Source organism: Hibiscus syriacus, unplaced genomic scaffold (assembly GCF_006381635.1).
Source record: "Hibiscus syriacus cultivar Baekdansim isolate YM2019G1 unplaced genomic scaffold, ASM638163v2 tig00110860_pilon, whole genome shotgun sequence".
Lineage (NCBI taxonomy): Eukaryota > Viridiplantae > Streptophyta > Magnoliopsida > Malvales > Malvaceae > Hibiscus > Hibiscus syriacus.
Genome location: NW_024062891.1, coordinates 32 through 72,120, shown reverse-complemented (window position 1 = coordinate 72,120; position 72,089 = coordinate 32). Strand labels below are relative to the sequence as shown.

Genomic DNA, 72,089 nt, shown 5'->3' with positions numbered 1-72,089 from the left:
TTTCTCCCTGTTGTTCATACCCTGGGGCAATAGGTGATTTATGTAAAGGGTTAAGCTGTTTGTTTTTTCTTGCTTTCAATAAAAATGCATTCTGTTAGTTCCAAATGGCAAACATTCTCCCATGCATTTTTTTCATTCATTCATTCATTCTTTTTTTGTATATATGTATGTATTTATTTATTTTTTCTATTTATTTATATGGGAAAAGATCCTCCCATATGTATATATGTATATATATCTTCTCTTTCATTATTTTTTTTCAGGAGCTCAGATATCAATAATATGAATGCTAATGACTCTGGCCCGGAAATTGATTTCGAGAAGCCTATATGTCAAGGGGAAATCGAGGATTGTGATGATGATGAGGGATGTGAACTACCTTCTGAATTGCTGAAAATGGTGGAGAATGAAGATAAGCAGATTCTGCCTCATAAAGAGTCTACTGAGATTTTGAATTTGGGGACAAATGATGATAAGAGAGAAGTAAAGATTGGTACCACTCTGTCAGTTGAAGGTCGACAAGATTTGATAGAATTGCTTCGAGAATATAAGGATGTGTTTGCTTGGTCATACGAAGATATGCCGGGTTTAGATACAGAACTGGTTGTTCACAAACTGCCAATAAAGCATGAATGTAAGCCGGTACAACAAAAACTGAGAAGAATGAGACCCGAGATGCTGCTCAAGATTAAAGAGGAAGTGAATAAACAATTTGATGTCGGGTTTCTTAAAGTGGCTAAATATCCTGAGTGGGTGGCGATATCGTCCCAGTACCGAAGAATGATGGAAAAGTTTGAATGTGTGTCAACTACAGAGATCTCAACCGAGCTAGTCCAAAAGATAATTTTCCTTTGCCACATATAGACACTCTAGTGGATAATATTGCTGAAAATTCTTTGTTCTCTTTTATGGATGGTTTCTCTGGCTACAATCAAATTAAGATGAACCCTGAAGATATGGAAAAAACGACGTTCGTTACCATGTGGGGAACGTTTTGTTATAAAGTAATGCCGTTTGGATTGAAAAACGCAGGGGCAACATATCAAAGGGCCATGATGACATTATTTCATGACATGACATAAAGAGATAGAAGTTTATGTCGATGATATGATTGTCAAAGCCAAGACAGAGGAAGAATATATTGGGAATTTGAGAAAATTCTTTAAAAGATTAAAAAGATGCCAGCTAAAACTCAACCCAAATAAATGTACTTTTGGGGTAACATCTGGGAAGTTGTTGGGATTCATAGTAAGCCGAAAAGGAATTGAAATAGACCCAATAAAGTAAAAGCTATTCAAGATTTGCCACCCCCACGAACACAAAAAGAAGTCAGAGGATTTTTGGGGAGGTTAAATTATATAGCTCGGTTTATTTCACAGTTGACTGAAAAGTGCGATCCCATATTTCACCTTCTTCGCAAGAATAACTCAGGGGAATGGAGTGAGGATTGTCAAAGAGCTTTTGAAGTAGTGAAAAATTTTTCGAGCACTCCAATCTTGGCGCCACCCATCTCAGGCAAACCATTGATCCTTTATTTGTCAGTTTATGAAAATTCAATGGGGTGTGTGCTAAGGCAACGTGACCAAACTGAGAAGAAAGGAAGGGCTATTTATTATCTCAGCAAGAAGTTCACTGAATGTGAGACAAGATACTCACCAATTGAAAAGTTGTGTTGCGCTTTAGTATGGGCTACCCGAAGGCTTAGGCATATATGTTGTATCATACTACTTGGCTTATATCGAAGCTTGATCCCTTGAAATATCTAATGGGTGTGCCTGCATTATCTGGAAGATTAGCTCGTTGGCAGATCCTATTGTCCGAATTTGATATCCAATATGTAAACCAGACGGCAATTAAAGGAAGTGTTATATCGGAATTCATTGCAAGTAGAGCTTCGGAAGAATATGAGCCGTTGAGCTTTGATTTCCTAGATGAGGATTTAATGACTATTTCGGTGGAAGAAGCAGTGGCGTCCACTAGTAAATATTGGAAGTTGAACTTCGATAGTGCTTCAAATGTCATGAGACATGGAATCAGGGCAATTTTGGTCTCACCAGAAGGAGATCATTATCCTTTCACCAGCCGGCTTAATTTTGATTGTACAAATAATATGGTCGAGTATGAAGCTTGTGTTCTGGGTCTTAGAGCTACCGTTGAACGCAAAGTAAAAATGCTCAAGGTGTATGGAGATTCAGCTTTGGTAATCTACCAACTCAGGGAGAATGGGAGACAAAAGATCCCAAGCTTGTAGAATATCGTAAGTTGGTTATGGAACTCGTTGAAGAATTTGAAGAAGTAACTTTCAATTACCTCCCCAGAGAAGAGAATCAAATGGCAGATGCCTTAGCCACACTGGCAGCAGCATTTAAGATGAACGAGCATTCAAATATGATGCCCATTGAAATGAAAGCTTATGAGTATCCAGCTCATTGTTTTAATATTGAAGAGGAAGAAGATGGAAATCCCTGGTATTATGATATCTTGCAATATATAAGGTATCAGAGTTATCGAGAACAGGCCACTGAGAATGATTAGAGAACCATTAAAAGAATGGCATCAGGTTATGTACTTGATGGTGAGACCCTATACAAGAAAAGTCTGGATCAGGTCTTATTAAGGTGTGCTAACACGAAAGAAGCCAAGTTGATTCTTGAAGAAGTGCATGAGGGAATATGTGGTACCCATGCTAATGGACATGCTATGACTAGGCAGATTATGAGATTTGGGTATTATTGGTCAACTATGGAAACAGACTGTATCAATTATGCCCGAAAATGTCACAAATGTCATATTTATAGAGATAAGATACATACTCCTCCTCATCCGTTGCATGTAATGACAGCGTCGTGGTCATTCTCAATGTGGGGCATGGATGTTATTGGACAAATTTCGCCCAAAGCTTCAAATGGTCATCGCTTTATTCTGGTAGCCATAGATTACTTCACCAAGTGGGTAGAAGCAACTTCTTATGCAAATGTTACCCATTCAACAGTATGCAAATTCTTAAAGAATGAGATCATTTGTAGATATGGTTTACCAGAGAGGATTATCTCCGATAATGCGTTGAATTTAAAAAATAAGATGATGGACTCGGTCTGTAAGTAGTTCAAAATAAAGCATCATAATTCCACCACTCATCGCCCGAAGATGAATGGGGCAGTAGAGGCGGCTAATAAGAACATCAAAAGGCTCATAGAGAAGATGACTGAGACCTATAAGGATTGGCATGAGAAGTTGCCATTTGCTCTGTTTGCCTATCGAACTTCTGTACGGACGTCAACTAGGGCAGCTCCATTTTCTCTGGTATATGGGATGGAAGCTGTCTTACCTATTGAGGTGGAAATTCCCTTACTTCGGATTTTGTCAAAGGTAAAGCTAAATGAGGCATAATGGGTACATGCTAGGTATGACCAATTAAATCTGATTGAAGAAAAGAGATTGAAAGCTATTTGTCATGGTCAGATGTACCAAAAACGTATGATACGGCCACATGGTAAGAAAGTTCGCCTTTGAGAATTCCATGAGGGAGATTTGGTGCTTAAAAGGATTTTACCTGTTCAAAAGGATTTCCGAGGAAAGTGGATGCCCAACTGGGAAGGATCGTATGTTGTCAAGAAAGCCTTTTTTGGGGGAGCTTTAGTCTTAACCGAAATGGACGGATCGAAATTACCATATCCAGTGAATTCCGACGCTGTTAAAAAATATTTCGCTTGAAAAAGAAATAAAAAATGAAAAAAAAGAAAAAATAAAAAGAAGAAAAAAAAAAATGAAAAAAAAAGAAAAAAAAAATGATGAAAAAAAAAGAAAAAAAAAGATGAAAAGAAAAGAAAAAAAGGGGGTTCAAGATGAAAACCCGCAAAGGGCGGCTTGAGTTTTGTTTAAATTCAGAATTCGTGCATGGTGGAGGTTCTGAATTGATTTTGGAAGTAGAAAGAGCTCCTGATGTGGATAGTAACAATGATAGTTAGTGATCAGGGTTGAGACCAAAGATTAATGAGTCTCGATGGAAATAACCAGGAGAGAAATTGAATGCACATGAGATTCAATACTGGTTTAGGGCATTTAATGATGGAGATTTGAGAGTTTAGAAGTAGCTTCACACTCTTAAGCATCATCACAATGTTGGAGATCCTTTCGACAGAAGCTACACTCGAGTCATTCTAACGGCGTGCCAGTTTGAAATGCCTACTCTTTTGTTCTTTTGCAGTTAAAAGTTTTATTAGACCTATTTTGTTAAAAGTTTTCCATGTAGTTACCTAGCTCTTGTTAGTTTCCCTTTAGCATCTTATTTTGAAAAGTTTTAGCTTAGCCATTTTGTATTTGTGCAAAAGGTTTTGGAAAATACAGGTATTCTGAAGCTGATGATGGTTTTAACATGTAAGTTTGTGTGGCTACGGGAAACTAAAACCTTGGAGTTCATAGAAAATCTCAGCCATTAAAAGATGATCCAAGGAGATTGTTATTAATTAAGAAGTTGGTTATGAGTACTGGTGGGTTTTCAGGAAACAAAGAAATCAAGGTCCTGTTAAACCGAAGGATATGGTATTGAGATTGTCAACTGGGGTGAACTGGTCAAATGTTCTATGCCTGAGATGAAACTGAGTTCCATCGAGATCAAATGAGATGGTGTTCTTTCGAAGAATAAAATGCATCAAACTGCATAATTGCATACATTTTAGGCATGAATAGGATCATGACATTCATAATTGCATGATGATTTAAATATCCACAGGTTTCACAGGGATAGTTGAAGATTGAAGATATTGAAGCATCAAGATGAGGATAACTAGTTTTGAAATCTTGAAAAGAATGATGTTTAAACGATAATTGAGCCAAAGTAGATTCACATATCCAATGGCTTCCAGACAAGTTTTCATGATGGAGATGGATTTTCAGAAATTTTCTCAAATTCTAAATTTTTTAGTATAATATTTCAAACATATTGACATTTTTGTTGAAGATTGAGTCCTATACTCTCTGAGGGAATAGGGAGCGGACAAATTCGTTGAAGATTGTTCGAGTTCTATACTCTCTGAAGGAATAGAGATCGGACCCGTTTGTTGAAGATTGTTCGAGTTCTATACTTTCTGAAGGAATAGAGAGCGGACCCGTTTTATGAAGATTATTCAAGTCTTATACTTCCTGAAAGAATAGGGAGCAGACCCGTCACTTGAAGATTTTTCAAGTCTCATTTATCCTGAAATAGCAGAGAAGTGGTTGATCTTTTGAAGTTCTCAGGACTGGACAAACTCGATCATCTTTTGATCTTTTGCTCTATTCTCGTTATACGATAATAAGCAAAGAGGGGCAACTGTAGATGCTCGTTTTGTCCGGATTTTATTCGAATATTGTTTGGGCTTATAAGTGAATTACTTGCAACCTAGCCCGTAACCAAATCAGGTTGAGGCTCAATTCAAATCCAATGATCCTCAGCAGAGTGAACTCTAGTCCACGTGAAACCTGGAAAATAAAATGGTTATAGGGAGTTAATAAACAGGAGAAGGAAGTTAACAAAGAGTGAGCCATTATTGGTAGTGGAGAGGAGTACGTTGGGGGGCAATTAAAAACTGTAAAAAGTCAGTTTTGAGGGGGAATTAACCACTGGAAATTTGAAGGGGTGGGGCACTAAAAAGGAAAAAAAAAAAAGAAAAGGAGATGGTCAACCATCACTAAAAGATTACACACGGAAAGAAGAGGAGAATTATCGGCCATCAAGAGTGAACAAAAAAGGGATCCCACTGATTCTTTGTTTTTGGAGAGAAAGTGACAAACAAAAAACATTGTACAAGAGAGGTATTTTCATCTTGTTCGAAGGTCAAAGGAAACAACCCCATTTGTCATCGAACCAAAACAATACTCGGAAAGGGTATTTATTTATTTTTATTTGCTTTTAGCTTCCATTCTCAATTGCTTCCATTTTCTTGTGTGTTCATGTGTTTTGAACTGAAACCAAATCGAAAGCATAAAGAAGATAGCTTAAATGTTTACTTTAGTGGTATTTCCTTCCACTTTGCTTTCTAGTCGTTCGAGTCTACACCGTTGAAGTAAAGGGGCTGTGTTAGTTGGGTAAAATAAATCAAGTCGAAGGAGAGGGTTTTGATAGCTTACCTTGTAGTGCGTCGGGGTTTGGAGATGAATTCATCGCCATAATTAAAATTGCAGTCGGAGTGTTTGGGTTTAGAGTTTCATGGCAGTGTGTGTGGAAGAGTGGAGAGGAAAGTGTAAGGTTGCTGGGTATGTCCACGTGAATTGAATTTAGTTTAGGTTATGTAAAATAGGTTTTATATCATAGCTTTTGGATAAATTAATATTTAGCCATCGAAACTTTAGGATAATTTTCTCTCGTGCCCTTGTACTATAGTCGTACATCTACACTTTAGTCACCTTTAGGACTAGTTTAGAATTTAACCTTTTGTGTTTGTCCCAATTTCGTTATTTTTCCAGTTTTAGTTTTAATTTTGTTGAGTTATCCATGTGTGAATTCTCTGTTTATGCGTGTGTTTTTATTTAAGTCCATGGTTTATTTTTTATTTGTATGCTGAATTTTACATTTATTTAAATTTGATCATTTGTACAATATATGTTAATATGCATGGTTTATAATTTTTATTTTTTTTAAATTAAAAATATGTATAGTTTTTTTGTATGTCACGATGTATGATATTTTTAATTTTGTTTAATTAATTTTGGCATGATATCCACTTTTTGCATAATTTGTATGATAGCCTCACGTGCATAACTCGACCTATAACATAATCGAACTAAGGGTAATACCCTTTTAATTTAAAATTGTCTTGAGTGGCCTGTCTTAACTGATTAGAGGGTCGTTTTGACTATTTTAAATTAAAAGTGTATCCCGAAAGTGAAACAAAAAAATTGATTCATCACCTAAAATTTGGGAACGAAAAAAAAGGAAATGTTCGTTTATTTAAATTTATCGAGAAAAGGTTGTTATAACTTTTAAGATCTGGTCTCGATATTTGTAAATAATCGAACATTCTTTATCTTTCTAAAATGACTTGATAATTTTAATTTAATTTATTTGAGTGCTTTTGAATGTTTTAAATTTACATCTTTGTTTTATGGGATCAAAAATCAAATTAAATTCTAATTTGTAAAGCTCATTGCAAAGACGTTAATTAATCGACTAGGTACCGATTTAGGGCGTTGTGGGGTGCTAATCCTTCCCTACAAGTAACCGACTCCCGAACTCGGATTTTGGTAACGCATACCTCAATTTATTATTTTAATTAAAATTAATTTTTATTTAAAATGATTTTTGAGTGCCCAATCACACCCTAATCAAAGATTGATGACGACTCTTCGAACCTTATTTTTCGATCATAAAGGAAATTCAAAATTTTTCGAAACGAGAGGTTTTTTAAATCGCATTTGTTTTTTAAATTAAAAAGAGATAATTTAGAATTAATGTGGTTTTCAAAATCTCACCTTCAAGAAAAAAATCGTTTCGACACTTATATCATTGGGTATAACGACGGTTATTATTTAGTTGTTCTCATTAAATATGTATTAAATAGAAATATCTTTTATCTCTGAAATTGTTATTATTAAAAACTATAGTGTGAAGTGGCTGAATACCTGTCTAATATGAGTTGGGGGGTTTTTGCCTTTATTCTCTCGGCCGACTGGCTGTAATTAAGGTTTTGCCTTGTTTTGTTTTGAACTCCTCAGAGAACCACAAAGACGTAGTAAACATTCTGATGAAATCAAAATCTATCCAATAAACATGGGAGACCTGAAGCAAACAATGAAAGAATTAAACCCAGAGGAAGATGAAGAATAAGCAATATTTATCGATCAACAAAGAACAGAAAAAAGGTTGTCGCTACAATACTGTTTCGTTGGAGTCTACCTAACGTCTAGCATGATAAACTATCCAACAATACGCTCTATGATGGAAAACGTTTGACATCCAATCGGAGGCATCTCAATCACGGCACTTGGTGAAGGCCGTTTTTTATTCAGACTTTATAATGAAGTAGATGCGGACAGAATTGAAAGTGAAGGGCCATGGTATTTTAATTCCCATATTTTAGTTTTTCACAGGCTTCAAGAACAAGACAATCCTATGACAGTACCTCTCCACTTCGTGGATTTTTGGATTCAAATAAACGAGTTACCGGTGGAATATATTTCAGAAAAAATTACCAAGCAAATCAAAAATTTTATTGGTAAACTTCTAGCCTATGATGTGACAGCAGTGACATTGTGATACTGAGGAAGCATAAGAGCCCGTATTCGTCTTGATGTACGACTTCCATTAAAAAGAAGGAAAAAGTTGGCGTTAGCTAATGGGCAGTTTACATACGCAACATTCCAGTATGAAAAAACTAAAGCTATTTTGTTATCTCTATGGAAAACTAGGCCATGGTGAAGGATTCTGTCCACTATGATTAAACACATAAGGACCTACTACTTGCATGGGACACTTCGCTTAAAGCACACCTTGGTCAAATGTCAGTCCACGCTAGCCCTTCGCTAAGGGATGAAGATTCAAACTTACCAACAAAACCTGCAGGGAGAATGATAAATAATGAGATCAAAACGACTCAAAACAATAATCTATCAGGGATAGTACAAACAAGCTAGATAAACCCAATACTAAAGCAGATGTACACAAGAAACGACATAAAGACAGGAATGAACTTAGCCTCTGAAGTAATAATGATTGGCATAGAAGAAGAATCCCCCATGAAAAAAGGAGAATGCATAAAGAGACAAAGAAACACCAATTCAGAAGCTTCAAACACAACAAGGCATGATTCCTTGAATGACAAAAAAAAGATATCGGTAAGCCTGAGGAACCAGGCCAGTCGGACGCAAAGAAACTCTTAAGCTGGAACGTTCAGGGTTTGGAAAATCCCTAGACGGTAGACCGTCTCCGGCACATGCTGCGAAACATTAACCCATATGTAATTTTCTTGATAGAAACAAAATTACAGAACACTAGAATGATACGAGAAGATTGGGATTTAGCAAAGGAATAGAAGTAGAATCACAAGGAAGCAGAGGAGGCTTATGTATCGCATGGAAGGAGGAAGTAAAAATAACACTACGATTTTTCTCAAGCTCCCACATAGATGTAACAATCCAGGATGATGAAGCAGAATTTAATCGGAGATTCACAGGATTTTATGGAGCATCTGAAGAACACAGAAGAATGAATTCTTGGAATTTAATGCGACAACTGAAAAAAAAACTGAATGAACCATGGATGATAATGGGAGATTTCAGTGAAATCCTATACTCCCATGAAAGACAAGGGGGATTAGAGCGCAACAAACGACAAATGCTAGAATTCAGACAAGGCCTCTCATACTTACTAAGACGAGCGGAGGCACTGAACTCATTAAAAGGAGTAAAACTCAACAGGTATGCCCCAACCATCACGCACTTGCTTTTTGCGGATGATTGTCTAATCTTTGGAGAAGCCACGACAATAGTAACAAGCTATTTAAATGTGATCTTATGAACATATGGAAGTTATTCTGGGCAGAGAATTAATTTTGACAAATCATGTTTCTTCTTTAGTTTAAATGTTATTGATTCAAATGGGGCGATGTTCGAAGAATCCTGGAAGTAGAAAATGAGACAAACTCAGAGAAATACTAGGCCTACCTTCAATAATTAGCAACAACAAAAAAAAGAGACAGGCATTCATCTCAATGAAAGAACATATGTGGGAACGAATTAACTCTTGGAGTACGAGAACACTATCCCAAAGAGGAAAAGAGTTTTCATAAAATCAGTATTGCAGGCACTATCTCTATTTGCTATGGATTGCTTCTTACTACCAAAATCAATTTACGAAGAACTGGAAAAATTGATGAATCGATTCTGGTGGCAAAAATCAGTAGAGAAAAAAGGTATTCACTGGGCATCACAGGAAAAACTAAGTAAAATGAAAGGAGGAGAAGGAATGGGATTTCGAGATCTAACAAAATTTAACATCCCCCTATTAGCAAAGCAAGGTTGGAGAATCCTAAAGAATCCAACTTCATTAGTAAACAGACGTGAGCACCATTTTACAGACCCAAGAAAAAAAATGGGCCTCAAGCCCAAAACCAAACTAGACTCGAACTGGACCATACCCGACCCTCAACCGGATCCGACCCGACCTGGGTCTACCCTAACCCAACTAGGTAGCCGCCCAAATGCCCCCAATAAGCTCCTGCTGAACCTCTACCCCAATCCCTGCCAAGGTCACTCCCCATTCTCAAGTCATCCTCTGCCACTGTCAGAACTCTTACAACAAGCAAACCAACTCACACTCCACGCAACACATCAAAACATCCAACAAGCAAACAAAATAGGAATTTTTTTTTATTTCCATGTAAAACGGGTATAAAACCTGAGAAACAACACTGTAATGAGGGTTTTATTTTTTTATTCGAAAATCAATAAAAAAACAGAAAATGGAAACGAAATTGACAAGGTTTTATTTCTTTTCACTGGTTTTTTTTATTCTATTTGTTTAGATTTTGAAAACAATAAAAAGTTACCATTCGGCCGAAGCTTTCACCGGCGGTGAGGACCATCGTTCACAGATTCGAACGGTGAAACGAGAGAAGAAGGGTGGAGGACAACAGACCTTGAAATCACGACGATCGACAGACGACAGAGATTAGGGCCCGAGAAAATCGAATGGTCTTTGGTCATTTCACGACGATCGGAGCATCCCCTGACGAAACAGAGCCCCGATCCATAACTACCGTGATGAGATGAACAAAACCCGAAATTTTGGTGGTCAACAGCGGCTAGGACGACGGCCTGCGATGACGAAGACGGACGGAGAATGATTGTGTTTAGAGAGAAAAGAGAGCTTCTCTCTACCCAAAACAAAAAAGAACAAAAAAAAAATGAAATCTGAGACATAAAGGAGATTTCACCTATTTATAGGCACGTCAAAACGGTGTCGTTTTGGCGCCTGCTCGAGCACCCCAAAACGAAGTTGTTTTGCTTACCATTGCGGCTGTGCGTTTTGGTCTCAGTGGTATAATCACACTTGGGGTCCTCTCTAGTTTTACCCGAGTCCATTTTGATCACTATGTTTTGTTTTGTTTTGTTTTGTTCTTTTCATTTTTATTTTAAAAATTAATGTCTTCATCTCATTATTTACCATTTTTATTTTTTAATATTAATGTTTGGTTTATTTGCTTTTAGACCATCCGACCTTTGTCGAGTTTTACAGTTCGGTTACTAGACCGTGCACTTTGATTTCCTTCGATGGCAGCCTTCTGATCTTTTTTATTTGCACTTTTGCCTTCCATAGTTTCCGTAAATTTAAATTTAAGTCACCATTACTCGTTTTTTCTATTATTTTGATTTTCACACTTCTGTTTCTTTTATTTCTTTTTTGTCCTCAGGTTTGCTTGTTTATTTAACTTTTCATTATTAATTAGTTGTGTATTTGATTTCCTCTATCGTTTTTAATATATTTCCTTTTTTCTTTTCTTTGTTATTTAGTTTTATCTTTTCCTGATTTATTTCTTTCATCTTTTTTAATTAATTTTTACTCCATTCGCATCTATATATTTAGGTTACTGTATTTGAAATCCTATTAATTTATTTTAATATTGTTTCCTTGTTTATTTGATTTTTCATTATTAATTAGCTATATTTATCCTAACCTTTTATTTTCCTTTAATTTTGTCGTTTGCTTCCTTTGACTTTTTTGCTCTTTAGTTAAATTTCCTTTTAAAGCATGTTGATTTACTACCCTTTGTTTCTTTCCTATTTTATTTTAGTTTTCCTTTTATTTTGCATGTAATTACTTTAAATTTACTTCCTATCATAATTCACATTTGCATTAACTTACTCTATTATACATTTATTTATTAAGTTTTGATTCCCTTTTCTATGCTCATTTATTTCTAAGGATTTTTTATTTCTTTTTTCTCCTATGTTTACGTGTATATGTATGAATATATATTTAAACTTTCTATTATTTTATTATCATTAAATATTGTGATATGTTTTTACTATATTTACATTATATTTTACATTTATTAAATATATCTTATATTACTTATATTATATTATGTACATATTACATGTTTTTATTTATGAATATATCAAACACATTTTATTAGTTTATAATAATATCTTACATTGAGAGTATATGATAATATAATTACCTATTCTTAGCCTTTACCTTAATATCAATTTAATTTAGTACCTATTGCATGTTTATTTTATTATCGTTTAGTTTAGTAATTTTATATTTATGTAATTAGGTCCTCATATTTTATTTTTATCTTTATTTTATATTGTTTTTACTATTTTTATTTTTTTATTTGTTGTTTTTATTATTTTAATTATGTTTCTTAATTGTTTTAATATTTCATGGTTTTATTCTAGATTTAGTTTTAAATTATATTAGTACTCGAATCAAATGTAGAAATTAGGACGACACTTTAGTTTAATTAGGGAACAATTCAAGCCGAGTTTTCGCATTATACGCCCAATTACTCGAATCGATTGTCGATTCTAAAATTAATTAATAATTAATATTTTCTAAAACTTTAAGTTTAATAATTTAGATGAAAATTAGATTTTTTTAATTAGCCCCCTAACTTTAGAAGTTGTCATTTTAGGTCCCAAACTTTTAAACATTTTAGAACTCGATCTTTAGACCTTGACCTTTTTAGTCCCTGAACTTAGATTAGACTCTTAATATTGACATAATTAAATATGTTAAATAGAGCCTCCATTTTTATCTAGATTTTGATTTAGTCTCTTTAATTTAGGGATAATTCGATGTGGCTCTCGCTTGAAAGCTCGAGGGACCATTTCGGTTATTTGACTCAATAATCGATTAAAATCAAATAGGATTAATATTAGAGTCTACGTTTTTAGATTTAAGCCCCTAGGTTCTTTAATTTTCATAATTTGTCACCTCAAGTTAGAAAAAGCCTTAATTTATTTTTAGTATAATTAGGATAAATAAAATTTTGCTTGATGGCATAGTTTTTATAAATCTAAGGCACTGTTTACTTATTAAGGAATTAATAGTATATATCCCGCGATCATGCTCAGGGGTGACTACTGATAATTCCCTAAATAAGTCAACATCATTTTCAAAATCGCATCATGTTTTCTAAAAATTAGGCAATGTTCGGTTATTAGGCACAATAGTTGATCTCTTGCATTTACGCTCGGGAACAAATCCTATGTAACACCCCAACCCGTACCCAACCCGAATACGAGTATGAGATATCACATTGACTTTTTAAAATAATATTCTAACAAAATAACAAAATATTTGAACTTATATTAAGAAAATACAAAATATATTATTAGAATTATGTTTCATTATAAAAATTTAAGGTAAAAACGTCTTTATGAACAGCACTATACGGTATGAACAGTACTGTGAACAGTAATAAACAGTATCATGAACAGTACCATGAACAATGCTATAGTGTACCGATGCACAAAAATATCGAATATAAATTGTGTATCGATGTACAAAAACTTCGGCAAAACATGAATAAAACTCATAAAAATCTAAACTTTCATCCGTATAAAAATTTCCATTTACATATATACGTTTAAACATTACAAAACTTTTATTAACTATGATCAAATTGTTTCACAAAACTGATTAGAGTATATTCAATTCAAATCTTGTATTTACATGCCAACTAAATTCTATATAACAAAATACATGTTATTCATTTTTCTTCTGATCTAACTTTTAGTAAAGAGAACTAACATGTCTTGCATACTTTTATCAATCTTTCTCTTCTCGAAACCTACGTGTGAAACAATCACACGCTAAGTCGTTGACTTAGTGAGGCATATAAAACATATAATAAAACCATATAACATTTCATATAACAAAATACATACATACATATATATATACCATCATTATCATGATCTCTATCATTATCATTAATCCATTTATCATATGACCTTGTACTTATCACTTCAGTATATCATGTAACACATATATCATTGCACAAAGAAACACACATAACATCATATAATAATGCAAACACTTTTGATATCTTTTATAGGCCCATGTACATTACTGAGAACTCAAGGTATTCGAGTACATTGAGGTTGTGCACTTATACTGTCAACACAGCTCATATGAGGTCTCACTAGGGGCATGTGAAATTTGTCCCGAATGACCTATGTATATCCCGAAGAATCACTGAATTTTTCCCGAAGGACCGCGTAGACCTCGACTCTCGGCTCATGTATTATATACCATGGGCATTATTCTTATGTTTCATATGTTCATGTACTCATGTCATTTCTCTTTTGATCACATATACCTTTTTTTCTGTCACATACCACATGTATGTGTAAACATCTGTGTCATTTCATATAACATGTATCACATAGGTTTATATCATGTAACATATATCACATGTGCATGTAATCACATAGATTGTATCATATAACTTATATCATTTCACATGGGTTCATGTAAACATGTATATCATATCTTATTCACATATGTACATATATACATCACATAGCACATAAAATAACATATAAACTTGTACATGTATTCATGTATATACTTTCATCTAGTCCGTATATCAATGTCCTATACTTATCTCACAGTTTTACATAATCACTTATATTGAATTCACTTGTTTTATCTTACACATTCCTATAATCACTTATGTCAATACCACATAGCTTGTATTATAATTTCATATATTCTACGCATCAATGACATATAGTTTTTATCCTATTTTTACATGATCACTATATCATATTTCTTATACACTAATTTTATATTTTCCATTAGTTCATTTTCACTTAGCTTATTGTCGTAACCGGTTTTCGCCCGGGCACGAATTTTTACTTGGCGGGAAAAATAAAATGAATAAATAAATGATTTTGATTTAAATTTTTTTTTTAGAGTCATCATTGACCTTTTTGGGTTAGGTAGGTCAAATACCTAAAAAAATCTTTTAAAATAGTTTTTAAGAAAACATAATTTAAAAGATAAACTGATCTGCGTATAACCAAAAATTTTTAATAAAAAGGATTCGTGGTCGGTTATGTTTAAGGAAGGATTAGCGCCCCTATAACGCCCAAAATTGGTACTCATTAATTATAAATTCTCTATTATTGGACATTTAAAAATTCAAAAATATATTTAATTCATAATCCTATTATTTCAAATTTATTAATATAATTTTAAGAAAAAATATATTAATATATATGTATATATATATATATATATATATATATATTTATAAATAAGATATTTATTTACTTGGAAATATCAGAAAAGGACTTCTAGGTGCTTTAAGATAGCTCTTTAAAAAATAAATAAATATTAATAAAATATTTTTTAAATAGATTAATATATAATTTATAAAAGTAAGATATATATTTAATTAAAAATATCAAAAAATGGACATCCAGTTGCTTTAAGACTGTCCCTTTCTTAATATTGAAAAATAAATATATATTAAAATATAATTAAAAGTAATTTATAAAATTAAATTTATAAATAGGATTTTAATAGAAAACAAACAAATAGAATAAATAAATATTATATATATACATATGACTTAAGATAATAATAAAAAAAATAATCATGAAAATAATATATCAAAAATAATAATAAAAACAAAATAAAATTGTAATTAAATAATGATCAAAATAAAAGAAATTAAAATTATAAAACTAAAACATAAAGTATTAAAATTAAATATACTAATTCGAAATATTATGAAAGATAATGGTTAATAGTGTAATTTTATATAATTAATTAATTCGGGATATAAATATAAATTAATAAAATTATAAGGGATTAAATCGGTTATTTACCTTAAATATTTATATAAACATATCAGTGACTAAATTATAAAGAAAATAAAATTAGAAGACCAAATTAAAACGTTTAGAATTTGATTTCAATGACTAAAATAGAATGTTACAAAACTAAGATGGCTACGGAAAGGGTTTGTCAATACGAACAAATTACGCATATACCCCTACCCAAAACAACGCCATTTGGGAGGGGTATACAAGACCCAAATGGCCAGCCCTTCGGGCCATTCTCCTCATTTTCTTATTTCCCTCTTCTCTTTCTAACTGAGAGAGTTTACAAAACTCTCTCGCCTCTCTCTTAGTTTCCCTCGTCGGAGGGAAACCAGACACCGCCCGATTGCCGTACTCTGGCACCGACCACCACCCACGGTGGCCGAAAATTACAAGTTTACCCCAAATAAAAGCCTAATTTACCCTAAAGCCAAAACCGAAGGTATTTCAGCCTAAATCTTTGCCAAACTGCGTAGATCTAAGGAGGTTACCTTCGACGTTTTTATTTTCACGGCGGTGTATGGTGGCTCCGACCTCGCTTAGTCTTCTCGGTAAGTCTTTCTCGTCTTTTTCTCTTTTCTTTAGATTTGTAGTTGTCTGGGATCGTTGGTGTAGTTCTTGCTCTCGTGGTGTCTCTCCTTTCTTTTTGCTGTCGATTCTGTTTTGGTTGCTATGTTCTCCGTTCTTGCTCCCTGCCTTTCTTTGTTTGCAGGTGAACCGAGGCTTTATAGCCTCGATGAGGCTCTCGTCGGACCGGTACCAAAGGTATTTCTTGGTGAGTCACCGAACTATGTGGTGACTCACCCCATAGTTACGACGTGGACGGTCGTTAAGGTCTTCTGGAGGCTTCTAATGAGGGCGGCAGCAGCTGGAACGTTGACGTGGGGCGGCTGGAGGCAGAGGTTGCGCCGCGTGGTCCTAGGGTATCATCACCCTAGGGTTTGTTCTGGATGCGTGTGGGCCGTTGGATCTTGCCATATCTAACGGCTGGGATCATTGGCGGCTGGCTGAGATGAAGCATAAACTCTAATCTAGTTTAGGGTTTTTTTAGGCTTCTGGATCTGGGTCAGTTCTGGTTATGTGAAACGAGCCTGGTTATTGGGCTCCAATTGGGCCACTAGGTTGTAAATGGCCGTAATGATAATAATAATAATAATAATAATAATAATAATAATAATATTAATAATAATAATAATAAAACGTAATGAAAAAATTAATGTTTATAGCTGCCCCTCTTTGCTTATTCTTGTGTTACCAAGAATAGAGCAAAGACGAAAAAAAAATAATTTTTTCATTTGGCTTCTTTTGAATAGGATGGAAATGTTGAAAACATTCTGCCCAGATGTCTTATGAATGGCTCTGAAGTCTTATCATCTTGCACTGTAGGTCTTACAGATGACCCTGAGGCTTTAAATCCAAAAAGCTCCCGAAGGCTTTTTGAAAACATCATGCACTGAAGGGCTTAATGATGACCCTAAGGTTTTGAAAACATCATGCACTGAAGGGCTTACAGATGACCCAAAGGTTTTTGAAAACATCAAGCACTAAAAGACTTACAGATGACCCAAAAGTTTTGAAAACATCAAGCACTTAAGGGCTTACAGATGACCCAAAGGTTTTTGAAAACATCAAGCACTGAAGGGCTTACAGATGACTCGAACGTTTTTGAAAACATCAAGCACTGAAGGGCTTACAGATGGCCCGAAGGTTTTGAAAACATCAAGCACTGAAGGGCTTACAGATGACCCGAAGGTTTTGAAAATATCAAGCACTGAAGGTCTTACAGATGACCCGAAGGTTTTTGAAAACATCAAGCATTGAAGGGCTTACAGATGACCCAAAGGTTTTTGAAAACATCAAGCACTTAAGGGCTTACAGATGACCCGAAGGTTTTGAAAACATCAAGTTGAATGACTTACAGATGACCCGAAGGTTTTTGAAAACTTCAAGCACTGAAGGGCTTACAGATGACCCGAAGGTTTTTGAAAACATCAAGCACTGAAGGGCTTACAGATGACCCGAAGGTTTTACAGATGACCCGAAGGTTTTTGAAAACTTCAAGCACTGAAGGGCTTACAGATGACCCGAAGGTTTTTGAAAACATCAAGCACTGAAGGGCTTACAGATGACCCGAAGGTTTTAAAAACATCAAGCATTGAAGGGCTTACAGATGACCTGAAGGTTTTTGAAAACATCAAGCACTGAAGGGCTTACAGATGACCCGAAGGTTTTTGAAAACATCAAGCACTGAAGGGCTTACAGATGTGGGAAATAGTTTACTAAGTAAGAAATTATGGAAATCGTTTTCTTACTATTCAACAATTTCATTTTTAGAAAAGATTAAATGAGAAACTTTGGAAAGCGTTTTCTCATTGAAATAATTTGTTGATTGGGTAACATGCCCCAAAATAAAGATAATGCTCATTCTTGTGAATTTCATCCATCTATTTTTCAGATGTTCGCGTGAATCCTGCATTTGAGGTTTTGAATTCTACCTTCTTCTTGTAAGGTATTTTTTCATCTATGAATCTTCTTGTTCATACGAAGATCTGTAAAATTTCATGTTTGAATGCACTCAGATGTATCGATGTAGTGCATTGTCTATTGTGTAAATGATGTTCTTATGAATGCATAAATGTTGATGCAATCTTCATTTGACTTCAAAGTGGTGAACTTGGTCTTCCTTCACTTGATCATTTATTTCCAGGGTTACCTTTGGATATCAGTGTAGCAACCTATGCAATAAAGCTGAAGAACATCTGATTAATTTTGTATATTTGTGTCTTCTTCATTTGCATTAAAGTCTCATAAGAAATGTTTCATTTATTGAACTCTTGCCGTAATCAGAACTATGATCTTGATGCCCCATTTTGTCTGGATAAAACCGACTTTCTTTGTCTGGACTTGTGTAGAAATCCAATAAAGCTTTCATCTTTGAAAAGAGAATCTATCATCTTTAAAGAGATAGGCTATCATCTTTGAAGAAAGAGTCTATCATCTTTGAAAAGTGTAGATGTAGATATGTCATACTCAGTCGGGATTAATTAGGAGAGCAATGTCTGTTCTGATTTGACTCTTGCAACACATTATAAGGAGGATGTATCCTGATTCCTTTCATGTCTCCACATCTAATTGGATCTCGAACAAGGCAACTTGTTATTCAACTTTAGTTGGCTCCACTAGTTTCTTGTTGTAAAACATTTGACAACACGTTCATCATTTCTTGTGATTTCTGCACAGATGTTTTGTAAATATTTAACAATACATTCATCATTTCCTGTGGCTTCTGCTCAAATTTCTCAATCAAATGAAGCTCTATGCATATTGTTCAAATCTTTTGTATGATGTCACAAGACCACTTGAGAACAAAACTCAGTGGGGATACAAGTGAGATGTTGGTATGACAAAAAAGTTGGTCAAATTCACGATATATGCTAGTGTCGAGTTGAATAAGAGATACTAACTAATCTTGATATCATCTCGAGCAAGGGCAAGTGTGATATCGATCACGTTTTCTTCCGAAATGAGCATTGTAGAAAGCAGAAACACTTCAGCTATAGGATCTATGTACAGAAGGAGGTTTATGAAATTATTACCGTTGGGGATGAAACACACAGGATAAACCAAATAGATGAAAACTCAGTTCACCCTGGTTGGTAATGATAACCCTGGTAACAACGGGAATAAGAATAATATAAGCTGAGCCTCTTTATTTGTTCAATATCATCAAGTAAACAAACACTGATGTGAAAAACAACTTCGTGATCTCAACAACATGATTGAAACTAACTGTCAGGAATCTCAAAGAAATATTTCCAATCATCACCGACACACAAAATACAAAATTCAAAGCCGAGATTTTGAGAAACTGAACCCTGGATCAAATGGTTTGCCTAGGGACCATCCTTATCCATGCAACCATGATGTAGCTTAACAAAGAACATGTTGTCGTGTGATACATGATTTAAGAAGATTGAGTATTTGAAACCATTCTTGCTCAGTAGATATTTGTTCAACAATATGATCCTGATGTAACTGTCTGATGAACGAAACAATCATGTATAATCAGCTCGACTGTCACTGCTTCATCATTTTCATTCTTCATACATTTTTGCCTCAATAGAAATATTTGCTCAAATTAATGATCTTTTTGTAAGATGATATGGGGTTTCAGCATACCCCAACATTTGCTAATACAGACGTTCAAAATGCGTCAACATTCTTGATTATGATTGAAATGGGCTCTCAGCATGCCCCACCATTGGTTTCTTGTTAATCTGAGCTTTCAAAATGCCCCTTTATGGATCTGTTTGAAGTAACCTTTAAAATGCCCTAACATTTGCTGATACAGATGTTAAGAGTGTGCTCAACATTACTTCTTGCTGAAATGAACTTCCAAGAATGCCCAAATATTCATATTACTATGAGCCTTCAAAATGCCCTACAATTCTATTTCTGGTTGAAATGGGCTTTCAGGATGTCTCGCATGGATCTGTCTAAATTAGGTCTTCAAAATACCCCCAACCTTATAAATTGTAAGGCTTACTCTCAATGTCTGTTTGACTTGAATATCATGATCCCCACAAGGTTCAATTTTGACAATGCATTGTGGTGGGTACTTGTGGCTTTATTCGTGCCTCAAATCTGTTTATCTTGAATACTCTCATTCTGGTGTTACAAAACAATATTGTTTAAGTAACTTGAGGAATGCTCTTCATGTTGTCACGAACTTAAGAAATAATCAATCATTCTGACAGAAATGTCTGAGATATGTGCAACTTCTGAATGAGGTGACCATTTTCTGGATCTGGAGGGGTCTAGTCAGACAGAGTGGTATAAATCGCTTGGTAATTCATTCCAGGTTGACACAATGAACCTTGTTTTCAGTGAAGGCTATTTATGGAATATATTTTTCCATGCAACATGTTGATTCTGATAACTACTCATATGATTATGAAGCGGTCTTTCAAAATGATTTCACAGATATTGATAGTTCTTCTGATACCAAGGAAATCCTAAATTGTAATTATGATGAGGAGAATAAACTGTTATACTTGACGAAAAATAGGGAACTCAGAGACTGAGGCTTCAATAGCCATGGAGAAATGTAATTCGGATTCATCAATTACAAAGTTGACAGATTTTATATGTGTTGTTCAAGTGGTTAAGGCTGTTGACACACTTCTTTCGGTAGAAGATAGGAAATCATTATACAATGACCCCAATTACAAGAAAAGGCAAAACTCGGGCTATGATTTTTGTAAAGGAAGAAGCAGAGGAAGCTTGAAAAAAGTTTCTCAATGAAGACAATCATACAATTCATCTTCCAAATCTAATGATTGGTTTTGAGGTTCCTACCTAACCAGATCAGATAACTCAAAGAACACTTCAAGAAGATGTTATTGGGCTTCCTTATTTCTACTTCGAGAATGTGGCACTTGCTTCAGTTGGTGTTTGGACCGAAATGTCACGGTACTTATACGATGTAGAACCAGAATTTATAGATTCAAAGTATTTTTGTGTCGCTGCACAAAAAAGGGCTATATTCATAATCTGCCAATTGATAACATATTTCCTCTTATTTCGCTTCCTCCACGCACCATACATGATATTTTTCTATTGACAAAGAAAATGGTGGTCTTTTTGGGATCCAAGAACAAAATTAAACTGTTTACAAACATGTATAGGAAGTGCCAAATTGACAAAAAAGGATTTGTAAGGTTCCTGAAGTTTATGACGATGAGCCACCTTTGAATGTCCAAAAAATATGTTCCTGATGAGTGCCGAAAATGGAATCTAGCATGGGTTGGAAGGAATAAAGTTGTTCCTCTTGAACCTGATGAGGTGGAAATACTTCTAGGTTTCCCTAAAAACCATACACGAGGAGAAAAATCTGCTAAAGACATGTTCCCAGGTGGTATCAATGTTCTGTCTCTTTTCTCTGGAATCAGTGATGTAGAGGTTGCCTTTTACTGTCTTGGCATATCCTTGAAATGTTCAAGAACTGAATATGATCGGTTGGAGCAATTGATGAGTAGATTTAACGGACTCGACCTTGTTATTGGTGGCATCCAGTGTAACAACCTTACTGGAAGAAATAAACATCATCAGGATGAACTAGAAGATTTTTTTGGTGCATTTCTCTTGCAATGACTGCTACAGTGACTGTCTCTTCTGCTGCTTTAAGATACACACTGTCATATCCCACTTTTCCCGAACCATAGAAAGGTTTAGTTGAAATGTGTTTTTAGTATGTCCTTTTAGAATAGGGTAATCATTCTTGATAAGTTGCTGATAATGTCACAAGAGAGCCTCATAAGTTCAATTCTCCAAACTTTCTGGCTTCTCGGACCACTTGATTTCAAAAGTGCTTCATCATTTTGGACTGACTTATTCTTTCTCTTCAATAGAGGTAGAATAGGCAACAACTTGCTTCATGGACCTTCCTCATTTGAGACTGTCCTGTTTGAAAATGCTTTTTCTCATTTCTTTATCGAAGAATGAAAGAATTTTGTAAAGTATTACTTATCATAGGTTCACAATAGAATCAAATCATAAGACATGAAATTAATGAATATCAAATAAATTAACTACTCTTTTAAATCATTCAAAAATCATAGTCCTATGGCAAGTGTCAAAATTATTGACTGATTTAAGGTGTATGTTGATTCTGGTAAAGTAAGGTCTCTCAGGTTGGTCAAGCATATATGTCTTCTTTGAGATTCCACTATTTTGAATGAAGGGTTGTTATGCTCATATGATGGAGATACTTCTTGGTTCCCGAATCTCAAGAACGTCTTTGGGATGTGCGGTGCTTTATCAAGAGCTTAAGATGTCTTATGTCGTTGTTGCACCATTCAATATTCGAGCCGCCTTTTCAGGTTTTCAACTCGAATCCTTCTTTGGTTCCAAGATGTTATTTAAAAATTTACATCTTGAACCCCCCTTTTTATCATTTTTTATATCATGCATTAAAGATTAAAAAACAATTTTGTAAATAAAAATCAATCCTGAGAGACGGAATGAAATATGAAGATAGTCTCTTTCACGTAGAAATCCATGTATGATTAGAATGGACTTTTCAGGTACGTAACGTAGGCCATGGCTTATGGTTATGAAAGAAAGGGATATAAAGGCCTAAACAAGTGTTTTAAGGGTAATTAAATCAATGATCAATTCATTCTGATACCTTCAATCTTGCCTTGCTTGACTTGGATGCTTTGTTGGGGATTTTTCCATAAGATTTATTCATCTCCCGCATTTCTTGTTCTTCTTGTTGAATATGAATCTTTGAACTTATTGTACTTGATCAACCTTGAAGCTTGAGGCTCAATGAGTCACCCATCTTGGTTTAATTTTTTCCTTTTTTTCATTTCTTTTGAGTACATGACTTCAATTGCTTTGAGAACCTTCTTTTCCTCATGTATTTCAAAAATTCTTTCCTTATTCTTGAATGGATTGATCTTCAAACAGTTTGCATTTGATCTACCTTGTAGTTCAAAACTCGCTTCATTTCACGAAGATTTGCCTTCGTAATTGACAATCTTTATTCCTGTGAGCAGATATCCTTTTTCTTGCCTTCCAAGGTGGAGGGTGATCCTTGGTTAAGGTTGAATCAGAAAAAATATATTATAGGCTCAAAAAGGGATAACAAGGGATATATATACATATATTTGAAAGGATAAATGAAACAATGTCGTTTGTCATCTCATACACAGAAGCCTTTGTAAAAAGAATTATCCCCAGGGGGATGAATATTCAAGATTAATCTTTATTTACATGAAAATGTAATTAATGCATGACTTATTTATTCGAATCAATCCATTTTCTTCTTCTTCTTTGAGTATACCCCAATCACTCGAAATTATATTTGATAAGTTGATCCATAATGCCTCATCTCGTCTCTTCTTGCAGGAAGATTCATGGATAATTTGAAAGTTTGGTTCTTTTGAGGTCTTTTGGTTCATGATGGTTTTGTATATGGAATGACAAAGGTATGACTTTGGAAGTCGTGTATATAGTGGAAGGTAATGAACCCATCAACTCTACCGGAGAAGGTAAACATTTGGATTTGATATCTCAAAAATAGGTAGAGACATGACTTTAAAGTCTCAGATAAATGTATGTGAGGATTTGGTTTTTTGTAAGGATCAAGTAATTGGCGTTGTTCGGGATACGGAAGGTATAATTTTACCACTTGCCAAAGATCTATAATTCTTGAAAAAAATATTTAATATACTTGATACTCAAAAATTTCAAGATTAAAATTTAATTCCTTGTTCATAACCATAAAAGCAAAAAAGTTATTTATTGCACAAAAAGCGGAGAAAGGAACAAAAAACAAGTTCAAACAAGATGCTGAAAATAGAAAAGTACTACATTGGTAGATAACACTTCCACTTGTTTATACATCATTACTCCTCTAATGTTGGGTGTGTAATATGATCAATGTCATTATCCTCATTTGCCCCCCATTTCTTGATCATTTCTTGTGTCAAGACTCATTTGTCAACAAGCATCTCTATTTCTTTTAACAGTGGCCAACAATTCCCTGTTGAATTCCCTTTCACCCCCAAGTGAAAATTACACAGAAACTGTTTTGATCATAGCAATGGGCAAAAGGGTTTGGTGGTACTTTCGTTGGTTTTGGTGTAATGTATCGACCTTTAACCAAATGAGGGTACAAGTCTGAAATGGAAGTTTGGAACACTTCCAAAGTTTTTCTTGATCGCATGACTTTCTTTAGTCGATTTAAAAAAATACTTGCTCTTTTTCTTTTGCAATTGCGGGGACTCTAGATGCGACACTCATTCACATTATCAGCTTTTGCTTTTTGATCCGTCGGGCTCTTGGATGTGACTTTTGAGTTTCCTTCGTTGACTATATTTTCAATTAATTCTCCACTTATTGCAAGATTCTAGAATTTCTTCGTCGGATTTGCCTGCATTAACTCGAAGAAAGGAGCGGGAAGGGAATCACGAAACATATGTGATATCTCTTTTTCTAACATAGGAGGTTGAACTTGTGCTGCTACTCCTCTCTATTTTAAGGCATACTTCTTAAACCCTTTATTGGCTTTCATCCTTAATCCTCAAAGATCCATACGTGTTGGAGCTAAGCCTTTAACATATCGATATTATCCCAAGAATGCATTAGCTATATCAACCCATCTTTTAATCTGCTCTTGGGTCAACTGAATATACCAGACTACTGCTGGTCCAATGAGGCTAGCATGGAAGGAGTGAATTAACAGATCATCAGAACTTAAATATCCTTCCATTTTTTTGCAAAAAACATTCTCAGATGGATTAGGGGACAACTGGTGCCATCATTTTCTCAAAATCAGACATTTTGAATTCATGGGGAATAACCAAGTCTGGAACCAAGCTGAACTCTCTTGCTTCTAATTCTTTGTGAGAGACATTAACATCTTTCATATTTCTGATTGATTCATCCATTTTCTTGAATCTCTCCTCATATTGTGAATAATTAATGAGGCTATTCTTTGGGTTCAAGTGGGGTGCCCCAGGGTATATTATCATTCTTGACTCATTAATCTGATAGCACTGTTGCGCTTTTTATTAGTTATATCTTCCTTGTAAGATGTCATCCCCGGAATAATTTGATTTGGTCCATCTGGTACTGAATTCGATGTTTCTTTCTTTATATCCTGAGGTAACTCTGTCAATTATTCTGGCCACTGATCTTGTAGTCTCTCATGAGATTGCTCCATTATTTTCATGATGATGGTACAATATGAATGAATGGTCTCAATTTTACTGTTACAGAACCCTTCATGAATTATTTATATGTTTTTATAATTAATGTGTATACCAATACTTTAAAAAATGTAAATGCAAAATGCATAAATGCATAAATGCAAAAATGTAAATGTAAATTATTTAAAATACCAGAATAGGACATCCAGTTATATTAAGACTGCCCTTTTCTTTGATATTGAAAATAAATAAACATTTAAATATGTTTTAATGCATGATGTAAATGTAAATACAAACGTAAAAATGCAAAAATGAAAAATGCAAATGCATGTATGAAAAGGTGTTACTCAAGAGTGATCATCTTAGAACATATTTCATTGAACACAAAAGTTTCTGTGCATCAAACAAAACTTTTACATGTAGGGGATAGCTTTTACTCCTAACTTCTCTATTTCTCTTAAAAGCCAAATTAACTTCCACTCATGTTCAGGTGTGGAGTTATCTATCTGCTTCAATTCTCTAGCGAAGCTAGCTAAGTTCACCAGCTTATGAGCCACATTGCTTGCTTGAGCAGCAATTTCCTTCGTGATATTGTCTTTTTTCTTCATACTCTGTGTCAACTCTCGGGTTTGTAAACAATGTTGTTCATTTTTTCTTGTGAGAGATTCTTTATGTTCAAGAAGTTCTCGTACAAGATCTCCATAATCATCTAAACATTTCTTCAATGTTTTGTTCTTGGCCATAGTGGCTTTTAATTCAGTATCAATCTCAAGCTGATGAATCTGATATGATGCTTCCATGTTGGTCATAGCCATATTTAACCTTTGATTTTCGACTTGACATCTTTTTAATTCACTAACATATGTATTGTGTCTTTTTTCTGCAACTCGTAAATCATGAGAAAACTTCTTGGCTCGTCTTTCATATATGTTACAGTTCTTTTCATTTGGTGACCCCTGTTATCCACTCTTCTGGGGTGTATCCTAGGCCAGTATTTTGAAAGGCTTGACTGACCTTCTGGAAATCTTCATGCATGGTTTCCATTTTAGTGCTCAATTTATCGTTTACAATCTTTAGATGACATATTTGAGCCTCATACCTCAGCAAATTTTCTTCTTTCTGGGTGCCCTTACTGATAGTCTTACCTTTGTCCACTTTTGGTAATAATATATTAGGATCTTCAGTTACCAAAATAGGTTGATCCTTTATCATAAATTGTAAGGTTCCATGATCCAAAAGACTTTGGACTTGACGTTTGAAGGCAAGACAATTCTCGATGGTATGTCCTTGAGTTCCGGCATGATATTCACAATAAACGCTGATGTCATACCAATTCGGATACGGAGGTTGGAACGATTTTATGTAGTACGGGGCCACTTCTCGTGCTTCAAGTAGTTTTTCATATAACTTTTTATATGATATAGGGATAGCATAAAAATGAGAACCACTTTTTGTCTTGGATTGAACCTGAGTTTTAGACGTCGGGAGCAGACTAAACTTCGTCGATTTCAGATTATATGATTTCTTCTCATCTCTGGGAGCTTTTACAGTTGTAACCATTTCCTGAATATCTCCTGATAACTTGTGAATACAAATAATGATTGTCTGCAACTTCTCAAATTGGTTAGGATCAGAAGTCCCTTGCATATATGAAATTGCAGAATTATCTTCATTAAGCTTTCTCTCTTTCTGTGCAGGAATCTCTTCTCATTTGGCCAAAACAGATATTCTATCTATCATCTTGGACATCTGCTCTCTTATTTCTCGTATCTCCTCTTGCTCCTTAATGGACACATGATCTTTAGGTGCATAGTTATCCTCTATCTTCGGAGTTCCCTCATGATGCCATTCCATGGTTGCGTCATATTTTGTTCGATCATAAAACTTTTTGTCCATTTATGATTTCTTTCCAATTTGATGAACAATCTTTCAAGTCAACACCTTTTGGTTATGCTATGCTCATGCAATGCAAACGAAAGAAATCAATATAAACAAGTTAGAGCAAAACAAAATGTATGAAAAATAAAAATGGGAAGGGAAAAAATAAATTGGTTAGTACCAAGAAAGATTCTTTCTATCAAGGTATATAATTTATCCTAACCTCATGCTTTCTAGTTCCATGCTTTGTTTGGAAAAATTAACCTAACTGCTGATTACTAGTTCGCATGCATTTATTCAGAGAGAAAAATAATAAATTAAAAACTAAAGCTTATTTCTCCTTTGTGTACACTTACGGACAGAGGTTCAGTACTGTCTTAGATCAGGAGAATTTTTAGGGTTCATTATATGTAGGGTTTTGATTCTAAGAGTAAAGGTACTCGAACTGTCCTTATTGATGTCCCATTGGGCTGCCAACCCTCAATCCTAGTCCATCATAGACTTAAGTGGTCCGAGTTCAATTCGAGGGGACACATTTCTTTATGCCTGACACGGAGAATAAATTCTCACGAAGACATAGAGCATATGAACCCCGAAAGCTACTTGCTAGGTCTGACACGGAGAATAAATTCTCACGAAGACGTCGCTTTCACTCCCACTTAAAAGGGACAAATCTCAGTTATAAAGATTATGTTTATGCAATGCAAGTATTGTGTGTGAGGAGAAATATTAAGACTTCTAACAAAAAATAAAAATGAAATTTAACACCTTTAAATAAAATAAAAACAATCATAAAGAATAATATATAAAATATTACAAAAATAATAAGTATATGTATAAAAAATTTGAAAGGAACGAATTATAAATTAAATATATGAATTTTTTAATTTCTAGAGACAATTTATAATTAATTTCAAAGCTTGACTGGTCCCAGTGGAGTCACCAAGCTGTCGTAACCGGTTTTCGCCCGGGCACGAATTTTTACAAAATAAAATGAATAAATAAATGATTTTGATTTAAAAAATATTTTGAGAGTCGTCATTGACCTTTTTGGGTTAGGTAGGTCAAATACCTAAAAAAAATAGTTTTTGAGAAAACATAATTTAAAAGATAAACTGATATGCGTATAACCAAAAATTTTTAATAAAAAGGATTCGTGGTTGGTTACGTTTAGGGAAGGATTAGCACCCCTATAACACCCAAAATTGGTACTCATTAATTATAAATTGTCTCTATTATTGGACATTTAAAAATTCAAAAATATATTTAATTCATAATCATATTATTTCAAATTTATTAATATAATTTTAAGAAAAAATATAATATATATATGTATATATATATATATATATATATTTATTTATAAATAAGATATTTATTTACTTGGAAATATCAGAAAATGACTTCTAGGTGCTTTAAGACAGCTCTTTAAAAAAATAACTAAATATTAATAAAACATTTTTTAAATATATTAATATATAATTTATAAAAGTAAGATATTTATTTAATTAAAAATATCAAAAAATGGACATCCAGTTGCTTTAAGACTGTCACTTTCTTAATATTGAAAAATAAATATATTAAAATATAATTAAAAATAATTTATAAAATTAAATTATAAATAGGATTTTAATAGAAAACAAACAAATAGAATAAATAAATAAATATTATATATATATTTATATGACTTAAGATAATAATAATAAAATAATCATGAAAATAATATATCAAAAATAATAATAAAAATAAAATAAAATTGTAATTAAATAATGATCAAAATAAAAGAAATTAAAATTATAAAACTAAAACATAAAGTATTAAAATTAAAATTGTAATTAATTCAGGATATAAATATAAATTAATAAAATTATAAGGGATTAAATCGTTTATTTACCTTAAATATTTATATAAACATATCAATGACTAAATTATAAAGCAAATAAAATTAGAAGACCAAATTAAAACATTTAGAATTTGATTTCAATGACTAAAATGGAATGTTACAAAACTAAGATGGCTACGGAAAGGGTTTGTCCATGCGTGCAAATTATGCATATATCCCTACCCAAAACGACGCCGTTTGGGAGGGGTATATAAGACCCAAATGGCATGCCCTTCAGGCCATTCTCCTCATTTTCTTCTTTCCCTCTTCTCTCTCTAACTGAGAGAGTTTACAAAATTCTCTCGCCTCTCTCTTAGTTTCCCTCGTCGGAGGGAAACTAGACACCGGCCGGTTGCCGTACTCCGGCACCGACCACCACCCACGGTGGTTGGAAATTACAAGTTTACCCCAAATAAAAGCCTAATTTACCTTAAAGCCAAAATCGAAGGTATTTTAGCCTAAATCTTTGCCAAACTGCGTAGATCTAAGTAGGTTACCTTCGACGTTTTTGGTTTCACGGCGGTGTATGGTGGCTCCGACCTCGCGTAGTCTTCTCGGTAAGTCTTTATCGTCTTTTTCTCTTTTCTTTAGATATGTAGTTGTCTGGGATCGTTGGTGTAGTTCTTGCTCTCGTGGTGTCTCTCCTTTCTTTTTGCTGTCGATTCTGTTTTGGTTGCTATGTTCTCTGTTCTTGCTCGCTGCCTTTCTTTGTTTGCAGGTGAACCGAGGCTTTATAGCCTCGATGAGGCTCTCGTCGGACCGGTCCCAAAGGGATTTCTCGGTGAGTCACCGAACTATGTGGTGACTCACCCTATTGTTGCGACGTGGACGGTCGTTAAGGTCTTCTGGAGGCTTCTGGTGAGGGCGGCAGCAGCTGGAACGTCGACGTGGGGCGGTTGGAGGTAGAGGCGGCGCCGCGTGGTCCTAGGGTATTATCACCCTAGGGTTTGTTCTGGATGCGTGTGGGCCGTTGGATCTTGCCAGATCCAACGGCTGGGATCATTGGCGGCTGGCTGAGATGAAGCATAAACCCTAATCTGGTTTAGGGTTTCTTTTGGGCTTCTAGATCTGGGTCAGTTCTTGTTATGTAAAACGGGCCTGGTTATTGGGCTCCAATTGGGCCACTAGGTTATAAATGGCCTGTAATGTAATAATATTTTAATAATAATAATAAATAATAATAATAATAATAATAATAATAATAATAATAAAATGGAATGAAAAAATTAATGTTTACACTTATCACATAGACATATATTCTCATAAATTATCATTACTTAATTTCTAAAATATTCACATATAATTTTCTGGGCCTTTATTCTCTAACTCATATCACATAGAAATCTAACAAGTTTAGGTCACAGTTCCACTTAAACATATCAACTTTCCTATATAACTTATTTGACACATTTGTATACTCATTTATGCCAATCTCTTAACTTATATTCTATTCACATTTTTCATTTAACCACTTAGATTTAATTCATATAATTTCTACATTGTCATCATATAACTATTCATATTCTTATCACACCAAATAACATATAAATCTATGAATCTATTCATGTATTCATGCATACATAATAGTCATATCAAACACATACTAACATTCATATATTTATGCAATCAAATATTCGTATTAGACTCATCGCGAGTCTTATTTCCATACACATCATTTACAACTAGTATGCACTCACCTTAGCCTTGCTTTGATTCGATCCTAATTCTTTGATTGTTCCGGAACTTGTTTAGGCTCAATATCTACATAAACATAATTTCCGAGACGATTATCAGTAGCCTAAACCTTATAACTTGATGTTAATAACTCAAGTCAGTTTAATGAACCAAAATTCCATTTTTCCTTTAGGGGTGTACCGATGCACTATGGGTGTATCGATACACAATTTAGGTTCGAAATTCCCATGCATCGATGCACCCCTTAATGTACCGAAGCACCTTCAAAATTTGTCTTAATGCATCGGTAACCATTTATAGTGTACCGATGCACCATGCGCATAACATACTTTTTCACCCGAAAATTCATCAACTCTTCACTAAATTTCCTCATATAAAACTCCTTTCATACCACTAAACTCACATACACATGCTTAAACTCATTTATATCCATTTATCTTATCTTTAACCTGAATATCCTCTCCTCTTTATGAACTTCAAGAATCATACCCAATTTTTAACATGTTCTAAATTCAATTCTAACACTTAATACTTCTTACTTAGGTTGATGACAAGTCAAATCCAACTTCCAATTTTAAATATGAATTCTATTTCAAGATTTCACTCAAGAACTTCAAATCTTTAATCTTCCCTAACTCATTTATCTTTTGATTTTAAGATAATTTAAGCTTTCCTTAAGCTTAGTTATCATCTAATGATCATAACTCAACCTTTAATTCAACAAATAATCAACTAATTAAGAAACACACATTTGCTTGTATGCTTCACGGTAGAGAAGAGAAGAAGATGAGAGAATTGTGTGGAAACTCATTTCCTAAAGAAATGGATTCCACTTGTGTTTCCCTTATCTTATAAGGAAAAAAAAATCTTTCATGTTAATTGACCCTTTTGCCCTTCACTTCATTTAATAATTACTATCAATAATTCATAAACTATTTTCAGATAAGTCATTGAACTATTGAACTATTCTACTTTAATCACCAAATTCTGAAATTTTACAATTTAGTCATTAACCCGTAGTTTGGGATGTTACATGCTATCAGTTTCAATAAACGAATACCCTTTTCAAACTCTGCATTCTTAATGATTTTTAAATTAAATAAAGACCGAACTCAAAATTTCTGGTTTTAAATATATGGTAATCAACTAGGTACTAATTTTTGGGCACTTGTGGGTGTGCTAATCCTTCCCCACGTGTAACCGACTCCCAATCCTGATTTTTGGATTTTTGCATACCCCAAAACTCGATATTTTGATAAAAATAGAATGTTTTATTAAAATCACCCGATTTTTACGGTGTTTCGATCTCACCTTAAATGATTGGTGGCGACTCCTCACATTTCGAAACGATTTTCAAAGAGAAAACCTCCGAGTCGGTATCGGTATCGGTATTTTCCTCGTCCGGGCGAAAAACGGCGTCGACAACAAAGTTTTAAGAGCAAAATATTTTCTTGCCTCGACTTTTCTAGGAGCAAATCTGGGGAACCATCCATCCTATATATGGCACAACATATGAAGTGCAAGAGGTTTACTGGAAAAATAATTAAGATAGAAAGTGGGTAATAGAATGAATATTTCAATCTGGAGTGACTACTGGATACCAGGAGATAAACCAAAACTCATTGGCTCACAAAGAATAAATGAAATCGAAATAGTAGCTGAACTAATCAATAACGACACCAAGGAATAGATAATGGAGACCATAAATGAAGTATTCATAATCATAACCGAAGAGATTGAATGATTAAAACCATCCCAATCTTGAGATTTGAACAAAATGACATACAAGTCTAGGGTGGAGAACATTCAGGTGAATACTCAGTTTGTAGTGGCTATAAACTACTCATGCAAAATGACAATAGTCAGAATCCATATTCATATATGTACAATAAAATGTGGTTCACATAATGCCAAAGAAAGATAAAAATTCAGGTATGTAAGTTATGTAACGACTATGCCCCAACAAAAAGATGCTAGTTCAAAAACATGTTACGAATGGACCATATTACAATTTGTGCCAAAGTCAAGTTGAAACAGGACTACACATTATCAATGACTGCACGTCAGCATTGGTAGTCTGGCAAAAACTATCTCACCAATGGTCACTGCAGAGCAGGGTTTAAAAAACGGTTCGTGACTGCAATTTCATCCGCGATATAGCAGTTTCGCCGCCGTCGAGTTACCCGCGACACCGCAATAACGGTAAATCTGAAATAACCGAAAACGCGACCGCGATTTGAAACCTTACTGCTGAGTTTGAACTGGAACTTCAAAGAATGGCTTAGTTGGGTGTTGGCCAATATACCACCGACAAAATACAATGAAGCATTAGTAACCATATGGGCCTTATGGTACGCACAAAACAAAAGAGTGAATGAAGGGAAGATCTTTCGAGAAGAAGAAACCATCATATTTATTCAAAGTCATTGCCAACAATTCACCATAACCAACAGTAGAATCCACGAATTTGTGCGATCCAGCGATGTCAGATGGAGCCCACCACCAGAAGATATAGTAAAAATCAATCTTGATTCAAGTTTCATTCAAGCAAAACATGAAGTATGGTTAGGCGTGATTATACTGAATAAGGATGGATTCGAATTAGGGGCATGCAGGAAATATACCCTGAGAGTACCATCAACATTTGCAGCAGAGGCCATCGCAGCATGACATGCACTCCAACTAGCCCTCGATTTAGGCTTCAGACGAGTGATTCTAGAAGGGGATTCAAGATCGGTGATGAAGAAGCTAGCCACATCCAAAACCGATTATTCTGAAATAAGTGCGTTTATTTGGGAAGCCCAACATCTAGCAAAGGGTTTCAACTTGTGTGACAGAAGGAAATAAGGCAGCCCATCTATCCATAGACAAATCTGTTGGAGATGGAGACACACACTGGGTAGAGGAGGCACTGGAAAAGACAACAAGACAGGCAGCGGAGGACAGAGGCTGGACTAACCCACCATAGACCCGATTGAAGGAAAAACAGAGTAGAAGGATTCGATAGACCAAGTTTAACTCCAAGCATCTGTGCGTTCAAAGAAAGAAAGAGAAGGAAGCAAGAAAACGAATGGCCGGAAATTATTTTAGTTTAGTAGAGTTACGTTTTTTAATGCAATTAATTACACATAGAAGCTGATGCAAGATTTGCACAGTCTAGGAAAAATTGTTCCATTATAATGCAATAAATTTGGCCGTTTACTTAAAAAAAATGTCTTTTAATCTATGTTTAAAACCAAACATTTTTTTTATTAATTTAATTACTAAAATTCATTTTTCTAAAGTGAATAAACTCTCTTAAAACCCCGTGAACAGGTTTTCCTGTCATTCAGAGCCCAAAACGTAGCATCAGTGGACGTAGATAGATAGTTATTGACCCATCGTTTTGGGCTCACTCCTATTTACGAATTACAAATCCAGAAAAGGGAAGAACCGACGCCGCCGAGTACCGCAGACATTGATACCGGCAAATTTGGAACTGAGATTGCCATTCAATTTACCCGTTTTTTCTTCCCCTCTGCAAAACCCTACCGCCATCTGCAATTTCTAAAGTGAAAACGAAACCCTAATCGGCATCGAGTTTACTCAATCGGAGTTTGCGGAGATGGACTCGCACCTAACCGCACCGAACCGCTCTCGTAGCTCCCAGACCCCTTCCCCATCTCACTCTGCCTCCGCCTCTGCTACTTCCTCCCTCCACAAGCGCAAACTCGCCGCTGCTGCGTCCGAAGACCACGCGCCTCCTTCCTCTTTACCTCCCTCGTCCTTCTCCGCCGACACTCGAGACGGTGCTCTAACCTCCAATGACGACCTCGAGAGCATCTCCGCACGGGGGGCTGACTCTGATTCTGATGCTGATGACTCAGAGGACGCCGTCGTGGACGACGATGACGACGACTTTGACCACGACAATGATTCCTCCATCCGTACTTTCACCACTGCTCGCCTAGAGTCTGGGGGTGGTGGCTCCGCCTTGGTTCGGAACACGAAGCTCAAGACCGAAAATTCCACGGTTAAGATTGAGAATGCCGATGGAGGAAAAGACGGGGGAGCCCCTGGGTCTGGGTCAGTTGGACCCACCGGGGCTACCGCAGCAGTTGGGAGTACAATGGCGGGGATTGCAACAAAGGAAGACGTTAAGATATTTACTGAGAATATACAGACTAGTGGAGCTTATAGTGCTAGAGAAGAGAGCTTGAAAAGAGAGGTTAATTTTTCAACTTTTTTGAGTTGCAATGATAAAAACTAAATGTTTATTCTAATTGGTTGTTTCTCTTGTGTTTTACGATATCTACATTTTTAAAAAAATCATTTTGCAGGAAGAAGCGGGAAGACTCAAGTTTGTTTGCTATTCAAACGATGGTGTTGATGAGCATATGATTTGGTATCTAATTCTCTTTTCCTTGAGCATTCATGTTAACTTTTTTTTCTTCTTGGATTATGCATGGTTTATTTAATTATTAGTAGCCATTGATGACCATGGGGGAGGATGTTTTGGTTTTGGTTTTCTCGCAAGCCACCATAGTCCCTTCTTGAACTGGTGATAGAAGATTCAGCTTTTGGTTTTTGGCTTCTCAGGTTGATTGGATTGAAGAATATATTTGGAAGACAACTACCCAATATGCCAAAAGAGTACATTGTTCGCCTTGTGATGGACAGGTATCAAGATATAAATTTTTGGGGTCACACACTTCAAGATGGAAAACCACTTTTTTGTAGGGATTTCTTTGTTAGGTTGAACATTCAGTCATCTTAACATATTGACATTGATTATCTTTGTTAATTTTCCTGCCTTTTCTGGCTGGGTTATTGTGCTTCTTTAATGAAATGGCCTTCAAGTTTTCTTGCTAATGCTGGTATCAGCTAAGCTTTTGTGCATTTTGATATCTCACTTCTTCTTACTATGGATTTTGTAGAAGCCATAAGTCTGTGATGGTTATTAGACGGAATCAGGTTGTTGGTGGCATCACATATCGCCCATATGCCAGGTAAGATTTATACCTGAATATAATTTACATTGCTGGTATTATGTTATTGTGAGTCAAATCAATTTTCTGCTCCTTATGCAGTGTATTTCCCTCTTTTGACTCTGTTCCTTTTGCTAAATTTTGTTTTATAGCGACTCCCCTATTACTAAGTTCTACTTCATATTTTAATACAAAATTTGAGATTCTTAAGGGAGTCAGACATGATCTCAGTGTGGTTCATCTCTTTCAACTTTTTCAGGAAAATTCTCATTATTTGTTATTTATTCATTCATTCTGCAGCTCTACTATTGTAGCATTTTTATAACCTTAGAAGTTTGTTTTTATGATGTAAATGCTTCATTTGTCCTCTTCACTGATACTTGTTTCGGTGGTAAATATCAGCCAAAGGTTTGGGGAAATTGCTTTTTGTGCAATCACAGCTGATGAACAAGTAAAAGGTTATGGCACCAGACTGATGAATCATTTAAAACAGCATGCACGTGACGTTGATGGACTAACACATTTTCTGACGTATGCTGACAATAATGCTGTTGGTTATTTTATCAAACAGGTATGATATATAAACATTTTTTGTGTGTGGGTTGTCCTGCTGTATTGTTTTATATGCTTTCTTATCATAAATTTACAGGAGTAGAACATTTTTCTTCCCAAGTCTATGAAGCATAGAATGGCCTTTGGCAGACTTCTTTTTGTAAGAAAAATAGGTTAAAATAGGGAAAGCTTTAGGACGTTTCCAAGAAGATAGTTAGATACACCAGTCCAGCTGAACTAAATTGTAAATTGAGTGTATTAGATATGAATTTGCTGAAGGTGTTTATGGTTCTTCTTTGCCACACTTTGTGACTCGTGTGCAAATAACCTGCAAGATATGGCAAAAGAATTATGGTTCTTTATAGTCAGTTCTTTTTAATAATAATTTGCATCATCTGATTCAATAAATGTGATCTTAAGGGACTTGCCAATTTTATCTACTGCAGGGTTTTACCAAAGAGATTCACTTGGAGAGGGATCGATGGCACGGGTATGATTAATGTGCCGCCATACTATTTTGCTTTTATTTTCTATCTCCCCATCATTAGGGCTCAAGGGCCACAGGCCACTTATTATTTGTTATTATTGAGAAATCGAGTGGGAGAAACTCTTTCTCTCTTATATGCGCTTTGAGTGTTGGAATGCCCAGGATGCATGCTTTCCTTTAAGAATGAAATATGGAATATCAAGAACTAAAATGCTGAGAATATTGGTTCTCTTTTCTCTATTCTTTGTTAACAATGTCCTTGATATCTTTCTAGGCTGTGTTTAAATATTTCTTTACTTTTCCAGGTATATTAAAGACTATGATGGAGGAATCCTTATGGAATGTAAAATCGACCCCAAGCTTCCATATACTGATTTATCAACCATGATTCGTCGTCAGCGACAGGTTAATTTGTTATTCACTCTGTCAAGGGATCCTTTTGTGTGTGTGTGTGTGTGTGTGTGTGTTTTTTGGGGGGGGGTGCAATTCTCATAACCCTCTGTAAGGACCAATTCAACTTGTGAGCTGTGAGGTATTGTTTCAATTTTCCCATTGGATTTCATGATTTTCTTCGCAAGATTCACCTGAAAAGTTGGGTTCAAGGTCCTTCATAAAATTAGACTGTATTTCCTACTGCCTGAGTGCCTGTCTGATGTAGGATCCGATTAGGGTTGAAATCTCCTATGTCACACCCTGCTGTCTTCATCATGAAGCCTCTTTGTGGAGGCCTGCAACATTGATTACTATCCAAAGTGTTGTTTTCCCTCTATTTGACATGTGGTAGTTCTTTGGATGCATATTGGTTCCCAGCATTAACACCTTTTGCAATTTCAATGTGAATGGATTACTGAATTATTGACTGTTATCAAAAGTGTAATCAAAACCTAATATGCAATAAGCCAAACTTCTGACTATTTTCTTTCCTTCCACTACTTCTATCTTTTCCTTCTTGCTATTCATGTTTGTATTCAAACTGTTTTTTTCAAACCTTTATTAACATGCATGTTTTTATTTGTGGTTAATAGGCAATCGATGAAAAGATTAGGGAGCTCTCAAACTGTCAAATTGTTTATCCAGGCATTGATTTTCAAAAGGTACATCTGGATCTTGTTCTGTTTGCATGCTTTTAGTAAAGGGTAAACTACACATTTAGTACCTAAACTATTACTTTTTGTTCTTTTTTGGTACCTAAACTTCATTTTTTTCAAAACCATACCTAATGTTTAGTTAAAGGTTGCAATTTGGTACCCCATCGTTAAAAAATTAACATAAATGTTGACGTGATTTTTTTATTTTTTTCAATGATGATGTGGCATTATCTTATGGTGACATGTCAACATTACCGTTAAAATTTTAGCGGTGTGGTACCATATTGAAATCTAAATTAAACGTTAGATATGGTTTTGAAAAAAAAATCAAGTTTAGGTACTAAAGAAAAACAAAAGTGATAGTTTAGGTACTAAACGTGAAGTTTACCCTTTAGTAAATTACCCTGTAAAAGTTCATTTTAGGCTTTTAATTGGAACCATGTTCAATATCACATATAGAATATGGAGTTTCTCATGTTTATTTTGGTTTTTCAATTTTAATCAAGGCATCATATTTTGGTGTTCTATGTTTGTGTTTTTGCTTTGTATACTGTATTGCATCATATTGTTGCTTGCTCTTAAATGGCATTCCTATTCACTGGACTCTTTATTATTGTCACTTAGTTTGTTCATTTTTCTTAATGTTCTAATCAGCTAGTAAAACTGGTTCACTTGAGTTGGATCTAATAAAGCACATTATCTTTTACCACTTCTGTTGTTGGTCTTTTGTAACCCCCCAGACTGATGCGGGTAACCCGATCAGATCTGAAGTGTCACATTAGGGCCACCGGAGGGACCCAATGTAAAAATAGCAGAAAATTTAAAACTTTTTATCAAAACATGTAAATTCATAAAATCATTAATCAGTATGTAGAATTAAAACAGATTTTCAGACTCACATATAAAACAAAATACAATTACATGCCCCCTAATCACATGTATCGTACTCTGCAAACAACACCGGAAGAACACCCTTACTGATGACGATAGTTGCACCGGTACAATTCTTTTAACCTGAAAAAAGATGAGTAACAGAGTGAGCTTTGGAAAGCTCAGTAATACAGAACTACCAGATGATGCTGAAGAACGTGCAGATACAGATAAACATATCTTTCCTTATTGGTTCCGAACATCTACAGATTTTTATGCTGATCGGAGATCCTACTGATATTTCAGATGTTAACGGACAATGAGCTTTTAGTTCAAATAAATACTTTGAATGCTTGAGTTCAGGAGATCAGAATAGGTTGTCTAGTGTGTTCCCGTAAAACCAGTAAAAAGATACAGATCTTTTAAACCATATATATATACCCCCATCACAACAGAATGTGTAGGTTCCCTAGAACCATACACCCAACCCAACACAACATATAAGGCCCTGAGCACAAAGTCGAGGAACCTGCGGAAATACTTCAACAATACCCCCCAATTAAAACATTTTTCCGTCACTAAACAGAGATATCAGAAATCAAAACAGAATTCAAAACAGATATCAGAACAGAATCCAGATCAGAAATCAGAACAGAATTCAGGTCATATATCAGAACAGAATTCAAGTCGGAAATCAGATAAAATATTTATATGATTAGGGAACACACCAGAGTTTACAGATATTATTCAGGGGTACTGAATAATCTTAGCAGACAGAGAAACACGGATTTTCAGTATACCGATAAAATACCGAAAGTTAGAAATACTATTGGAAAAGTTCATTAACTGACGAAATCATCAGTTATTCAAAATGTGAATTATCATGATCATATCTTATTCAGACAGTTTTCAGAAGTTGTACGTAATCAGAAGGGTATTCAGAATTCTTTACAACCATGTCAATTGATCGGATAATCGAACAACTTGAGAACGAAGATTTAGAACCTTAACAATTTATGTCGACTGGTCAATTCATTTTCCTTCCAGGGTATTTACTCTTTAATGCCACAAATTCTTGTCCATAGATCATCTTCAGAATCATCGCTGAATAGATCTTCCAATGGTCTTTATTTCATTTCTAAGCTTCTACGATATTATGAAATACTGACGTGCTTGATTTGTAATTCATGTTCCATAAGGACAGTACGTCTTATAAACTCATCAGAATTTCCAAACTTATCCAAATCACTTACTTAATCCTCAGTCGTTGAGGTTACTTAGCTTATTTAGTAGTCAAGTCCATTCCAGTTACTTCAGGGTATTTCAGAGTAATTCAGACGTTTCTAAATTTCCAATACATATTGTACTTCCGTTCAGTTCAATTCGGTTTTCGTGGTTGATTTGTCGAACAAATATTCAATTCTTAGTGCTGAATGCGATCTAGAGTTGAGTTGAGCTGAGCTGAATACTTCCAAAATTATCATATAGCATAACTTGAGTAGACAAACACACATTCAAGTAATATTTATGCCATTCAGGTATTGACATAGCTTTAGGGTTGATCTACTCACTTAAATTGTGTTCCATTTCTTTTAAAGGTAGTTCAACACCTATGCTTATTTGATTCCTTAATTAATCCAAGACATTTACTTAATATAGACCATAAGGGTATTTTAGTCATTTTGGTGTTCAGTTTTATTCCAATCATAACAGAGCTCGAGGATATCCCATCATTCCGGAGCTTGGTGATATTCTTGGGTCATTTCCATTACAGGGATATTTTGGTCATTTTACAAATTCACGGTATTTCAATCTTTTCCCTCCATTCGGTCTTATTATTTAATTCCAATTTATCATCTATTCCAGTCCTTTCGAACAATTCTGATAAAAGAGCACCCACCGATAAATTGTTCTTCAGGTATTTACTCATAACTTGGATATTTTCGGGTTAAGTGACTTCTCGGATTTTACAAACGAAATATTATGAATTTTTCTTTACAAAGATAGGATACTAATAATTAAATTCGTACTTAATCGAGTTAAGTACAAATTCTCAAAGTATTTTCTCCTTCAGGGTCAACTCTGACTATTTTACCTCTCAAGGGTATTTTCGTAATTTCTTAACCAGATAATTTCTATATTAGCTCTTAACGAAAATAATATAATATAGAGATCCTGTGATTAATTGCTTCCTCGAACATTCTTTGATCTTGAAATGATTCATTAAAAGACTTCTAGTATCTAGCATAAACATTCTTGGGGTTAAAAACCGATTATCCATAATTTCCAAGTAAAACTAACATTTCTTATGCACATCAATAGTTTTAGAAGATCAATAATTCTTTTCAGATTTATTAATCAACTTCCAGGGACAATTCTTGTCATTTTCCAACATAAGGGTAATTTCGTAATTTTACCTAATCGAAATATTCTCATAATTTATCATCTAAGTACGTACTTAATCGAGTTAAGTACAAATCCTCAAAGTATTTTCTCCTTCAGGGTCAACTCTGACTATTTTACCTCTCAAGGGCATTTTCGTAATTTCTTAACCAGATAATTTCTATATGAGCTCTTAACAAAAATAATATAATATAGAGATCCTGTGATTAATTGCTTCCTCGAACATTCTTTGATCTTGAAATGATTCATTAAAAGACTTCTAGTATCTAGCATAAACATTCTTGGGGTTAAAAATCGATTATCTATAATTTCCAAGTAAAACTAACATTTCTTATGCACATCAATAGTTTTAGAAGATCAATAATTCTTTTCAGATTTATTAATCAACTTCCAAGGATAATTCTTGTCATTTTCCAACATAAGGGTAATTTCGTAATTTTACCTAATCGAAATATTCTCATAATTTATCATCTAAGTACCTTTAATGAGATAAATTATAATCTACATATTCATGGTTGATTCTTTTATCACTTAATTCCAGAACTTGTAATTTAATTCCAACTGTCCTCCAATTTCTTATAAAAGTCATCTGAGCCATATTCAGTTACCTACTTTTACGTATTCGTATTCTAGTGTAGATCTTCATTAATTACACATATGAGACCAAATATTTTCATTCATGCATTTACCAATACCAACATGTTCTATAAAACATAAAGAGGTAGTAAAGTATTACCTCGATTTCCGTGCAATACTGATCGACCATAAAAATTACATTCGAACACCTTTGATCTTTAATTCAACTTCCAAAAATTCCTCAGATACATATCAACATAAATTATATAAAAAACGGAGTTTAATTACGATAAACGGATCGAATCGGATGATAAATTAGTTAAAACCAACTTATTGTTTTCGAATTTGGCGAAACGGACTTCGGATTCGGATTCAGGATGTCGAAAGCATAAAATATGACTTTTCAAAAATTTGGAAATTTCGGTCAAAATCAAAGTCAACGGGTTTGACTGGCAATTTCGAGGCCTTCGGGTCTGAATTTCAAAAAAAAAACTGCGGAATCGGATTTGGAACGTCGAAAAATGTCAGGATAGGTATACTCGGTCAAAGTCAAAGGTCGTTTAATGCCCGATCAAAGCCCGTCAAAGTTTTGGTCAACACCGGTCAACGGTCAACGGGTCAGGTCGGGTAAACGGGTCGGGTTGGAACCGATCAAACCGGTCATTTTTTTTTTCTTCCCCACGAGCAGTGGCGGCGCGTGAACAGTGTTAGGGTGTCGGAAAATTTCTGAAAAATTTCCTAAAAATTATTTTGAGCGATTTCGAGATACTTACAAAGCTTGGTTCACAATTTTGAAATGCGGAGAGCTCGATTTCAACAAATCGAAAACTTTGACCGCTTCACCTCCTCACGCGCCGTCGTCGACGGAGACCAAGGATGACACCGACGGACTCGAAACGATGCAAGGAACACGATGGTGAGGAGGTGTCGTAAACGGATCATCGGATCGTCGCGAATCGACGAAAAACCAATTGAAATCGAGTTATTACCGACGATACTTCCGACTGAAATTAACGACGAACGGCAACGATTCACGACGAAAGGTTTGAGGGGTTTTGTTCCTCGATTGACAACGAACACGATGGTGGTTTCGGCTCATCGATCAGAGATCGGATGGATTCTACTGAACATACGGGGAGAGATTTATAATTCTCTCCAAAATAAAAATGGTTAAATCATGGGTTTAGCCACTGAATTTCTTGTACTTCTTAAAATGGTCTGTCAACTTTGAAATTTTACAATTTAATCCACCGTTTCCTTCAAAAATACTAATTAAATTCATCACTTTATAATTTCTTAAATTTAACCCTTAAATTGGGGTGTTACATCTTTAATTATTTTAACTACTGTGGCTTCCTTTATTATGGTTTTATGGTTTAGTCTTTGCAATTTATGCATAAATATTTCAAACATAGCTGTAATGAAAGATTCATTTGACTCAGAAAGAAGCTGGTATTCCTAAAAAAGTCATCAAAGTTGAGGATATCCCTGGTTTGAGTAAGTTCTTTGGCCTTTTATTGTATTTGTATTGGTTGATTTTAGTTTTTGAGTTTTCTTTTTTATTCTTTTTCAGTCGTTGGACATTATATTAGATAATTGTTTCCGTTTTCCATGTTTTATATAAATATTGTATTGCAATTATATGCATTCATATTTGCTAATTATAAAAAAAAGTATATGCATTGTAATTCCTGGCTAAAAATTTGGGTGAATATATATTTGTTCCTCTTAACTTCAAATTAAATAAGGAAGATATCTTGAGTTTGTCTTTTATCTAACAACTTACAATCTTTCCCTATTTATTTTTGATGCTAACATACATATATATTCAAAGACTGTCTGCCTCCCGGAAGTTTTAATCAACCAAATCCTGAATTTTCATTAATTTGTTAACAGAGGAAGCCGGATGGACTCCTGATCAATGGGGACATACGCGATTTAGATCCTTAATTGTGTCCGCAGACAACACCACAAATCAGAAACATTTAACTGGTTTCATGCGCTCACTTCTGAAGGCAACTTTCTAAACTTATAATTGTTCCTCATCTGCATATATCTTCATTATTGATTGCAGTTGTAATTGTGATTTATTGATGCTTAGTTTTCTATCAGAGTTGTTGTTGAGTATAACTCTGAATAATCATTATCCTGTTTCCTTTTGTTGCAAATGAATGTGATTAAGAGGCTTGTGGAGGATGCATGCATGTGCCCTTCTTCTAGCAATCATACACCTTCCTTTTACTTTAGGAACCCAATGGGTCGATGTCTAAGTTGCAGGGGTAGCTATTTTATGCTAATACTTAAGGATTCTTACCATGGCCGAATTACTGGATAACTATAAATGTTAATAAGTCAGTGCCCTTTAGCATTTACTCATGTTAACTTGATTCTCTCCAAGTGTTTGGTTGAAATCAGATGTCTATATGAGCATCCCCTGCCATAATTTTCATTGACTTCTAAGCAAATTGATTTTGTTCAAGCAGTCAATGCATGACCATGTTGATGCTTGGCCATTCAAGGAGCCAGTTGATGCTCGCGATGTACCCGATTATTATGACATCATCAAAGATCCCGTGGGTAAGGTTCATATAAGCAACCATGATAGGATGATGTAGCTGTCAAGCTGGTTTAGGTTTGAGCGAGAAAGCTCTTTATCATTTTTCTCTTGGCAACAAGTGGCTGCAGGCAAGGCCAAATCTTTCTTGGAAGTAGAAAACTATAAATCTATGAAAGCGTTGCATGATATTTAGTTCTTGTTTTGGCTTTGAAAACTAATATTTTGTTAAATTTCCATGGTTGATTTGGAAATCAGAATATTGAATCAAGTACGATGAAGGTTTGTCTAGTAACCTGACTGAAGTTTCTAGTTTCTATTACGAGTATTTACGGCTCAGCTAGTCTTGCAAATTCTTTGTATTAATAAGCCACCAGCCAATCTCTAGTACAGCTTCAGGTTGTATAGAATACCATCAAGCTATATCTCATGATAAGTTAAGCTCCTGTTTATAAAGATGCACCTGACTGCAAACAATTACAGACGCAATAATTGTTATGTTTGACCGTATATGTGTATAATGCACAGATCTGAAGACTATGTCAAAAAGAGTTGAATCGGAGCAATATTATGTAACGCTTGAGATGTTTGTAGCTGATGTCAAGAGGATGTTTGCTAATGCACGCACCTATAATTCTCCTGATACTATATACTATAAATGTGCAACCAGGCATGAACACTTGTGCTTATCTTTCTTTTGCTTTCATCATGATTAAATGTTCAACAAGCATGAATGATCTCCTTATGTTCATCGGTTCTCTTTTTTTCTGTGTCGTCCATTGTGATTGACTTTAGTAGAGTTGACTTGCAGGTTGGAAACGCATTTCCAGAGCAAAGTTCAATCAGGTCTCCAATCTAACACAAAAATTCAGTGAGGGTAACTGAAAGGCATACACATGCTTTGACCCTATGATCCCAGGAGATCAGATTTTCAGACATTCCAGCTGTACCGTTTCAGCAATATATGTAACATTAGTGTTCATATGCTTATCTATAATGTCCAAGGGGGAAATTCTGACATGTTCCCCGTGTAATGTGATGTATGGATGGATGAATAATTTTATTGACAACAAATAGGATAGATTGAATGTTGTTAACCAAAGCTCATGATAATTTGAATCTCATAATTTATGTAATTCATATATGTTATATTGGCTTGGTTTGAGACAGTTACGAAAACAAGGACTCCCATCCTACGCCCAGATTGTGCTCATAACGACATGGCTCTGTGGTCATTCCGACTATTGATCAAAGGAATTTACACTGATGAATTGATTGCTACTTTTATTCAACAAGTTTGGGTTTAAAAATTTGTATTTGCAGTCTAATCACCTTTAATACCTGAAATGTGTAACCTTAATAACAGATTTAGCACCTTGTACATCCTATACGAATTTCACACGTTACTATTTAGCAAATAAGTTTTATTCAAGAAATAGAGTGGTAGTCGTTATATGATACAGATATACGATTGTCTTTCACTTAAGATGTTAAAAGCAAAATTGCAGTGAGTCAATAACTGTCAATAGATTTAGCCATAATTGAGCGTCTAAGAAAAACAAACAAACAGAAAACAAGAGGGAGCTAATATTCAACTTTGCTTGCGGTTCCTATCAGCAGCATGGCCAGGCTCCCAACCAGGCATGGGTCCACGTGCATGGACACCAGGACCAATCTGATCTTGAACACCCTCCAAGCTGGGTCTACGCTGTGATATAGATGTTTCATTGACATTCTTCATTCCTACTTTAGTATGTGAAGTCATAACAGGGGGAACCAGGGTGTTACCTTCCACCCCGTTATGATGCATGGGTGCAACAATGCTAGGAACTGGGTGAAAAAACTGGTTAGTGTTTGACTGCAATGGTAGAGGAGCAACCGTAGATGCTTCCAATGTGCTGCTAAGAAAAGGCATGCCTACACTAGGTATATTGGGTCTAGATAGAAGACCAGGTTAATCCCTGTCACCCGCTTAACTGTTTCTTCAGCCATTTTCACCTGAAAATTTCAAATTGAATTATCAATCTGACAATCCAGAACTAAAGCTGCACCCATCATAAACGATAGCAATATATGAAAAAGTAAGTAAATAGTTTTTTTTTAAAAAAGCCTCTCCTGCAGCAGTGTTTCCAGAATAACGGCGCCCGACAATGTTTCTCATTTGCCAACAGTCTAAACAATGGATAAACTAACACAATGGATCATGTCTATCCATTGTGTAAACTTAGAAAGACATACAAGTTGTGAATAAAAGTTATAAGAATAGTTAAATACTCCATAGAAGTGACAGTGCATAAGTACTAGACAGTAGACATCTCCAGCAGATCCCTGAGATGGAGCACATATAAATTGCCAAAAGACAACAAGAGAATCTGTTAATATAGTATGTGTTTACCAATTAAAGCCCCAATTCTTAGATGAAGGAAAATGGAGCACCAGAGCTTTTCAAAATTTTACACAAGACCACAAATGTCATGATGTCAGGGTAATAATTCTCCGGGTATATATTTGGAAGTCAGTTTTCAACTTTCAGGAGGACCCTATGTCAACTAACAGGAGGATAATTATATCATGATAAGAAAATGCAAAATTAGGAACAGTGATGGTTTACCTTTGCTCTTAAAGTCTCAATGTCAGCCTTCATAATTCTATTGTCAACAGCAGCTTCATCATACTTGTGATTCATGTCAGTTAGACGCTTAAGCAATGTGGAATGTTCAACTCTTAGTTGACCAACCTAGAAAAACCAATTAGAGGGTCAACTAAGACACCAAAAATAGAATGCATGAGACCATCAAAGGGAAGGGGGAACAATGTGTAAAAACCTGTCCTTCAAGTTCATTCATTTGCTCTTGCTTTCTTCTTCTAGATCGTCTAGCCGATTCTCGATTTGACTGCATTCTGATCCATCATTAATTCACTAATTACTAGAGGGTAATTTGTGATTGCACCAGAAAATTAAATTTTAGTTCAGTACGAGTTTTAGTTTACATATGGTAATGACACATATTATAAATGCTTAGAACTAGTGCTTCTAAACAAATATATGATTTTCTAAAATAGAATAGAAAAACACAAAAAGGAGATACTATTTCAGCCAAGAGCTGGAATAGAGTTTGACAAGATAATAACATTTTGTTTAATTAAATCTATAGATCATCAGGCTCAAGTTCTATTTACGAAATATATATTTGACTCTGTTCAAGACAAAAAATTAGTTCTTATAGCTTACTAATATAGAAGACAAATCTTATTAAATTAGGGGGGAAAAGAGAAAGGGAAGGAATATGTTGAGCAAAATAGAAAAAACCCCCGAATGCATAGCATTTCAAACCCCTCAAACCAATCACAAATACAAGCCAACACTAAAAACATGGTTACCTCCTTGCACGTTTTGCATCAGCTGCACCCATGTTGTCAGTTGTTTCAGTATCTCCTTCGAGTTCATCACTATCTGAGTCTTCTCTTGATGATCCACTTGTGGCTTGCCTCACTTGCACTCCTGATTTTTTTGTGTGGTTGACTCCACCAGAACTCCACAAGGAGTGAAATCAGCTTCACCCTGTCCTTGTACCTTTGAGGAACCTAGGATTGTGGAAGATAATTCATCATTGAAGTAGTTATGGGAAAGATATACCAAATTAATGCATGAAGAACTCTACTGAAGAGCTATGAAGTTCCCTAGCATATTCAGGCGTAGTATTACGGGTAGTATTACATGTCTTGTTTGACCGCCTAGTGAAATTTATAGCTAACTACTAAAGTTATCAAATCTAGCAAAGCAATTTAATTCCACTTTCATCTAAGCTCCATATTTTTTCTAGTTTTCCTTCCTTTTTCTTTCAGCACTAGCATATCTCGAGATAGAATCACATGGCACTCCATGAAAATATAAATACTGAAAATCATTAGGCATAACCATGATATATGCAGGAAGACTCCAGCGATAAGAAATAGCTGGAAGGGAAACATAGCAGTATAAATGGGGTAGTGTTACTTGTCTTTGACTGCCTAGAGAAATTTATAGCTAAACTACTAAAAATTATCAAATCTAGTAAGCAATTTAGTTCCATTTTTATGTATCTCCCTCTTTTTTTTCTTGTTCTCCTTCCTTTCACTTTCAGCTCTAGCATAAATGGATATAGAATCAGATGGCACGCCATGAAAATATGCAATATTGAAATCATTAGGCATAACCATGCCTGATATCTGCAGGAAGACTCCAGCAATTCCTAACTAATTTTATTTCCTACAGTTCACCGAGCAGCCAAAAAACATTGTTGGAGTTAACCTAGAACGACACAAACTAAATAAATATTCATGTCATTCATTATCATTATGCACTAGGTGCCTAGATGGCCATAAAACCAAACTTGATGAACAACATTCAACCAGCACCGTAGATGCTTGTCCCAATACATAAAGAGGCCAACAGACAAAAAGTAAAACTCAAAGGACAACGTTAATGGTTTCAACCACCCATTATAACAAAACAATATCATAAGTAAACCTACTGCTAATCACCAAAATTGAAGCTCATGATTTTCAAATCAAATAAGTGCATGCAAAACAAAGCTCACCTTGCACTTTTGATCCCGATTGAAGCGCGTGATTTTCAGCTTGGGCAGACGAATCCTCTGCCTTCACAGCTAACGCCTGAATATTCGTTTGAAGAGAAATAAAAAGGGAAAACTTACAAGTATTAATGATAGTATATAAGAATAAATCCGTTTTGAAAACGGGGATTATAGAGAAGAGAGAAATACACGAGAGAGAGCAACCGCCGCGCATTCTAGTTCGAGCTTGCTCTTCAGGATCGAGCGGAACTCATCGGAATCAATCGAGAATCTCGGTGTTGGATCAGACGGCGGAGGATTGTGATTCTGGTTGTTAGGATTTTTTATCTCCACCACGTCATCACCTCCTTCAGCTTTTGAAACGGACGGCTGAGGTGCCGCCGAGGACGGACCGATCAAATTCTCGCCCGCACCAGAAAATTCTTCCAGGAACATTTCCAACGCCCACTCTGAATGGCTTCGGCTCATCCCAGTCGCAGCGTTGGAAACCGGAGCCACCCAGGAGCAGTCAGAGAAATCGTCAACTGAGAACACAGTATTCATCGTTTTTCTTCTCTCTTTCTCCCCAATCTGCAATTCACCCTTTTTCACCGTTGCTTCCTGTTTTAATCATTTATGCGGGAACAATCATAACAAATCTACTGCTTTGTTTGTTTACAAAAACAATCCAATAATATACCGTCACGTGGATAATTTCCACCTCTTTCATACACGTGTTAGTAGGTAGTGAGTGATTTTTGTGAAGGTAGGTGTGGCTGTATCTGTGGGCTATACCTAAAAGGAGGGGGGCGGAGTAGTGTGCAAACTTGTTCGTGCTAAGAGAAAGTGAGCTTATCTACGCTCAATAAGATCCTTTGTTAATTTATGGAAATAATTTTTTATTATTTTAAAATATTAATTATTTTAAATTAAAATTAAACCGATTTATATTTTTGAGATTAAACTATTATTTTCTATATCACATCATCGACTCTCTATATAAAAAAAATAACGATAAGTGATTAAAATATTAAAATAATACAAATATAATATAAAATTTTATTTTTAATAAATATCGAAATATAATATTAAATTATGTAGAATTTTATCTAACACACAAAATTTTAATAAATAATAAAAATTACAAATAATTATTTATAATATTAAGAAAAACTTTACGTCATATTTTTTTCATCGCATAAAATGTAAATTCTGCACAAACAAATCTCGTTGTTAAGAAAGCCTTCCTCGGCCTGCTGAATCAGCAAACCGCAAGGCCCAAACGTAAAAAGAAATCAACTCATTTCCGAGATATATTCCTGAATCATTTCTTTCCTTCCCCTCCAAAAACCCAAGAGTCCAACATTAGGGCTTCGAAAACCCTAACCGTACCTCCGACCACATTCTAGTTTCCTTCCCCTTCGATTAGATTAGTGTCTTCTAATAAAAAAATTATATTTACCGCGTCTGCCCTTTTGTTTTGTTCCTGATTTCGAACGACAATGGCGGAGCACTTGGCCTCAATCTTTGGCACCGAGAAGGACCGCGTGAATTGCCCCTTCTATTTCAAGATTGGAGCATGCCGACACGGGGACAGGTGCTCACGGCTCCACAACCGTCCGACGATCTCTCCCACCCTCCTGCTGTCGAACATGTACCATCGCCCCGACATGATCACGCCCGGAGTGGATGCCCAAGGCCAGCCCATCGACCCCCGCAAGATTCAAGAGCACTTCGAGGACTTCTACGAGGACATCTTCGAGGAGCTCAACAAGTTCGGCGAGATCGAGAGCCTCAACGTTTGTGACAACCTTGCCGACCACATGATCGGGAATGTGTACGTTCAGTTCAGGGAGGAGGACCAGGCAGCGGCCGCCCTCCAGGCTCTTCAAGGAAGGTTCTACTCCGGTCGGCCTATCATTGCGGATTTCTCCCCAGTCACTGATTTTCGCGAGGCCACTTGTCGGCAATACGAGGAGAACAGCTGTAACCGTGGGGGTTACTGTAATTTTATGCACGTCAAGGTAATTGGGAGGGAGCTGAGAAGGAAGCTGTTCGGGAGGTACCGCAAATACAGAAGGAGTAGGAGCAGGAGCGGCAGTCCTCGCCGCAGGAGTGCCAGTCCACGCCAGAGGCGTGACAGAGAGTCCCGGGACCGGGACCGCGACCGCGATCGTGATAGGAATGGGCGAAGATCTGACAGACATGACCGTGAAGGCAGTGGTAGGAGAAAACATGGGAGTCCTAGGCGAAGCAGAAGCCCTCCACCATCTAGAGAAGGGAGTGAGGAGCGAAGAGCCAGGATTGAACAATGGAATAGAGAGAGGGAAGAGAAGGTGTAAGAGTGATTTTTTCCCTTCAAAATTTTCACTCCACACCCCCCACTTTTTGGTTAGTATTTTTAATTTTAGATTCACGCTATGTTTTTGTTATATGCTTCTGCGACTCGGTACTTGGTGCTTGGATTGAACTTTTTTTCCTGAAGGCGGTACTTGGATTGAACTTGAGTCTTCATTTTGATCGATGATGGAACCATTTTTAGTTGTCATGCTGTTCTGTTTTTCTTGTACTGTCAGTTTTAAACGTAGTATTTGTATCTGTGTTGAATACGTTTCTTTTCTTTTTATTAATGGTTAAAATTCCCAAGTTATTTTCTTCTCACTTTTATCTATGCGATGTTATCATTCCTTAACAAAGATTATTTGCTAATAGTTTTGTTAATTTAATCCTTTGTTTTTATGTTGAACTTGTAAATCTGCCTCAGGCTGGTCATATTTTACTTCCTTAAGCAGGGAATAGCTACTGCTCTGCTTGCTCCTCTTCACTACTATTGCCTTACAAAGAAGCAATCCTTTTAATTTGTCGTTTTTTTTCCTTTTCTTTCAATTATTGTTATATGCATTGCTTCATAGAGTTTAACTTGTGAACCGGTGTGGGACTGGGGGTCTTTTTCTGTAAGTGGGGAAGGGCTGCCAGGGTATTTGCATCTCAATGTTGCCATAATTTGTGTTGCTTCGAATTTAATTATTTTTCATGAATTATCTAGGACAGAGACCTTCGTAGACAGAATTTCGAAATATTTTTCGTTCCTCAAAGGATTCCCCTAAACTCATCATTTTCAGCCATTTATAAGTAGAACATGCAATCCGTGTATGCTCGTATTCTCTTTTGTGCGTGTTACTTTTGTTGTGTGTGTATGTGTGTCTGTTAGTGAAAATTAACACAACAAAAAATCAGTGCCAAAAATTTAAATATGAATGCATTACGTGTGTCGTGTTTTCGTATTGTGTCCAAAACTTCCAACGTGTTCTTGTAAGTTGACTCTTCGCAAAAAATTCAATTTCCTCTCATGGATCCTCCCTTGTGTGTCTTGCACCTTCACAAGAGTCATTCGGATGGCATTTTAAGATTATTTGCTCGAGAATTGTTCATATCACTTTCTGAAAGAAACTTTGATGTAATTGTTCTGCCTTCTTTGAGTACTTTTCTCTTATGGGGAGCAAGAATGACCCTGGAGTTCAGGGTCAGGAATATGTGGAAGCCAATATCCTGATATTTACATGATCCATGTGCGTATACTACATTATGCATGCTTGGATGCACTTTATGCCTCCATTCATATGCCTTCGAGGGAGTGATATCCATAGGAATTTAGCACCTTTTTTTAATAGAACATATGAATTTAGCACCTTAATTGCCTCGGTTGTTGAAAGCTCAGGATCAACAGCTGTGAATGTGATATAGGATGAATATACTTGCTAATTACACAACATTAGAGATGTTGAAATTTCATGTGATTTTTAGAATTAATTTAGCTCGGTAAGTGTAACCATTTTGTTGTAGTTTTTTTTCCTTGAATTGTTAAAATGATGTTGTAGTTTATAAATTGGCCATCAACAATTTAATGTATTTATAGTTAAGTAGCGAATTGATAATTTTTTGAGTAAAGCGAGTAGATAATTCATATCTTCAAAACAAGGACATTTTCAAAACAATGTAAGGTGATTGACATTTTCACAACCATTGTAAATTAATTTTGAATATTTCAATTTCGTCCATAAAATTATGGTCTTATTTTGAATTAGTCCTCAAACTTTCAAATGTTCCAATTTCATCATTAGATTATGGCTCTTGTTCTAAATTGATCCTCACTTTGTTTATAGTTATTTCTACGTTCCAAAACAAAATTATTGTTTTATTTAGAGTTATTTTCACCGCACATCCCAAACTATGGCTATCATTTTAAATTAGTTCACAAACTTTTAAACATTCTAATTTCATATCCAAACTATAACTCTCATTCTAAATTGGTCATCGAACTTTTTAATATTCTAATTTCATCTCAAAACTATGAAATTCAATATAAATTGATCCCAAGTTTTTAACATTCCAATTTTAACCCCAAACTATGACCCATATTCTAGTTTCATCATCCATTTGTTTATAATTATTTCTATGATTTAAAGTTAAATCATTATTTTATTTAAACCTACCATTAATTATCATTTATGATGTTTCTTATTATTACTCAATACATATCATTATTTATGTGACAATTAACAATTTTATTAATAGGGGATTTGAATAACATATATTGATAGTTTAGAAATAAAATTGAAATGTTCAAAAGTTTAGGCATCGATTTAGAATGAGATTTATAATTTGAGGATGAAACCATAATGTTCAAAAGTTTTTGGGCTAATTTAGAATGAGATTCATATTTTTAGGGATGTTATTGAAATATCTAAAAGTTTAAAGATTAATTTAAAATGAAAGTCAGTTTAGGAACGATATTGAAATGTTTAAAAGTTCAATATTAATTTTAAATTAAATTCATAAATTAGGGGCGTGTGATGCAATTAACTAAAAAACACCTTCGTTTACGCCCCTCTAGTTCGCCCCCCCCCCCCTCTTTCCGTTTCTCTTTATTTGAAGAAAGAAAAAGAAAAGAAAAACCAAATGCTTAGCCAAGCTAAACTAACACTCCAAATTCTCCTCTTTCCGGTCATCTCACTGTCAAAGAAAAAATCTACGTTCTCTCTCTCTCGTTGAAAAAGTTAAATCTTTTTCTGTTTTTCTTTTGTTGGGTTCATTTCTCTTTAGCCATTTCCTTTTTGCATGTAGTGCCCTTCGGTAGCCTTAACTCGCCACTTCCACTCACCTCAATTCCATGGCGAATAACCCCAACGAGTCCCCCGCCGATGATTTCTTCGACCAAATCCTCGGACTTCCTAACTTCGCGCATACTGACACTGGCTTAGTGGGACCCGACGGTAGATTGTCTGGAAACGCCTCGACGGCTGGAGCGCCAATGCTTCTGCAGCTCAGCTCTGGTGGTACCACCGGGCACATCGGCGCAACCGGCTGCGGGGGAGGCGGTGCGTTTCATGGACAGGTTTTTCCTTTGGGGTTGAGCTTGGAGCAAGGAAAAGGTGGATTTTTGAAGCCCGAGGAAGCTTCCGATAGTGGTAAGCGCTTCCGCGACGAGGTGGTTGATGGCAGAGCTTCATCAGTAAAAAATGTAAGGAAAAAACAATTATTTTGTAAGTATATGATTTGTATTTCATTTAATAGTTTGCCCTTGTGTCGTTCTGTTTGTTTGGTTCCCAAAAATGACCTCTACCAATTTGGGTGAACTTTTTTTTTTTTTGCTTTTACATTTTCAACTGTGGGTGACCGAATTTGTCTGATTTTACACGCAAAAATAACGCGTGTTTGTGTCTAATAGCAGAGGAAGCAAAGAAAACACAACATATTTGGAGCAGAGGTGGGTTGAAAACTGTGTGAGATTCCAAGTTGTGGTATTTGACAAAGGAAAGAACACATGAAAGTCCAAGGATTTTTAAGTGACATAATCTAATTTGCAGTGTATAATTTACAGTGTATAGATTAGCAGCAAACTTGCATCAACAAAATAAGCTTACTCCAAATGAAAGATCTACTTTTCTAGAGGACATATGGTTGAAGCTTGAAACTTATAAGCTAGGGTCAGAAAATCTATAATATCTCCTTTATAGTACACTAAAGGCCGTTTAAATGACTGGTAGATGGTCGTTGGTTCCTTAATTTGCACTAAACTTATGCTAACTCAATCGAGTTTTAGAAATTTTGGACTTGGTTTAATTGTCAACATATGATAATAGTTCAGTTATTTGTGGAAGGTGTCAAATTTCATAGCAGTTTCTTGTTATGTTGGAAAATGTGGATAGCTTAAAATTATTACAGAAGAAAAGATGGATCCGATATCCCCTTTATTTAATATTAGATTTGAAGAATCAGTCATGGTCAAGACGTTCTATCATCAGTAGAAAATGGTCAATATATATGTTTTTTCACTGTTATACATATGCTTAAATTCCACAATTTTTTACATAGCAATCAGATGGTCTCCTTGAACGATTATGCGCTAACCGATGTTCCTTTGTTTTCCCCTTTTTCCTTTCCTTGACGAGAGGAGAGATGGTGGAGGTGGAAAAGAGAAAAAAGATGGTGTTGATGTTAGTTTTACGTTATTCTGTAAATTCTATAATTGATTATTTGATTTATATAACTTTCCAGGTTTTCCATGGCCAACACACACTAGGTACTGTTGCTGCTGCGCCACATCCACCAGCAATGTGCCCAAGGGTGCGGGCTAGACGAGGACAGGCCACAGATCCGCACAGCATTGCTGAACGGGTAAGCTTTATATTTTATATACGATCATAGAAAACATGGGAAATGGCAAAAGATAATGAAGGGCAGTAATACAGGTGTATGTTTCTGTCCTAGAAACAAAATACATGACTAAGTTAGTTCTTCAGCCAAGAAAATTTTAAAACTCTAGAAATCAGTATACTGAATAGACACCTTTTAACTAGTTACTAGTTTGGTCACATGAAATGTTTGAATGAAATTGTCATTTTAAATACTATTTCTATTGTTCGGTTAATACACAACATAGAAGGTAAACTCATTGAGAAGAATTATCTCTCTCAAAAGTATTTTTCTTAGATTATGTTTATATCAGCAATGCAAAGTAGCAGATTAATGATAACATATAGCAACGACAACTAAACATATGAACTAAAGTCATAGAGAAATACTGAAGATATATAAAACCCCATATACAAAATCATATTTTATGAGGATAGAATCTTGCAGTTTATTGCCACTTATGTTGTGAAATTGCAAAAGTGATCCTGGTCTACCAATGGTTGCAACTACAACTAAACATTTGAACTATTCATTTTTCTCCATTGGTGCAGTTACGCAGGGAAAGAATTGCCGAAAGAACCCGAGCACTGCAGGAACTTGTTCCTAGTGTACACGAGGTCAATTCCTTTTCATCGTTCATAAATTTACTTGTTTCCTATATTGGAACTTTTATCCCCAAATGATACAGTTATTAGGTTGGCTAGAAAAAGCTTATTAATATTAACTGGTTTCTTTCTAAATTAATATTAGTAAGGAGCATGCTCTTATCGGAAGCAGTTATCTGCTTCATCTTCTATAACCTTGTAATAGTTTTATGTCTAAACTGGTGATGTTAAAGCTTTAGAACTGTTTTTAGCTTATTATTTTTTCGAGGGTTTGTGCACTCATTTAAAGTTAACTTCATTGTTTGTCAATAGAAGTGTCTACAGATGATGAATGAATCGATGTCCTAATTCTAGAGCTAGTATAACTTTACAGTTGACTAGTGCTTTATAACTTAAGCTTAGTTGATTATTGTTATAGGGATCACTTTGTGATATGGATGCCTTTATTGTATATTTGTGTGTCTTGGGAGGTAACCATGAGAAAGTTTAACTATGTATATGCGTCTTACTTCATCAGTAGTGACATATGTTTCTTTGTGTAGACTGATAGAGCTGCCATGCTTGATGAAATTGTAGATATAAAGTTCCTGAGGCTCCAAGTTAAGGTATCATTAACTCTGTTTACCTGTTTGATTCTGTACTTTTTATTCAGATTTTGCTTTACTGCATATCATAATGCCACTTACGATTATGGGATCAGTCTACGTTTCATGTTACATGAATCTGCATTCTACTTTTAGATGTTTTCCTTGATCAATATATTTGATTCGTATATTCCCTTTTTTGACGAATTACAGCTAAAACATCATAAATTTGTCCTCTCTAGCTTTTACCATTTCTTCAAGGAATGTGAGTCCTGATTAGAAGTCCAAATGAACATTTTTTATGGCTTTGCAATATTTTTTACCGAAAGAAGTTGAGGTTCATGCTATTATATATCAGAAATTTTACAAGTTCAAAGGGTGATGATGACAAAAAATAATTTCTGGTATTCTCCCACTTAATGTGTAGGGTCTATTATGTTTTCTTAAGAACTTGTAAAATCATTTTAAGAAGTAAAGACAAACGACCTTATGTGGTTATTTATTTAACAGGTCTTGAGCATGAGTAGGTTGGGCGCAGCTGGTGCAGTGGCACCGCTCGTAACGGACATCCCACTATCACTAGTTGAGGTAATAAATAAGTACTCACTCGTGCAAATGTAATGTAGGACATTTTTATACGGATTAGGTATTCATTCAAATCAATTGAGCATTCCTTTTTGCATCACCAGGATGAAAGTGGTGAGGGTGGAAGAAGCCAACCGGTGTGGGAGAAATGGTCAAACGATGGCACAGAGCGACAAGTAGCTAAGCTGATGGAAGAAAATGTCGGAGCCGCCATGCAATTCCTTCAATCAAAGGCCCTTTGCATCATGCCAACCTCGCTGGCCACCGCAATTTACCACACACAGCCTCTGGATACCTCCTCCGTTGTTAAGCTTGAAACAAACCCTCCGTAGACTCCCCATCCGATAAACAAAGCAAGACCAGATAAAAGGTACGCATCCGGTAGTTGATCCTATTCGTGTCCCCCCCACATGGAAAATAAGTCGTTTTCTGTCGTCAAAGTGCTATCAAAGTCAGATGCCATAGCTTATTTGACCCTTCTTTTCAGCTCATTTTTTGGGGGGACTTTGTTTTGTTTTTCATATCAAATGCATATAAAAAATTTCAAGCAGGCCATCGGCAAAGTTCACAAGGGGAGGGAATTTTCAAAGGTCATCTTATATGCTCTTGTTTTTCTTCTTCTTTGTAGTTGGATCAATGATGGAAGCACCTTTTGTTTTGTGGTGGGCGGTGGGCTCTGATTTTTGTTAGTGGGTTGTGGGACCTGCAAAAGGATTGTGTATATTGTTAGTGTTACTGTGAAAGGGAATGCAATGCAGCCAAGCTAAAGTAGAACGGATAACGGTTGGCTAATTATTAAATGGTTGTTCCTTGCTATATGTCCAACTCACTTCTTTTGGTTTTGATATTCTAAATTTCCACACATTCTAAAGAAAAAATACTTATTTTTATTTTTATTTCTTGGAGAAGATATTAAAAAAAAAAAGTTAATTAAAATGTGATTTGGGCATCATAACTCTAATAAATAATTTCTGTATATTAATTTTAATTATTTAGATATGTACAATATTCACTATATACTCGGAAATAAATTAATTTTAATTCAAATTTTCTTGCACTGCAGAGCCATCCACCTGATGCCTTTGCGTAAAGGAAGCCAAGCGTGGGTTGTGTTTTAATAAAGTAATTTGACTTCCTTTCCTTTGTAAAAGAATTCTATTGATTGATTGTGGGATTTTATTATTTTGGCTACGTGCGACTTCATGCGTCTTAATACAAGAAGATGATTATTATACAAGCTTTTACAATGATTTATTATAATATAATAAATTATAATAAATCAAAGTTGATGGTTAAACCAAGAAAGAAAGATGAATAAAAATTAAAATAAAAGATAGTGATTTTTATTTAAAACAAACGAGTTAATTTTGCATTCTCAGTGTTACGTGTGGCACCCTCGAGTTAAGCAAGCAATGTTCGAGGACCAATTACAACTCTTATGTATGAAATAGATAAATAAACTACGCTTTAGTTGGGCCTAAAAGGAAAACAAGTTCAGTTGATATGTGAGCTTGGCCTGCTTCATATACCGCTCTAACCTAATATATAAAATGAGAAATACCGTTCTGGTGCCTTGCACTTGGGTTCAAGACAGCAACAGATACGGCTGCCATGCCTGTGAAAATGTGGGGGAAACTCCATTGAAGACGACAAGTGTGGACCGATGGATGGACGGCCGAGATGAGGGTTTCGAAAGTTTAATCCGGGAACGTCAGATCACATACAATACAAGGGGATTAAAACAGTTCCACTTATTATGCATCAAAGGGAGAAAAAAAACTACCGGAAAGAAACAGCCCATGTGAAGTGGAGGATGTGGTCGATGGAGATATAGGGGAAGACAATTACATGTGGGTTTAGAGAACAATGGGACCATTCTTTGATGGCCACCATATTAGGTTGTACATGACATGTGGAATATGTGTTATGTGATACAATGGTACCTCTGGTCATGTCAGTCATGTCTTGTTTCATGGTTTAGTTACTTTCGAATTCACTCTCCCCCATTTTCTGCTTTCTCGCAACTTCCCGACATATGATTGTACTTTACCTGTCGTAGCATTACTGATATTGTCTTGTGTCAAAGTTGTTCTTATTTTTTTTACTTTGTATTCAACTTCCATTTTCGAAACAAACAACATTTTTTAATGATGTAATTATAGTTAAATTAAGATTATGTTTGTTTTAAGTAAAATATTTTTGAAAAACATTTTTTTTTTCAATTTTTAGTATTTGATTGGCAGAAAATAAGTTGCTCGATGTAAAATATTTTTATGGTTAACATAATTTCTTTTGCCTTTTTTTAAAAATGACCTACGACCTAATTTTCTGTAAGTAATTTTCTGAACTTTTCACTATAAAACATAAATACTTAACTATATTATATTTTTAATATTATAATAATATACTTATTGATACTTTTTGAAAAATATCTTTATTGATATTTTTAATAATATAATATAATATTTTTAATATTATAATAATATACTTAATTATATTATAATAATATATGATATTATATTTTTATTTTAACAATATAATAAATTATTAATAAAATTTATATTTTTTTTTATTAATTTCCTAAATTTAATATTATTGAATTATTAATAATAAATAATATTATTTATGTATTTAATATTAATACAATAGTCTAGTAATATTTTAATAAAAATACTTAAAATATATTCATTGAAAATTTTCAAAATATATTATAAAATTTTATTTTAATAAATCGGTAATGTAATTTATAATATTTTATTTCAATAGAATATACCAGTCCTAATATTTTTGTTTATAAAATTGTAGAAGTAATGTTTTAATAATAATATTGACATAAATTATATTAAATAAATTATTCTAATATTTTAAAAAATAATAATATAAAAATTTTATAATAAATAGTATTATTTATTGCATTTGATATTTTTAATAAATTATTATTATAAAATTTATCGATTAGTGAAAAATAGTTTATACAACATATTCTAAGCACTATAAAATTTTTTACAGAAAAATGTCATTTATTTTACTTAAAACATTTTTCGAAAAATATTTTTAATGAAATAAACATACCCTAAAATATTTAAGATAAATTATACGTTTAATACCTAAATTCTCAATTTTAATCTATTTTAATATTTAAATTTTTATTTTTTTTAAACATAAAAAAAACGTTTAATGTTTATTTCATTTTAGTCTCGTAATTAAAAATTCATATTAATAATGGAGATATCATATGATCTAAACACACGCGATGTGTCTTAATTGTTGACGCTGATAGTAAAGGCATAGGGTCTAGGCCACCCATGTCTTGAAAGCGATTCAAATTTATGTTAAAAGCCAAATATTAAATATACTAGAAGTTGAGTCATATTTTATAATATTTTGATATAATAAATTAAAGTAAAATATTTTTTGGACTTAAATTGAATTTGTTCAAAGTTTTGAAAAGTTTTCAAAAAATAATTTAAAGTTTATTAAAATAGAATTTGAGCATAAAACTGATATTTTGGGTACATAATACCGATACTGTTATTACAGTATCAATACTGCATAAACAGTATCGATACTGTTCACGTGGTATCGATACCAAAGGTAAGATAAGTATCGATACTCTATAGGTAGTATCGATACTTCCAGTGTTTTCCAAATTGCTCAAATTTCATAATGCAAAATAAGTATCGATACTTATAGGGGTATCAATACTACTTTACACAGTAGTATCGATACTATAACCATAGTATCGATACTGATCAGACCCAATGGCTAGTAACGACTAATTTATTTAAAAATTATAAAGGAATTACCGATAATCATTAGAGGAGTACTGATACTCCCTGTCCTAGGCGATTTTATTTTGCAAAAAAAGTATCTCCAACGACTCTAAATCATCCCCAACTGCTAGAAACAGTCACAAGCTCATTCCAACATATAAAAATAAGTTGAGGACATTTGAAGAAGGGTTACAACACTTGTCCAAGCAATTGAGATCAAGAGAAAAACTCTTTCACTCTTATTTTTCCTTTTCTCTTGTACGTAAGTGCTTTTGAGCTTAATTTTTGTGAACTCCTACCTTTGTGAGGTTTTCTTGTTTACACATTTTATTCATTTTTGTAAAAGTTGAGTAGTTCTATCTTAGCCATTGAAAAGATAGTGATTTGTAAATATTATCTATTTGTCCTGTAAAAAGAAAGAATGAATTAGTGAATTTGTTAGAAAATTCTTAGTGAGAAGCTAAGGTAGTGGATGTAGACTTTGGTTGAGAAAGTCGAACCACTATAAATATTTGTGCATCAAATTTTTCATCCTTAAATCACCTTAATCCCTAAATTTTTCTCAAATTCACTTAAACCCCTCTTGAAAAATTATTTTAGTTGATCATTGAGCTTTATCGAAAATCCCAACACTAGAGTTCGACCAAATATAAGTAAATATATGTATTAGGAAAATAAATCATCAACAATATATCATGTAGATGAAAAAAAATTAGGGGTTGTAAATGAATAGAGCATTCGATAGATTACTTGTGAATTATTCATATAGAAAACTATTAAGTGATGTAAGTATGAACAAATTTTTTATATTCATTTAATAAATGAACGAACACGAATAAAAATATATTTTGTTCGTTTATATTCATGAATAAACTTGTTTATTGGCTCATTTATCAACTCGTTTATCAACTCGTTAATAAGAACGTTTATCTGATTCTTATTTACCTTTTATTTTTTATATTTTAAATATTGATAAAAATTGGATTAGATTGATCATATGGTAAATTTTAGAGTTCAAAATGTGAAGCTTAATTAGCATAAGGTCTAGTTACATGATTTCACCATTTTTCTTTGATTTACTAATTAAAGTTAAAAAGAGTGTTGGCTCATTTTTCTTTGATTTCACCGTTTCATTTACAAAGTTATAAGATGTTATTTTAAAAAATAAAAACTTGTATCATAAAAAAATATATAAAATATATCATATTTTTCTTCTTAGTACTTAAAATATTTTTTTATCCAAAATAAAAATTAAGAATTTTAAGAAGCAATCAGTCCATAAATCCCTTGGATCTATCAGTAAGAAGAAGAAAAAACCGTTGTTTTAAGCACACGTGAACGTGAGTACTGACTGGTTTGTGGATGTCGTGATCCCATGGATAAGAAGAGCAAACATAATAAAACGTGGGCCAATATTTGACCCAAACTTGTACTTTCAGTAGCTCCTATCTCAACGGATTTAGAACAAGGGGCCCGTTTCGGCAACCTAAAGGTGAGACAGTCTATCAGACCGTACAACGGATTTAAATCATCCGTTTCTCTAACTTTAATAGTACTCTATCTTTATTGATTGGGTATGAATTGGACGACAAAATTTGAACCTATGATCATTATGTTTTTAATTATTATTTTTAATTTAAACCATACCTTCATTGGTTAAAATAAGTGTCAGCAGTTACAATAGAAGAAATGCAAGTAGGTACAGCAGTAGACGAAACATGATTTGCTAAAGCATGTGCAGCACCATTAGTTTCAAGACGGATGCATCGAACAGTCATATTTGGGCGCACATAGAGAAAATGGCGCTCCTCATCCGGGTAAAATCTCAAAACTGAACGATCGGAGTGGTGATCCGCCAACTGCAGGACGACATTAAAAAAGTCACTTTCAACCACCGCACACGGAAACTCCATCTCTATGGCCATCCACACTCCCTGAAAAACTGCATGGGCTTCCAGGAGGTTAGCATTACATAAGTTACTAAACAGGAGAGCACGTCCACCGAGCACAATGCCAGAACAGTCACGCACGAGAAGACCTATAGTCGATAAGCCCATACTCCTCGGACAGGTGGCATCGACATTGATCTTGACAGTTCCCTCGGGAGTTTTCGACCAACGTGACGATTGCATCAAAGAAGTGGACATAGCAGCAGAGGAGACTGTAAAAAAATCATTCAAGTATGCTAATTGTAACGCCTTACCGGAGTCGATTGATTGCCAACTTGGTAGATTATAGGACTCATGATAGAACACATTAAACCTATTAAACTCACGTACAATAAAACTTTAACTTTAAACCTAAAAGTTGGTAATACCTCATCAGCAACAGAACAGTAACGGATCCAATACTTATTTACATGTTGTCTTTGAAATTCGATTTTTCCCGATTATTTATCCATTTTATCTATCTTGAATTTTTTCTTATATTTACCCAGTATAAAAAAGTACAAATTTAAATGGTATAGAGCAAGCACATTTGATCGGTTGGTCAAGGTATTCAAATTTGTTCTCTCATATTCCCTTAGGTAATGAGTTCTAGACCTACTAGAAGTACTTTACTTCCTCCCCTCACATCAGCAAAATAGGCTTTTTGCGGCGTTTTTTTACCTTTAGTGGCGTTTATAAGCGCCGCTAAAAACACATGCGGCGTTAAGACAAACGCCGCAAAAACCGCCTTTGAAAATAGCGTCGCTAAAGTTTGCGGCTTTTTTTCACAAAAAACGCCGCAATAGGTATTGATATTTAGCGGCGTTTGTGTGAAAAACGTCGCAATAAGTGTTGATATTTAGCGGCATTTGTCATAAAAACGCCGCAATAGGTGTTGATATTTAGCAGCGTTTTTCAACAAACGCCGTAATAGGTGTTGATATTTAGTGGTGTTTTTTTATAAAAACGCCGCAATAGGTGTTGATATTTAGCGACGTTTGTCATAAAAACGCCGTAATAGGTGTTAATATTTAGCAGTGTTTCTCAGACAAACGCCGCAATATGTTATGATGTTTAGCGGCGTTTTAACAAAAAACGCCGCAGTAGGTGTTGATGTTTTGCGGCGTTTCTGCTAAAAACGCCGGTACAGGCCTGTATATAGCGGCGTTTCTAGGATAAAAACGCCGCTAAATGTATGGTATATTACGGCGGTTTGTTTATAAACGTCGCTAAATAACACAGAATTTAACAATCCTAAAAATTATGCTTGATTACCCCAAAACTGTTTTTTCAACCTGTTCCATTATCCAACAACAAACAAAATAATTTCAAACTCTATATTCATAAGAAACAATATCAAATCCAATATAATAAATAAAAGTTTTCATTAACGTAATATAAGTTCAGTTACAGAAGGTTCAGTAGAATGCTCATAACATAAATGAGACTACGATGATGAATTCTAAGGTTACGTTTTCTGAATCATCAGCATCATATCATTGAGTCGTTTTTCAAATTCTTCACATCTCTGCTGATATGCTGCTTCTCTCTGTGCTGCCGTTGCTTCTCTCTGTGCTGCCGTTGCTTCTCTCTGTGATGCCGCTGCTTCTTTCTCTGCTTCCGCTGCTGCTCTGGTTGCTTCTGTTGCTGCTCTCTCTGCTTCCCTTGCTTCATTTTCCGCTTTCAAGTTAGCCATTTGTTGATCCATCTCAGCCAACTTTTCTTTTAAACGACAAACTTCTTGGTGGGAAGATTGAGACTGTGATGACATGAACTGTGATGAACTGGATCCAAAATATTTGGTGGGAGTAACGAATGATCCTTGACAGCGCACCCGACCATATCTTTCAGGACCCAAAACGTCATTAATAGCTTGGTTTTCAATGTCATCATCATTAACAATACCTTGACTCGAAGCAGTAACATGATACTCCGCCTTTTTCTCCCTCAATTTTTCCTAATAAAGTGAATAATTAATTAAAATAAAAAATGTCATGGTACAAATATAAATAAAGTCAGGTAAATTTAAAACATCTACCCAAAAAACGTACCATAATTTCTGCAGCGTCAGCGGTCATAGGAGTGACATCCTTCTTCGTATGTGTCATGTCGAAGAGTTGGATTCGACCAACTTTAGAACTAGATGTATTTTCCTACAATGTACCATAATATAATTACTATGAGTTAGTATGTACATGGAATACAAAAAAACTATTTCAATAATCTATAATACCTCCTCATGAGCTATACAAGCAAAACTCTTCGATCCAGTCGTGTGCATAAACTTTGTCCAGCTAGCAACACCAATATGCTCTCGGGTCTACAATGTCAAACAACCACTTTTAATGATGATTTACAATTCGTTACAATTATTTCTGAAAAATACATCATACCTGTCCTTTTTATGAACTCCAAAATCTGACTGTATCTTTCCATTGGTACCTGAGCATTCCTGGTAGGACTGTTTGCAACTTCTCTTCAAGGCTGAGATCATTCTTGAAGTATTTCTTCTTTAAGGAGCTCTTGTGATCCCTCCATCTCTTCCCTAATGTTTGCTTCACATAATCGTCAAAGACCTCTAAAGAAAATTTCTCCTATACAACATATAAGTGTGCACCGTAAGTATAAATTAGTATTGAATTTCTATAGAGTGTGTATTATAATAATGACATTATTACCTTAACAAAATCCAACGCTTGATTTTTGTTACTATTAGGAATTTCACGCCATGACTCGTAATTGATCGGTAACAGATTCGCATTATGTCCAACTATGCCTAAGTAACCTGCTAGAAGACGTGATTCTGGGCCAATAGGTTGACCGACATCGTTTCTTGAAACTTTGACACGATGCCCAGGAGGAAGTTAGTATAATTCATTCAAAGTTGTACGTCCTCGAGTCTTGCGCGTTCCAGCATTTTCAACTATATAAGAAATTATTAAATGCTAGTTTTGAAAATGAAAAAAGTAGTAAATAATGTTTCGAAGAATACTTTGAATTTCTACGTCTTCTTCAACAGTTTTCGGAACTTTGGAAGACTCAGGTGTATTCGATTCCTCGTTATTTCTTTCTTCATGGTCTTCAGAAGCTCGAACAACCCGCAAATTATTTATTTTTCTCCTCGACATGATATCTATAATAAACAAACATGAGTAATAAAAAATGAATTAATTAATGAATATATTGAAAGATAACATGTTAAAGGTTATAACATTATAAATAAATAAATGAAGATATAAAATCGTACATAAGTCTTATATAATGTCAGTTGTCATAAATATCTTCATCAACATCCTCCCGAACCCATTGAAATTGTGTTGTATTACTGATAGTTTCATCTAAGTTTTGTGGTAGTAGAGGTAAACTTTCTGATCTTGTTTCAATGTCATCTCTACTTCCATCCCCGATGTCTATCAAGTCTCTGGGAGTATTTCGAAGCACAACATACCAACCGTCATCCATTGGATCGTGACAATAAAATACTTGTTTCACTTGAGAAGAAAATACATATGGTTCATCCATCAAACGTTGACCCGTGTGAATTAATCGAGAGAAATTCACCATTGTAAACCCGAATTTATCTCTTTTTATACATCTGTTTACATCAACCCAGTCACACCGAAACATCACAACCTTTCATTTTCCATAATAATCTAACTCAATAATGTCCGTAAGATTTCCATAATAATCGACTTCTCCCTCCTGCAGATTATTGTCCCTTACAGTAGCACAACTTGTAGTTGACGAAGTAACTATGACTCCACAATTTTGTGTCCTTCTTAATCTTTCACGAGATTTCGTGTGGAACCTGAACCCATTAATGAGGAAGACATTATATCTTTTAACTATTCTATTCAGACCTTGAGAAAGCCATTTAACTTCTTCACAAACTTCTCTCCCACTCCAAACCTATTACACATGAATGGTGAATTAATTTGCATTGACGTCGATATAAAAAGCAAGACATATATAATTTACAAGTGTTCCGTAAGATTTAGTTGCTTATCGTCTGGCCTAACCATTCATGAAAATTTTCTGTGAATAACTTATGTAGCTCTCGCTGATTTAATCTTCGGGAGCGTGCTCGAGATCTCAATCTTTAAACTCACAATAAAGAATATTATGTCATTAAAAATTGATAAATATAAAAGATAAAGAGATTTCATTAGGATTGGGTCCGAAAGACTTACGTGCGAAAGGGATCTATTGAATCGTGATGGAAAAGAACATATCGGTGTGCTTGTACCCAAGACGTGTCATCTAAGTGTGCAATTTCAACTTTCCTTAATGGTTGACCATAACTTCCAAAGAAATAATGTTGAGGTAAGTCATCAGTACTTAACACATCATTTTGATTTGGTCTATTCCATCTTGTTTCAACATCTTCCAAATATCTAGAGAAAAATGTCATACATTCCTCTGCCAAATACCCTTCAGCAATTGATCCTTCTGGGTAACGCTTATTACGACAATAAGACTTCAACTTGCCCAAGAACCTATACACAAAACAACATACTACGTAAATACATTTGAGTGAGAGGTATAATCAGTAGTAATTTGAAACGTGATATTCAAATAACACCTCTCTGTAGGGAACATCCATCGATAGAAAACTGGACCACCAACTCTTGCTTCGTGAGGAAGATGAATTAGCAGATGCACCATAATTATGAAGAATGAAGGTGGAAATATCTTCTCCAAGTTGCATAAAGTCAATGCGACTCGATCTTGTAGTTTATCAAGTTTTTCAACCATTAGAACTTTCCCACATATGGCTTTCATTATATTAGAAAGTTCAATGATACAAGACGTCACCTTACTCGACATGCAACCACGAACAACTACTGGCAGTAAATCTTACATAAATATGCGATAATCATGTGACTTTAAACCATAAAGTCTTCGATCTTTAACACTGACACATCGAGAAATGTTTGATGCATACCCATCTGGGACTTTTATATCCTTCAACACCATGCAAAACACCTCTTTTTCTTTATTCGAAAGAGAAAAAATAAAAGGCGGCAAGAAATTTCTTCCATTTGGACGTAATTGCGGATGAAGATCATGTCGAATTCCTATGTCCACTAAGTCAAGTCGACTCTTAAGATTATCTTTAGATTTTCTGCCATCATTCAGAATGGTCCCGATAATATTCTCACAAACATTCTTTTCAATATGCATTACATCAAGATTATGTCTCAAAATCTTCTTTTTCCAATAAGGCAACTCGAAAAATATACTCATCTTTTTCCACAAGTCTACCTCGTTTGGATCATCCTCTTCATCAGACTCATCATCAGTTTGTTCGTCAACTTCAACATCTTCATTGACTTGCTTTGCCTTTTTCTTTGATCGTGCACTACTTGGTTGATTCATCTTTCCATAAGTAAAATTGATATTTTTCAACATTCTGAATATTTGAGAGCCGGTTGTTTGGTCAGGAGCATTTCGAAACTGTTCATCACCATCAAACATATTCTTTTGACTTCTAAATCTATGATTATCAGGTAACCACCGACGATGTCCCATATAAGAGAACTTCTTTCCATTAACGAACCACTTCGAACATGTTTCTACAGCACAACAAGGACAAGCGTAACGACCTTTGGTACTCCAACCCGATAAATTTGCATACGCGGGAAAATCATTAATTGTCCATAATAAAGTCGCGCGTAAATTAAAGTTCTCCTTCGTCAACACATCGTACGTTTCTACCCCTTCCCATAACTGTTTCAACTCTGTAATTAGTTGCTGCATTTAAATATCAATATCATTTCCGGGGCCTTTCTCGCCGGGGATTATCATAGATAAGATGAAAGATGATTGTTTCATGCAAATCCAAGGAGGAAAATTGTATGGAACAAGTACAACATGCCAAGTACTATACGAAGTACTCATGATTTTGAATGGATTAAACCCATCAGTTGCAAGACCGAGCCTGACATTTCGAGGATCTCTCACAAAACTTGGATACTTGTTGTCAAATAACTTCCAAGCTAAAGAATTCGCTGGACGCCGTAATAATCCATCATCGGTTCTGCCATCATGATGCCACCTCATAGACTCAGCAGTCTTGGAGGACATAAATAATCTTTGTAGCCTAGGTATGAGAGGAAAATATCGTAGAATCTTAATCGATTTCTTTCTTGATCGTGCTTGAGCTTCATCTTTAGTAACATTTTCTGCCTCCCTAATCATCCATCGAGATTTTCCACATACATGACAAGAGTCCTGATTTTTTCGATCACCCCAATATAACATACAATCATTCGAACAACTATGAATTTTGTCATATCCAAGACCCAAATCTTTTATCATTTTCTTCATATCTTTGCATGATTGAGGGATTTTTGCAAAAGGAAACACTTCTCCTAGTAACTCCAACAATTGCGTAAAGGAGTTACCAGTCCACCCTCCCATGCATTTTAAGTGGAAAAGACAAATACAGAAAGAAATCTTTGAAAACTTTGATCCCTCATAAAGTTGTTCATTCATTTCATTAAACAACTTGTAAAACTTTGCCGCTTCTCCATTTGGCTCTTCAGCACTTCTAATTCTTCCCATCTCAATGAAATCATTAACATCATTCTGACAATAATTTTCTGTAACATACGACTGATGAGTGTGCATATTAAATGCATCTCGTAACATCCCTTCCATGTCATCTTCTCTAAAGTTGGATGGTGAGAAGGAGCAGGATAAGTCGAATAACTCGTGGAAGCATATCTATCTGATACAAACTCTCCATGAAAGATCCATTTTCTATACCCCCGAACAAATCCAAAAATAACTAGATGCTCGTACACAACTTCACGAATGTGCCAGTTAATGTTAACACAGTTCTTACAAGGGCAAAGAATCATATTCTCTTGGCTTGCATTCAGAAAAGCTAAATTTAGAAATTTTGACCCCATTTCGATATTCGACGCTTACCCTTGAGAAATCCATCCAACTCTTATCCATTTCGTATTTATGGAGTTTCAAATTCAAATGTTAATTGCTAATATTATAAATAACTTTAGAACCTAAATAGAAGCATTAAACTATCAGATATAGTCCATAATACTTAAACATAGTATATAACTAATGACTCCTAAATTATAGAACTTTTAAATTGATAAACATTTTTTTAAGCTGATAACAATACTCTTTTGCTCCTAACATTTCATGCTCGATCATTTCATGCTCCTACATAATCTACTACTTCACATGCCAATATTATACACTATACTCCAATTCCCCAGTAACTTTTATATATATTGAACTTATGCAGAAAGGGTACACAAAATTCTCAAAGATTGAAAATTAAAGAACTAATTTTAACCTTGATAACATGATGAAAAATGAATAAATAACTAAAGAACTGGTTAAATGATAAATGAATAAAGAAATAAAGAACTAATTTTAACCTTTAAATGAAAACCAAAATTTCTTAAATTTAGGTTCATAACATTTAAAAAAGGAACTGGTTAAATGAAAAATGAATAATCTCTGGAGAGAAACAAACTAAATTGTTTCGTAACAATAGGAAAGTTCAGTTCATAATTACATGTGGGCTTTCGAGTTCATGCCATTTTTTATGTTAGGTTTCACATGTTATGCTTTCTCTTCAGTTATTTAATATTTCCAGGTTTGTAATCCTATAATATAATGTCACCCAACCCAATAGTCCAAAGGTGTATATGCTTCATATTCATTACATAGCAATTACTAGAATAGCTCAATTATTTCATAACCTATTTGAATTTAGCTAGCCAATAAGTCATAGTTTGCAGAGTTATCCGGTCAAATGGAATTTACCTAAAACATAAGTCATTGTATGACCTAAACAGTCTTGTCGTACATGGTTTGAAAGGTCTAACAAAGGTGTAATTAACTACGGATACGGTCAGTGCTATTAGATCACACATTGTTCTAGAAGGTTCATCAAAAGGTAACAATGTTATCCTTACCGTTTATGTTGGTGACATTATCATAACAAAGATTACTTTGATGAAATCAGTAAGCTAAAAAGTGAACTTCATGCTAACTTTGGATGCATAACAATACATGAACTTCAGACTTTGTATGCAGTGCACTTTTATCTATGCCTTTATCGACTTTGAACCACTCAACAAGTATGAGCTTGACAAGGGGAAGTCCACCCGTTATCTGCAAAAAGATTGTAGGTTACTCAACTGATTCGATGCAGAATATTGGGAAAAACAAGAAATACGGAGAACAAAATACTTGGAATTGAAGCTGACATGACATAGTCTATTCAACTAGATTTGAGTTTCATATATTCTTTCAGTTTGCTCATTATAACAAAGTTCACATTATCATTTAGTTTAGAATTGAAGCTGACATGACATAGTCTATTCAACTTAATTTAGTCTATGGTGTCAACACCAACTACCATCAATAACATCAATTACTTGGAATAGTAAAATGAGGAAGTAGACATGTCTATATGCATATGTACATGTCAATAGGCCAAACAACTCGATGCAGTCGATATAATTGGTTTGAAATAGAGAAATCTATTAGGTTTATCATGGTTTTGTAAAGGTTTTTGATCGAGATTTTTTTTTCTGTGAGAGAATTCTTTCGAATATGATCCTAACTAGTGAGAGAATTTATGCCTGATTTGTATCTTCGAATTCAGAGATATAACAAATATATTTTTAAAATGATATCGTATTTAGTATATATATTTTGATCGATGTTCAATACGATTTATATAGTGTTATAAATTTCTGATGTGATATTTGTAATTTGACAAAATATGGTACTTGTACTTTAAATATCTATTATGGTATGTGAATATATATGAATTTGGGCATGGTGGTCCTTGGATCGAACTACCAAATATGACACCACTTAT

At 34.7% G+C, this 72,089-nt stretch overlaps 3 protein-coding genes, 1 long non-coding RNA gene and 1 pseudogene across 5 annotated transcripts; 3 read left to right on the top strand and 2 right to left on the bottom strand.

The window, feature by feature from the left end:
* Positions 1 to 8,258: 8,258 nt before the first annotated feature.
* Positions 8,259 to 10,862, bottom strand: LOC120143674. Its single transcript, XR_005517966.1, has 2 exons — positions 10,524 to 10,862; positions 8,259 to 8,533 (listed from the first exon to the last, which is right to left on the bottom strand). It is a non-coding gene; the product is annotated as an uncharacterized LOC120143674 (long non-coding RNA).
* A 23,114-nt stretch (positions 10,863 to 33,976) lies between these two features.
* Positions 33,977 to 51,672, top strand: LOC120143666 (splicing factor U2af small subunit B-like). Its single transcript, XM_039157930.1, has 2 exons — positions 33,977 to 33,992; positions 50,551 to 51,672. The coding sequence occupies exon 2, from the start codon at positions 50,552 to 50,554 to the stop codon at positions 51,389 to 51,391; it is 840 nt and encodes a 279-aa protein (XP_039013861.1). The 5' UTR covers positions 33,977 to 33,992; position 50,551; the 3' UTR covers positions 51,392 to 51,672.
* LOC120143663 (histone acetyltransferase GCN5) lies at positions 34,455 to 45,607 on the top strand. Of its 2 annotated transcripts, XM_039157928.1 has the most exons (13): positions 34,463 to 35,203; positions 35,316 to 35,380; positions 35,575 to 35,655; positions 35,913 to 35,984; positions 36,366 to 36,534; positions 36,962 to 37,005; positions 37,308 to 37,407; positions 38,028 to 38,096; positions 43,382 to 43,436; positions 43,836 to 43,954; positions 44,423 to 44,516; positions 45,022 to 45,163; positions 45,305 to 45,607. In XM_039157928.1, exons 1-13 carry the CDS (start codon positions 34,601 to 34,603, stop codon positions 45,366 to 45,368), a joined length of 1,677 nt encoding a protein of 558 aa, XP_039013859.1. In that variant the 5' UTR covers positions 34,463 to 34,600; the 3' UTR covers positions 45,369 to 45,607. The 2 variants fall into 2 exon arrangements, with proteins under 2 accessions (XP_039013860.1, XP_039013859.1); XM_039157929.1 differs by lacking the exons at positions 44,423 to 44,516; positions 45,305 to 45,607 and having other exon boundaries at positions 34,455 to 35,203; positions 45,022 to 45,159.
* Positions 46,002 to 49,656, bottom strand: LOC120143664 (annotated as a pseudogene).
* Positions 51,673 to 54,081: 2,409 nt separating the features above from the next.
* Positions 54,082 to 58,271, top strand: LOC120143634 (transcription factor UNE12-like). The gene is made up of 7 exons (XM_039157908.1): positions 54,082 to 54,570; positions 55,608 to 55,727; positions 56,297 to 56,362; positions 56,893 to 56,955; positions 57,445 to 57,522; positions 57,624 to 57,889; positions 58,148 to 58,271. Exons 1-6 carry the CDS (start codon positions 54,220 to 54,222, stop codon positions 57,849 to 57,851), a joined length of 906 nt encoding a protein of 301 aa, XP_039013839.1. The 5' UTR covers positions 54,082 to 54,219; the 3' UTR covers positions 57,852 to 57,889; positions 58,148 to 58,271.
* Positions 58,272 to 72,089: the final 13,818 nt, after the last annotated feature.

What these genes read in the sequence shown, in the direction of transcription:
- LOC120143663 (XM_039157928.1), top strand. Translation starts at nt 34,601, where the DNA reads ATGGACTCGCACCTAACCGCACCGAACCGCTCTCGTAGCTCCCAGACC. An exon ending in AAGAGAGCTTGAAAAGAGAG is followed by an intron (nt 35,204 to 35,315) that starts GTTAATTTTTCA and finishes ATCATTTTGCAG; the next exon opens with GAAGAAGCGGGAAGACTCAA. An exon ending in ACATATCGCCCATATGCCAG is followed by an intron (nt 35,985 to 36,365) that starts GTAAGATTTATA and finishes GGTAAATATCAG; the next exon opens with CCAAAGGTTTGGGGAAATTG.
- LOC120143666 (XM_039157930.1), top strand. Translation starts at nt 50,552, where the DNA reads ATGGCGGAGCACTTGGCCTCAATCTTTGGCACCGAGAAGGACCGCGTG.
- LOC120143634 (XM_039157908.1), top strand. Translation starts at nt 54,220, where the DNA reads ATGGCGAATAACCCCAACGAGTCCCCCGCCGATGATTTCTTCGACCAA. An exon ending in GAGCTTCATCAGTAAAAAAT is followed by an intron (nt 54,571 to 55,607) that starts GTAAGGAAAAAA and finishes ATAACTTTCCAG; the next exon opens with GTTTTCCATGGCCAACACAC. An exon ending in TCCTGAGGCTCCAAGTTAAG is followed by an intron (nt 56,956 to 57,444) that starts GTATCATTAACT and finishes TTTATTTAACAG; the next exon opens with GTCTTGAGCATGAGTAGGTT.